This window comes from Anas platyrhynchos, chromosome 32 (assembly GCF_047663525.1).
Source record: "Anas platyrhynchos isolate ZD024472 breed Pekin duck chromosome 32, IASCAAS_PekinDuck_T2T, whole genome shotgun sequence".
Taxonomy (NCBI): domain Eukaryota; kingdom Metazoa; phylum Chordata; class Aves; order Anseriformes; family Anatidae; genus Anas; species Anas platyrhynchos.
The window spans coordinates 1,903,839-1,974,107 of NC_092619.1; the positions used below are offsets into that span (position 1 = coordinate 1,903,839).

At 51.3% G+C, this 70,269-nt stretch overlaps 3 protein-coding genes across 3 annotated transcripts; 1 reads left to right on the top strand and 2 right to left on the bottom strand.

Annotated features, from left to right (window-relative positions):
- Nucleotides 1-13,111: 13,111 nt before the first annotated feature.
- On the top strand, nt 13,112-14,095 carry LOC119715438 (olfactory receptor 14A16-like). The gene has a single exon (XM_038172737.2). The coding sequence runs from the start codon at nt 13,112-13,114 to the stop codon at nt 14,093-14,095; it is 984 nt and encodes a 327-aa protein (XP_038028665.2).
- Nucleotides 14,096-23,502: 9,407 nt separating this feature from the next.
- On the bottom strand, nt 23,503-28,927 carry LOC140000449 (scavenger receptor cysteine-rich type 1 protein M130-like). The gene is made up of 7 exons (XM_072030334.1): nt 28,582-28,927; nt 28,147-28,467; nt 27,752-28,066; nt 27,312-27,626; nt 25,567-25,707; nt 23,976-24,128; nt 23,503-23,759 (listed from the first exon to the last, which is right to left on the bottom strand). The coding sequence occupies exons 1-7, from the start codon at nt 28,925-28,927 to the stop codon at nt 23,503-23,505; spliced, it is 1,848 nt and encodes a 615-aa protein (XP_071886435.1).
- A 2,618-nt stretch (nt 28,928-31,545) lies between these two features.
- LOC140000450 (antigen WC1.1-like) lies at nt 31,546-36,526 on the bottom strand. The gene is made up of 7 exons (XM_072030335.1): nt 36,214-36,526; nt 35,819-36,133; nt 35,379-35,693; nt 32,875-33,189; nt 32,440-32,766; nt 32,045-32,359; nt 31,546-31,919 (listed from the first exon to the last, which is right to left on the bottom strand). The coding sequence occupies exons 1-7, from the start codon at nt 36,524-36,526 to the stop codon at nt 31,546-31,548; spliced, it is 2,274 nt and encodes a 757-aa protein (XP_071886436.1).
- Between the last annotated feature and the right edge of the window lie 33,743 nt (nt 36,527-70,269).

Here is a 70,269-nt window from a genome sequence, read left to right on the forward strand (position 1 = left end):
AAAGAACAGACCCCACAGTGTTTCTTCCCTTCTGGCAGTGTAGCTGTTTCTCTTCTTTTTCAAGAATCTTCCCCAAAGATGCCCTGGGAGTGCTGTGGAGCTCTGAGCAGCCTGCTCCAGGCATCAGCCCCTGGGCTCCAGCAGGACCCTGCCCTGCCTTGCCCTTGTTTGAGGGCTACTTCTAAACATGGCTTCTCCCCGCAGTTGCCTGGGCAGCTCCCCAGGCAGGCTGAGTACTGAGCCTCACAGGCAGCAGAGGCCTCTTCTGGCACACAGCCCCTAGGGCACAGCAGGGACCCTGCTCTGCACCACAACCATGGTCACCCCTGCCCCCAACCCAGCTGCACAGCCTGCAGCCAGCCCTGTGAGAAGGAACCCTCATCTCCTGTAACTCTGACAGCTTTGGCAGGTAATTTCTGCTCTAGATCTTGTCATTCTCCTCTTATCCAAAAAACAAAACAAAACAAAAACAACACTCCTCCTGAGTCCTCCTGAAAGATACCATAGGCTGTGGGATTTGACAGCAAATCTGGAGATGGCAACAGGAACAACAGCTGTGTTGCCCTGCAGCCACAGACTTACCCTGTTCAGGGCTCTGAAGATTTCTCCCACTGTGAGCTCTCAGCATCCCCCCCTTCACACTGCCTTTAACATCTCCCTCCCTTCTCTCAGCCGCCCTTGTCCCCTGCAGGCAGTGCCCCCAGCCCTGCTGCGCTGTGCAGAGGATCTGCTCCTGGGCAGAGCTGTCTCTCTGCAGTGCTGCCCGCTTGCCAGGAGCTCCTCTTGGGCCCAGGAGCCCAGCCCAGCTCATCAGCACAGGGAGCTCTTGACAAGTCCCTGGGCCTCCAAATGAATCAACTTTGAATCAGACTGAAGCAATCCCTGATGTTCCCTCCCTTAGCTGAGGAGCAACACTTAGTGCCAGCAATGTCATTTCTCCTATCATGAGAAGTTTCATCAAAAAATCACTTTGTCCTCTTTCACTTTTAGGCAGTGACACCCAGACTGTGGCTGTCAGGAATCACATTTCCCAAGCTGAGGGCAGTGACCACAGTCAGTCAATTCATGCTTCTCATTCTCAGTTTGATATCCCAGGCCTGAAACAGGGCCCAGAACCTTCCTTATCAGCCACAAATCACATCACATGGATGATGTGATTTCTCTCACCTCTGTTCAGGTATGCACAAAATACTCTAGCTTAAGCTCCCACAGTAATTACAGGAGATAGAGAAGAGCAGTCAGTTGTTCAAACGCAAACACAATTTGACATTTAAGGTGCCAGAGGATGTCCAGGTTAGCAGTCATTAGGACTTCAGAGATTGGGAATATAGGTATCCGCATTTTGTCAGTGTATACTGACCAAAATTGTTGCTTTCCTTTGTGCCTTGTCACTAACCTGGGAGCAGTCCCTTGGCAGTTAGCTAAATCATATAAAACTCCCCTATAGCATCTCTGTCTCCTCCCCAAAACTGGGAGAAAATTAATGGAGAAAGATTTATTATAACTTATTTTGAAGTGACATAAGAGTTATCTGCAGAGAAACAAGCACAGACATGCAAAAGCACTGGACAGATTGCAGTAGGAATAGCTGAGGTCTCTGGCATGGTTGGGACCTCCACCAACAGAACTGAGGTCCTTGTCCTCTCAGCTATCTAGGGCTGCCATCCCTTCCACTGAGGACCACAAGAGGACACCAGCCCAGGGCTTTATTGCCTCCTCACCCCTGCACAGAACTTGTGAGGCATCCAACCACTGTTCTGCACTTGTGTTCTTCCTACCTGTGATCCCCACTAAAAGTCTTTTATTTCCTTTCTCACACCCTTTGGGATCCGGGACCCCACAATTTCAGGGTCATGACAGACAGGGCTGACACAGATCATCACATCCCTGACTAGCTCTTTCTGGCATGCAGGTATCAGATCCAGGTTTGTATTACCTCTGCTGGACTATCTGGAAGCTAGACAAGGAAGCTATCCCAAGACACTCCAGAAACCACCTGGACTGTTTGCACACAGTTCAGTTCCCCTTCTGGAAAATGGCAGGGACAAGAAAAAACCCTCAGGGAGACACAGACTCTTACTCTAAGAGACTTCTTCGGAGTGCTTAACAATGACTATGTCCACTTCCTTGCCCTGGCTGCAGGTTATTTTCTCCCACCATGATAGCACCCTTAGTGACCCCTTCTCTGATTGGCACCCACAAGTGCTCAGAGAACTTTTCACAGGTCACATAGAGGAGCTCCATATATCCAAGCAACTTCCATGAGGAAATCTAACTCTGGATCATTCCACTCTGTCTGTCCTAAAGTCTGTATCCACCCATTGCAGCATTCCAAGTTGCAGGACTTGTCCCACCATGCCTTGGCAGTGACTTCACGAATGTCAAAAAGCACAGACTGCAGCTTGTTCTAGTCTGTGCTCCCGGTTGAGGGCATCGATACATTTTTGGGTTGTCACACCTCAGCTGTGGGACCATGGCAAACTATGCCTTCTGTCTCCAATGACAATGAGAAACAAAATAAATAGCAAGTTCGCAGCCCTAGTCTTTGGCATCTTCGGCCATCTGCTTGGAAGGGTCCTATGGGATAAGGCCCTGGAGAGAAGAGCAGTCCAAGAAAGGTGGTTAATATTCCAGGATCACCTCCTCCAACATCAAGAGCAGTCCATTCTAAGAGTAAGGAAGTCAGGTAAAAATTACAAGAGGCCTGCATGGATGAACCAGGAGGTCCTGGCAAAACTCCAACACAGAAAAGAAGTACAGCAACAGTGGAAACAAGAACAGATAAGCTCAGAGGAATACAGAGGCTTTGCCCAAGCACGTAGGGATGAATATTGGAAAGCTAAAGCCCAACTCTGATGGAATTTGATCAAGGATGAGAAGGGCTTCTAGAAGTATATAGGTGGCAAAAGGAACACTTGGGAATATGTGGACCTACTGCTGAATGAGGCCCAGTTATGAATGGGATCTGTTAACACAGGACAGGGAAAAGGCTGAAGTGCTGAATTCCTTCTTCACCTCAGTCAGTACAGGCAAGAATGGCCTTTGGGAAAAACAGGACACAAAGAATGGGGGAAGGACAGGGACAAGGAAAATGTACACTGGGTGGGAGTGGGTCAGGTCAGGGCATACTTGACTTAATGGGATACACAAGCCTATTGGACATGATGAGATTTACCCGGGAGAGCAGAGGGAGCTGGCTGATGTCCTTGCAAGGCCACTCCTAGCTGCAAGAAGCATTACTTGCAAAGGAAAATGCCATATTTCCTAACATTCTGCACACCATCAATAAAAGAAAAAACTTTTTTTTTTTTTAAGTGTTGCTTAATTAACTCAATAAACACATATTTTTTACTAAGTTCTCAGCTCAGCCTCAACTTTGTCTTCCAAACAAAGACTTCTGTAACATCTGCTGTCTTCCAAGACTTAGTCACATGTTAAAGGAAAGATGAAAACAAAACAAACACTCTTCAAGACAGCTGTTGCACAGGGTTCTCCAGGGATGAGGTGTTTTAGTGCAGGGGGTAACTGGCTTTGAGAAGGTTTAGAAACAGTCATGGAGTGTGTCTACACAGCATCAAGGGCTTCTGATTCTAATACTGCCCCTCATGACATGTAGGTTCATAGAATCATAGAATCATAGAATATCCTGAGTTGGAAGGGACCCTTAAGGATCATCAAGTCCAACTCTTGACACCGCACAGGTCTACCCAAGTTCAGACCATGTGACTAAGTGCACAGTCCAATCTCTTCTTAAATTCAGTCAGGCTCGGTGCAGTGACCACTGCACCGTTGAAGGTTGGAAGTGTGCAGGACATTGTGATGGGACACAGCCAGGAGAGCTAACTCAGAGTGATCAAATTGATGTTCCTCATCATCCAGCACCCCCTGCAGCCTACCACCTGACTACCAAAAGCATGCTGTGAACACCAAATACATGTCCTGTGAAGAACAGCTGAGAGAGTTAGGATTAGCCTGAAGAAAAGAAGACTCCAGGAAGCATTGTTGTGGTCTTCCAATACACAAATGGGCCTACGCACGTGTGTAGTGACTAGACTAGACAAGACTAGACTAGAACAGAATAGTTCAGTTGGAAGAGACCGTCAAAGGTTGTCTGGTCCAACTACGTGATCTCTCCAGGGCTAAACAAAAGTTACCCCAAGCAGAGCTACAGGCTGGGAGATGAGTGGTTGGAGAGCTGCCAGGCAGAGAAGGACCTGGGAGTGATGGTTGATATTCGGCTGAAAATGAGGCAGCAGTGTGCTCAGGTGGCCAAGAAGGCCAACAGCATCCTGGTTTGCATAAGAAACAGTGTGACCAGCAGGGCTAGGGAGGTGATCGTCCCCCTGTACTTGGCTCTGGTGAGGCTGCACCTTGAGTACTGTGTTCAGTTTTGGGCCCCTCGTTACAAGAAGGACATCGAGGTGCTTGAGCGGGTCCAGAGAAGGGTGACGAAGCTGGTGAGGGGCCTGGAGAACAAGTCCTATGAGGAGCGGCTGAGGGAGCTTGGGTTGTTTAGCCTGGAGAAGAGGAGGCTCAGGGGTGACCTTATGGCTCTTTACAGATACCTCAAACGAGGCTGTAGTGAGGTGGGGGTTGGTCTGTTCTCCCACGTGCCTGGTGACAGGACGAGGGGGAATGGGCTTAAGTTGCGCCAGGGGAGTTTTAGGTTGAATGTTAGGAAGAACTTCTTTACCGAAAGAGTTGTTAGACATTGGAACAGGCTGCCCAGGGAAGTGGTGGAGTCACCATCCCTGGAAGTCTGTAAAAGACGTTTAGATATAGAGCTTAGGGATATGGTTTATTGGGGACTGTTAGTGTTAGGTCAGAGGTTGGACTTGATGATATTGAGGTCTCTTCCAACCTAGAAATTCTGTGATTCTGTGATTCTGTGATTCAATGAGGGCAATGTCCAAATGCTTCTTGAACACTGACAGGCTGGGAAAAAAAAAACAGGTCTCAAGGAAGCCTATTCCAGTGTCTGACCACCCTCACAGTACAGACAACTTTCCCACTCTCCAGTCTGGACCTCCCTGGTGCATCTGTGTGCCATTGCACACTTTCTCTGATTATTTACCAGTGAGAAGAGGTCATCACCTCCCTCTCCACTTGCCCTCCTAAGACAGTGGCTGAGAAAAATGAGGTTGCTCCTCAGCTTTCTTTTCTCCAGACTAGACAACCCAAGTGTCCTCAGCCTCTCCTTATAGGACATCCCCTTTTACCAGTATTCCCTGTTTTCCCTTGGTTTCTCAACTGTCAAGGTGTCTGAAATAAGGAGGAGTGTTCACAAAGGGACAGGTTATGTATATGTATAGGAATGTTTATGTGTATGTAACTCTTTACTAAAGCAATTTGTCACGTTAGGCCTGCACGACTTTGGGGGGACTACCCGCCCCGTGCTGCACGGAACTGAGTAAACATACCTACTTTACAATCTTACTGATTGTGGAGTCAGCTTTCTGTGAGTCATTTTGGTGAGCCAGGCAGGAGACACTCTGCTCGGCTGCGGGATCGGCTGCAGCGTGGACGCCCCTAGGTGCACCCTGAGCGTTTTGCTCAGAGGGGACTCCACTCTCAGCTGCTCACCGCAGGAGCAAAGAAACTCCTGAAACTGCAAACAAACGGTATGTTTTCGGCTGCTGGAGGGATACTAACTGGAGTGTTAATAATTGTATGTGTTTTTATGTATGTATTTTGTGTTGAAAGTATTTGTGTAAATGTAAGGGTTTGAAACACAGTGTTACAAGTCACTTCACGAAGAGCACAGTCAGAGACAATACTTATTTGGTTGGTTATCATTCTAAATTATATTCCTGTGGTATGAATGAGATGTGCTGGAGGCCTCCGTGTGCGAGTGTGCTGTGTGAGTGAGACGCAGCGTTGCTGCAAAGCGAGTGCAGAGTTCCGACCCCTGGTTCCGTACTCTCTGCAAGGGAGTGGGCAGAGACGAACGAAGTGCTTGACAGACTGAAAAGAAGTGCTGTTTTATCCAAGTTTTGAGTGGTGGTGCCTAATATATGGGCCCGGTGTATCTTGTGTATCTTGTGTATCCTATTTTTGCTCTTAAATGTTTTGACTGTGACAAGAAAAAGGCAGGAGCATGATATGACATGCTTCCTGCAACATATGAGGCCCGCACAGGCCGAGACCTGGACTCACTGAGACCCAGACTCGCTGAGACCTGGACAGGCCGAGAGACCTGAGTGGCGCCGAGAGACCGGAGCGGCGCTGGGAGGCCCGAGACACTACGGAGGGAACTACCGCTGGACGGAGAGAGCCCTGAGAGACGCTGCAGAGCCACGGACGGCTCTGAGAGACATGGAATAGACCTGACAGAAGCTGCAAAACATGGGGAAATTGAAGTAATTGCAGAACATCCGAGATCGAGTTGCTACGGGAGACCAGAGGCGCCAGTGGACACCGGTAGCTGACCCTCACCGTGAGGCGAGTCGGCACAGAGCAGAGGGGCGGACATCAGGACCCTGCAGCCTGTCTGACGTGACCATGGAGGCAGCGGCAGCAGCGGCTGTGCTGCTTCACTCTGGCATTCTTTTTATAAAAGGTTTATCTTGCAATGCAAAAAAAAAAAAAAAAAAAGACTATTAGTCCCCAGATCGGTGTTATAACTATTACTAATGATGACTTAGCTCTATTGCAGGGCAGGAGTGCAGAGACGCAGATTACACTGCCAAATGACCACCGGCAGGCTCTTTCACAAACCTAAGGTTGCAGCCGGCACTGCCTGCAGCCATATAGCAGACGTTACACTCTCTTTCCTAACTAGTAATCATGTGTCTCATCCATTTGTGTTGAATGGCCAGTGACAAAAAGAAAAGGGGGAGACAAAGACAGAAACGGTACAAGGAGGATGCCACTGACACTAACAGCATGGGTAATAGGAGTAGTATAAATGACACAGGTGACGGTGCGGGGTGCTCTGCCTGCTGCTCGCCCTCACCTGCCTGTGCACTGCTGCCGACAGTGCTAGAGCAAAATGTGAAGACTGCTCAGATGGCAGTGATGAGAGTGCTTGTGTGAAGAAGACGTGTGCTGAATCTGACTTTGTGTGCAACAGTGGTCAGTGTGTGCCAAATAGATGGCCGTGTGATGGGGATCCGGACTGTGAAAATGGGTCTGATGAGAGTGCTGATCTGTGTCATATGAGAACATGTCGGGTAAATGAAATTAGCTGTGGCCCTCAGTCAGTCCAGTGTATCCCAGTGTCCTGGAAATGTGATGGTGAAAAAGACTGTAACAGAGATCCTGATTGCAAGGATGGAAGTGATGAAATTAACTGCCCTTCTCAGACCTGCAGGCCAGACCAGTTCAGATGTGAAGATGGGAACTGTGTGCATAGGAGTAGGCAGTGCAGTGGTGTGAGAGACTGTCTGGATGGCACTGATGAAGCAAACTGTAACAATGTTATTCAGTGCTCTGGACCTGGCAAATTCAAGTGCATAAGTGGAGAATGCATAGATATCAATAAAGTGTGTAACCAGCAGAGAGACTGCAAGGACTGGGGTGATGAGCCCCTGAAGGAATGCAACAAAAATGAATGTGACTGTCCAGCTGGGTTTGAGTTTGTAGACAAGAGAAACTGTGGAGATTTTGATGAATGTCAAAACCCTGGTATCTGTAGTCAAATCTGTATCAACCTGAAAGGTGGCTACAAATGTGAACGTAGCCCTGGATATCAGATGAATCCTGCTACAGAAACCTTGAAAGGGCCATACTGGTACAAAAATACAAATAACACCTGTGATTACAATGACACTGCTAAGCAGGGTTTAGGGGTTTATGGCACGGAGACAAGGGGTAACAACTACAGTGTTTGGAACAATTGTACAGCTTTGGCCTTACCTCCTGATGTGCTTCTGATTTGTGGGGATGGGGCCTGGCAAGGTATCGCTGCAAATGCTATCAGATGTCCATGTTACTTAGATAAACTCATTGTATTTGCTCCTAGCTTGCTACAGTTGCGTGAGATCACCAGACATAAATGGGCATTGCTTGCACCGGATTGCAATGATAATGTTGAATTGTGTGGGGTTGCAGCTAGAGCGGCATTAGCAAGTTCAGTGCCTGGAGTGGCATCTGCGGCCGCACGTAACAACTTAGAAAAATTGGTATGCTGGGCCAAGAAGCAAGCCTATGCCATGACAGAGATACTTGAGGAGATGTTACCAGATCAAAATAGTCTGCGACATGCGCTCTTACAGGATCAAGCTGCTATTGACTTTTTGCTTTTGGCTCAAGGGCATGGGTGTGAGGGACTGTACCTTGTTTTACTGACTACTGAAACAGCTGTGAGAACCGCAGAAAGGGACCCATGCATCCAGAATAAAAGGACCAGTAACTACTGAAACTTGGAGAGTTGAGCCCGCTCCTGGGAAACTGAAACTCAAGCTAAGGAAGAACTAATATTCTGGCAACGAGGCTCTGCATGAATTAAGGATGCCAAATAAAGGGGACAAGCCTGAAGGGAGGAAAGGGAGAAGGCAAGACCAGGGCAGGACCCTCCACTGCGGTGTGTATGGTCTACCGAGGGAAGCAACCCCTATGGGTATTGACTGCCGAGTGAGAGGACCTCGACTGGACTTCTCCCACACTAAGGTCAGGTTGTCCTGAGAAAATAACATAAGACCCTTTTTTTTAGCCTATATAAAATTGTGATTCGTTTTCCAGGAGCTGGATCACCCTGACAGGCCGAATGGTAACACAAGCCTGAATCGACCCTGAAGGTGTTTGCCTATTATGATCCAGATACGTGGGCAGAAGACAGATCCTGGGACTATAGGACCCCAGTATATATATACTTAATAGAATAATTAGGTTATTAGCTGAAATAGAAATAGTTATAAATGATGAGAACTGCTTTGTATCAAAATTGCCTAGCTTTGGATTATTTACTAGCACAAGAAGAAGTCTGTGGAAAATTTAGCTTTAGTAATTGCTGTTTAAAGATTGATAAAAAGGGTGTTTCTTCCTAGTAGCTGATAGAATGTTATGTTCTGGTTTAGGATGAGAAGAATGTTAATAATATGCTGATGTTTTAATTGTTTTTAATTGTTACAGAGCAGTGCTTACACCAAGCCAAGGACCAAGCCAAATTCAGCTTCTCACTTTCCTGCTAGCAGGCAGGCTGGGAGGAGGGCCGGACTGCTCGGGGTTAGGTTGGGCATCGGACAGCAGGTGGTGAGCAATTGCATTGTGCATCACTTGTTTCGTACACATTATTACTAGTAGTACTATTATAATCATTATTGTTATTATTATTATTGTTATTATCTACTTGTTTTTATCTCAACTCACAGGCTTCACTTTCCCATTTCTCTCTCCCATCCCAGAGAAGGAGAGGGGGGAGGTGAGCGAGCAAACACAAACCTGGAAGGATATGGAATGGGATTTATTTTTATGGCTGCCTGGTGGACCATGGGTTAAAAGAGTGTTATTTTTATTGTGATGTGGTGTAAAGATGTTATTGTTTATACCTTGTATGATACCTTGTCTTACATTATTAGTACACCAGGTGATAAATAGTACATTGGTAATAACTTCATTAAAAAAAAAAAAAAAAAGGGAATATGTCAATTATGATGCTTAAGAATTGGACCCTCCGAGAACAAACTGATGAAATCCAATTATTAATAACAGAAGAGACACGAATTGGGGATATTAAAAAGAAGATAAGGGATTGTGAGGAATGTTTTAACAATTCCAATTCGTGTCCATAAATTCGTGTCTATAAATTCGTGTGCATAAAGAATAATTCTGTTTGAATCCTGTCTGCCTCTGTTTGAATCCTGTCTGCCTCTGGGCCCTGCACTGGCAATTTAGTTCTTGAACCACAGATGCAGTGTGTCCCAGTCTCCCCCTCATTCCAGTCAGTTTATCACGTCTTCAGAAAACACTCCTTAAATTTATGAACCTGTTTGCTTTTGTTATTCCTGACTTCTAGTTCTAACAGTTACAGTTTTTCTTTTCTGTCTTCTTCGAGATTGATTTAACACTGCTATAGATGTTATGTAGATGACTGTGAATAGCTGGGAAAGAATGTTTTAATTGCTCGTGAGTCGCCAACCTGTTTGGGAGTTTCAGAACAACTGATAATAACCGGTGACTGCTGGTGACTGTTATGGGATCCTTGGTATCTGGCCAGGGGGGCCAAGAGATTAAGAGGAAGAGAAAAGAAGCTGAAGGACGGTTGGGAGACAAGACCTGCGGAGAGTGTACAGAGAGTGTTCCATAAACTTGGAATAGTGCCGAGTAAGTACAAAGGGTGAGAGGAAGACTACGAGCCTTCAGCATGAAAGACCCCTAGAGACCCCCAGAGGAGACTGATGCGCATGCTCCAGTAGGAGGAACTGGACCCCGGAAGCTAATTATAATAATCTATTTTTTTAGAAGTAGTAATGAATATGTATTAGTCTAGGTGCATAAAAATCAGCTGCTTGATGTAACTGGTGTGCGTCCTGGTGGAGCAGAGACTCCCGGTGCACCCAGCGCTGTTTGCTTACCTCTATTCCTTTATATTCTTTTAATAAATCCTATTTTTTTATTTAATCCTAATTTGAATCCTGAGCCATTTATAACACAAGAAACCTGGTCAGATAAACTCTCTGGAAGAAACATCCTCTCTCATACTCTCACCAGTCAATGTGACTGACCAGGTCTGGCTCCCCCACTGCCTCCTTTATCACTTGTTTGTCAGGTTTGCATCCCCAGATATGTTGTGCTTTATCCCCAGGAGACAGCCAAGTACCACACAGCCACTCTCTCCCTCCCTACTCTTAAGAGAACAGGGGGAGACACATAGGATAAATATCTGGAGAGACTGTATCAGGGAGTGTAGTGACAGGACAAGGGGCAGTGCTTTTAAGCTAAAAGAGAGCAGATTTAGATCAGATCTAAAGAAGAAATTCTTCACGCAGCGGGTGGTGAGGCTCTAGAACAGGTTGCCCAGAGAAGTGGTGGGTGCCTCATCGCTGCTAATGTCCAAGGTCCGGTTGGATGGGACCTTGAGCAAACTGGTTAAGTGGGAGATGACTCTGCCCATTTCACGGGGACTGGAACTAGACCTTAAGGACTTTTCCAACCCCAAATATTCTATGACTCTATGAGCTTGCTGGGTTGTGTAGTCTGTGTAGACAGAGGGATTTCATTTGCAGTGAAAAAGATTCATTCTCCGGAATATTAACAGGTGCTTGAAAGAAATGGAATAAAATTTGTGGGTGTCCTAACTAATAAAAGGACAAGAAAAGGTGATTCCCATATCAAACATTTATTTTGATTTAAAAGAAAAGATAGCACTGGAAATAGGTGTCTCTCCCTAGCTGACAGCAGGAAGAACAGTGATTGCATTAGTTTGATTCCAAGCTGATTCCCCTGGAGGACCAGGGACTTGCCAAGAGCTCCCTGCGCTGTTCACAGTAGAGGCAGTGAATGGTCACTGCGTAACATAGCCAGGGCAGTTTCCAAATGTGAGGCACGGGAGAGAGCAGGGTAATACATCTGGATTACATTAGGCTATCCTTCTAGCCTCTGGACAGCAAACAAAGAAGGAGGTGCCTTGGTTGACTCAGTTGAAACCTTTCCCTCAGCAGGGAGAAGGAAGATCCATCCCTGTCCTTGCAGGAGTGTCCTCACTAAAAACAGGGCATGGAAAGGTGATCCTTGGACCTCATCCATTTTCTGAATAAGGAAGGATGGAGCTGGAAATGAGATTCCTTCAGCAGCTGAGGGAAGGAACATCAGGGATTACTTCAGTGTGTTTCAAAGCTGATTCCCCTGGAGGCCCAGGGACATCTCAAGGGACATGAGAGAGGGGAGAGACAGAGAGGCATTAGGCTGGAGCTGTGCTGCTGAACTAGGCTGGGCTTCTCAGCTCAAGGGGAGCTCCTGGCAAGCGGGCAGCACTGCAGAGAGACAGCTCTGCCCAGGAGTAGCTCCTCTGCACAGCACAGCAGCAGGGCTGTGGGCACTGCCTGCAGGGGACAAGGGCGGCTGAGAGAAGGGAGGGTGATATTAAAGGCAGTGTGAAGGGGGGATGCTGAGAGCTCACTGCAGGAGAAATCTTCAGAGCCCTGAACAGGGTAAGTCTGTGGCTGCAGGGCAACACAGCTGTTGTTCCTGTTGCCATCTCCAGAATTGCTGTCAAATACCACAGCCTATGGGATCTTTCAGGAGAACTCTTTGGATATTTATCTTTGGAGAATTCTCTTTGGATAACAGAAGAATGACAAGCTCCAGAGCAGGGATTATCTACCAAAGCTGTCAGAGGGACAGGACATGAGGGTTCCTTCTCACAGGGCTGGCTGCAGGCTGTGCGGTGGTGGTGCCCAGGGCTGTGGTGCAGAGCAGGGTCCCTGCTGTGCCCCAGGGGCTGTGGTCCGGGGCAGAGCCTCTCCCACCTGGGAGGCTCAGTACTCAGCCTGCCTGGGGAGCTGCCCAGGGTGCTGTGGGGAGAAGCTGTGGCTGGAAGGACCAGAAGGCCAGGGCCGGACAGGGTCCTGCTGCTGGCAGGGGGCTGCTACATGGGCCAGGCTTCTCATATCTCCCCAGCACCCCCAGGGCATTTCCAGGCGAGATTCTTGAAAGGGAAGAACAACACCTGACATAACTGAAGGGATGGCACTCTCTGAGGTCTCATTTCTCAACTTCCTGCTTTGGACGGCGGTCAGAGAGATGATAATGGTGTTGTTAGGATTGTAGAAGGGACCTAAACTCATAGAGCATTACAGTTAAAAGAGATTTGTAGGTCTTTGAGGAAACTCATATATTCATTCCACACCATTTAACCCACAGGCAGCACCAACACAACCTTCTTTGTTTCTTGTGGGATTGTTGGATGTCCCTTTCATCACTTGTAAATAAGGAGATGTCTCTGGCCAGTGGATACCTGAGATGCACCCCTGGTGTTCTTTACCAGTAGCACTGATTACTGCTGAGATTACAGAGGATCTTCATGGTCTCTGTGGTATCCTTAGGCAGAGAGATGCAGAGCTCCAGGCAGGAGCAAGTCTTCTTGAGATGAAGATGCAGTGAGGATACAGCCTTGGTGAGGATGTTTTCTCTGAAATAAGGTTTAGTTTTTGCTTAGAAAAGTCTCTCTAACATGTCACTGTCTATTCCTCCATGGACAGGCAACCATGCCCTGAGGCAGCAAATGTCCAACAGCAGCTTCCCAACAGAGTTCCTCCTCCTGCCATTCGCAGACACACGCAAGCTGCAGCTCCTGCACTTCACGCTCTTCCTGGGCATCTACCTGGCTGCCCTCCTGGGCAACGGCCTCATCCTCACAGCCATAGCCTGCGACCACCGCCTCCACACCCCCATGTACTTCTTCCTTCTCAACCTCGCCCTCCTCGACCTGGGCTCCATCTCCACCACTGTTCCCAAAGCCATGGCCAATTCCCTGTGGGACACCAGGATCATTTCCTCCTATGCATGTGCTGCTCAGGTTTTTTTCTTTTTCTTTTTCATTTCAGCAGAGTTTTATCTTCTCACCATCATGGCCTATGACCGCTACATTGCCATCTGCAAACCCCTGCACTACAGGACCATAATGGACAACAGAACTTGTGTCAACATGGCAGAAGCTGCCTGGGGTAGTACTTTTCTCTATGCTGTGCTGCACACTGCCAATACCTTTTCCCTTCCCCTCTGCCAAGGCAATGTCCTGGACCAGTTCTTCTGTGAAGTTCCCCAGATCCTCAAGCTCTCCTGCTCACATGCCTACCTCAGAGAAGTTGGGCTTCTTGTGGTTAGTGCCTGCTTAGCATTTGGATGTTTTCTTTATGTTGTGCTTTCTTACATGCAGATCTTCAGGGCAGTGCTGAGGATCCCCTCACAGCAAGGACGGCACAAAGCCTTTTCCACATGCCTCCCTCACCTGGCTGTGGTCTCCCTGTTTCTCAGCACTGCCACGTTTGCCTATCTGAAGCCCCCCTCTGTATCCTCCTCCTCCCTGAATCTTTTGCTGGCAGTTTTATATTCAGTGGTGCCTCCAGCAGTGAACCCCCTCATCTACAGCATGAGGAACAAGGAGCTCAAAGATGCAGTGTGCGAATTGGTAACTGGATATTTTCAGAACCAATAAACTTCTGTTCTTCCTCTGCATATCACTTATAATGTAGTTCATTACAGGCTCAGAAGCTGGAAATTTGTGTGTGGTTGTGTTGCATTATCTTATCTTTGATTTATGTGTGATAGTGTTGCACACAAAGGTATCATTATTCATCCCCTTCCATTTCAGTATCTACCTGTCCGTGTGACTCTGAGATATGGAGTAAATGAGAAGCCAGACTGTCTGTGTATTTCAATAAAAGAAAGAACCCTGCTGTGATTTGCTTGCCTGAGATCCTTCCTCAGAGACCTGTGGTGGAGCTGCAGGGGCACATGGATGTGTGGAAAGGTGGAGGGAAAATGAGCCCTGGCACAGCAGCACTGCCAGGGAGCCCCAGGATTTATTTATTTTATTTTATTTTATTTTATTTTATTTTATTTTATTTTATTTTATTTTATTTTATTTTATTTTATTTTATTTTATTTTATTTTATTTTATTCATTATTTTTTTCCAAGCTACTCTCTTTCACCTCCCACATTCCTCTTTGGAGCCCTTGTGTTACTGTGAGGACTGATTCTTGTTGTTGCTGAGGAGAGGCAGGAGAGCATGGAACATACAGAACGAGTCTGTCCAACGTGGAGGCACCCAGGTGCTAAAGCATTCAAGGTGCTAAATCAGTGCAAGGATTGCTCTGCAACTCCAGGAAGCACAGCAGGCATAGGGAAAACAATCTCCTGGATTTGTTGTTATACCTCTGGTGAAATTTCATAGACTGAATACAGTGAACCACCCCAAAACATCTAATGACATCGGAAATGAGTTGGACTTGATGATCCTTGTGGGTTCCTCCTTGTCAGGCTATTCCATGAGTCTCTGACTCTGAAGAAGGCCAGCTATCTGTACGCACCCTCCATGGCCAAGGAACCACTTGTGTGGGAGGCAGTCAGTGGCTGTGCCCCCCACCAGCTGGCTCTGCCTTCCCTGCCTGACCAGCACAGCCCTGCAGAGTGCCCCCACGGCCCCACACACCAAAGCCACCTCGCTCTGCAGAGCAACACCGCCAGCTGGGGGGCTGTGGACAGCATGGGCAGGGACTGCAGGAATGGCTACTCAGGCCAGCCCAGACGTGCTGGGCTGGGGCAAGGCTGTGCAGGACATGGGGTGTCCTGGGAGAAGAGCAGGGTTCTGTGTGTTTGCAGTGGTGCTGCCTGAGGAGCCCCAGGGCCAGCAGTGTGGTGCTGTGCTGTGCTGGGGAGTGGGGCTGGCCTGGGGGGCTGCAGGCTGTCTGAGAAGGTGGTGCGGTGGGGTTTACATCCTGCAGATGGCAGCAGCAGGGACACTGCTACTGACCTTCCCTTCTCCATTTCCTGTTTGTGTGCCATCCCAGCATGGGCTGTTCTGCTGGTCTGGTCTGGGATGGGCTGGGGAGAGGACAGGGAGGTGTGGAGAGCTGAGGAGGGTTTGGTCTGTGGTGGCCTCCTGAGAGGACAGCAAATGTCCAGTAGCAGCTTCCCCAATGAGTTCCTCCTCCTGTTGTTATATATGGAGTGGTAATTCGTGTTGAAAAAATGGTTGATATTAATAAAGAAGGGGGAGATTTGGGAATGTGGCCATGGGGGTTGGAAAGCCCCATGGTTGAGATAACATTAGACTCTTAATGACGAGGCCATCAAGATTATAAAAGAGTATAGAGGGAACAAAGAAGGGTGATTCAGGAGACTCCATGCAGTCTCCAGTTTCTTGTTCTCCAGATTGTTCTCTTGTTCTCCAGCCCTTAAGGCATGGATGTTTCTGGGTGTTTGCTGTTGTTGTATACATTCAAAGTTGTTTGACCAATGAAAAGTTGTTTTGAAAAGAACTGCTGTGGAGAGAAAGGTATAAGAGGGGAGCCTGCCCTCAAGATAAAAAAAAAAGAAAAAGGCAACACAATGAAGTTACACCATCAATAAAGAAACAGAAAAAGAAGTGAAGAGGAACAGGCTGGCAGAATGGAGACAAAGATGGGAACAGGCATTTTGATTGCCTCATGAAGATAGGTTCGGCCAGACTCAGCAAACCGCTCAGAGAAGCTCGTTGCTGGAAATAGGTGCACTGGAGCTGGAGAAAAGCTCGAGCTGAGAGAAGCAGACCTGTACACACAACTGCCTCTCGCTGGTAAGCAGTTGCGCATTATGGGGAATCATACGTCCTTAGGAACAAAGACTGTCCTGGTAAACTTACAGCTTATTTTCCTTATTAAAAATTGGACGGTTTATGAGCCTGAAATATGGGACCAAACTGCGGTCAAGGTGTGGGACTCTGCAACTAAAAATGACAAGGTTGCGGTGGGATTGCTTGGCACCTGGCGAGCAATCTCTGAGGCCTTAAAGAGCCCTGTGGAGCCACAATCACAAATGTGTGGCTTGTCAGATAGTGAGGGAGCTGCAGGCTCCTTTACTGATCCAACTGCTAAGCCACGGGCCCCTCTGCTGCTGCAGCCATCGAAGGCCTTTGCTATTATGCCCCCTGCTGACCTGGACATGCCTTTTGACCCAGGCCTCATTGGCCTTGCAAAGGAGATGGATATGTTTTTCTTCAATCCAGGAAGAATGAGATACATAAGGCCTGAAGACCGAGGTGCTTGACAACTTAACACGAGACATATTGTTCAGAAGCAATGGAAAATGGAGACTGTTAAGTCATGGAACTTAAAGCATTGTTTGTTACCTTTCCTGAGTGTACGTATGTATAGGCATACTCAGGTTTAGTATGTAAAGCAATGTTCTGTATATTTAGAATATTTGATGTTCGTGTGTGAATGTTGGTGAAGCGTAGACTCCCCGCACACCCAGTGCTGTTTACTTGCCTTTTATACCTTTTAGAAATATTTGTTTTATAAATATTACAAAATTCAGATTGAGTTGAGACCTCATTTATAATGCTGCCATTCGCAGGCACACGCAAGCTGCAGCTCCTGCACTTTGGGCTCTTCCTAGGCATCCACCTGGCTGCCCTCCTGGGCAACGGCCTCATCCTCACAGCCATACCCTGCAACCACCGCCTCCACACCCCCATGTACTTCTTCCTCCCCAACCTTGCACTCCTCAACCTGGGCTCCATCTCCACCACTGCCCCCAAAGCCATGGCTAATTCCCTGTGGGACACCAGGATCATTTCCTATGCAGGTTGTGCTACCCAGGTCTTTTTCTTTGTTATGTTTGTAGCAGCAGAGTTTTCTCTTCTCACCATCATGGCCTATGACCGCTACATTGCCATATGCAAACCCCTGCACTATGGGACAATAATGGACAGCAGAGCTTGTGTCAACATGGCAGAAGCTGCCTGGGGTAGTACTTTTCTCTATGCTGTGCTGCACACTGCCAATCCCTTTTCCTTTCCCCTCTGCCAAGGCAATGCCCTGGACCAGATCTTCTGTGAAATTCCCCAGATCCTCAATTCTCTTGCTCACATGTCTTGATCCGGGACACTGAGCTTTTTGTTTTTACTGCTTGTTCACTTTTTGGGTGTTTCTTTTTCATTCTTTACTCCTATATGCAGATCTTCAGAGCTGTACTGAGCATGCCCTCTGAGCAGTGTCGACACAAAGCCTTTTCCACATGCCTCCCTCACCTGGCTGTGGTTTCCCTGTTCATCTTTACTGGATTATTTGCCTACCTAAAACCTCAATCCATGTCCTCCTCCTCCCTGAATCTTTTGCTGGTAGTTCAGTACTTAGTTGTACCTCCAGCAGTGAACCCCCTCATCTACAGCATGAGGAACTAGGAGCTGAAGAATGCCATGTGGAAAGTGATGACTGCACATTTTTCTGTAGCAATAAACCACCCATCTGCTACATATAGCTAAAGTAACTTCTTACAGCTGCAGACCCAATATATATATATTTTTTTAATGTTATATTTTAAAATTCATTTCCTTTAGTCACGATAGAATAAGAAATGTATTTTTTTATCCTCTTCCATTTCAGTATCTACCTGTCTCTTGTGACATAGAAACTTGGTGTGAAGGAGCCAGGCTCTCTGTGTATTTGCATGATAGAAAGGACGTGGCAACGAATTGTTGCCTGAGATCCTCCCTCAGAGACCTATGGTGGAGTTTCAGGGGCACTTGGCTGTGTGCAGAGGTGCAGGGAAACAGAATCCTGGCACAGCAGCAATGCCTGGGAGCCAAACAGCTTGGTCTGCCCAGAAGTGCTTTCCTTCACCACCTACATTCTCCTACAGAGCCCTTGTGTTGCTGTGAGGACTGATTGCTCTTGTTGCTTGCTCACCGTGCTGCTGTGTGGCAGTCCTGTGTCCACAGGCTGTCCCTGCCTGTGGCACTTCACACTGTGGCCAGTGGCACTTCTCTAACACAAACAGTTCCATACCAGCATCTCCAGCATAAAAGGGGATCTGCTGAGGGCAGTATCTTAAGGCTCAGATCTTCTCCTAGAGCTGTTGTCATGGATATTGCAAAGGAGTAGACTTGAAGGAGGCTCCTTGCTTAGCTTATTTCTCTTCTATGAGTCTCTGACTCTGAAGGAGGCCAGCTCTCTGTGCGCAGCCTCCATGGCCAAGGAACCACTTGTGTGGGAGGCAGTCAGTGGAAGTGCCCCCCACCAGCTGGCTCTGCCTTCCCAGTCTGATCAGCACAGCCCTGCAGAGTGCTCCCACAGCCCTGCGCACCACAGTCCCTCACTCTGCAGAGCACCACCAGCTGGGGGGCTGTGGGCAGCATGGGCAGGGGCTGCAGGAATGGCTGCTCAGGCCAGCCCAGATGTGCTGGGCTGGGGCAAGGCTGTGTGGGACATGGGGTGTCCCAGGAGCAGAGCAGGGTGCTGTGTGTTTGCAGTGGTGGTGCCTGAGGAGCCCCAGGGCCAGCAGTGTGGTGCTGTGCTGTGCTGGGGAGCGGGGCTAGCGTACAGGGTTGCAGAATGCCTGTGGGAAGGGAATTTCCTGCAAATTGCAGCAGCAGGGACACTGCCACTGCCCTCCACTCCTCTATTTGCTGCTTTGGGGCCTTCCCAGCCTGGGCTGCTGGGCTGGGCTGGGCTGGGGAAAGGAGAAGTAGGTGTGGAGAGCTGGCGATGGGCTGAGCTGGGTTGGCCTCCTGGGAGAGACAGGGAGGACCAGCAGATCAGGGTCTGGGCTGGGTTCTTCTCTGGACACCCTGGCAGATGCTGCCCCAGGGGGTCCTAGATCAGCCCCATGCAACCACCATTCACAGCACTGGGCTCCAACCCCAGCTCACACAGGCGATTTCTTGCTTTCTGTGAGAAGAATCCAGAAGTTATCCCATCTTACATAAGGGGCCTGCCACTGGTCAGAGCTGAGCCAGTAAGCAATGTTGTCTGTGCTTCTCTGAGAGAATATTTAAGGAAAGGGAAAATAAATAAATAAATATATAAATAAATAAATAAATAAATAAATGCTGCTACATGGCAGCTGGGAGAGAGAGGAGTGATAAATAGCCAGGCAGTGGCCAAGTGAAGGAGGGGAAGGAGGTGCTCCAGGTGCCAGAGCAGAAGCTCTCTTGCCGCCTGTGTTGAGGACCGTGGTGGAGCAGGTCGTCCCCCTGCAGCCCATGGAGTACAAGGGTGGAGCAGATCTCCATGCTGCAGTCCATGGAGGAGACCACGGTGGAGCAGATGGACCTGCACTGATGGAGGCTGCGGTCTGTGGAGAACCCTCACCGGAGTAGATTCCAGGATGGAGCTGTAGCCCATGGAGAGGAGCCCACATGGGAGCAGGCAACCTGGCAGGAGCTGCTGCCCATGGGGGACAAGGTTGGAGCAGTTTGCTCGTGATGAATGGAACCCGTGGTTCGGAGCCATATCTGGAGCAGTTCTTGAAGAGCTGCTGCCTGTGGGAAGCCCACTCAGGATCAGTTCAGGAAGGACAGCATCCCATGGAAGGGACCCAACCTTAGAGCATGGGCAGAGAGTGACTGAGAAGGAGCGGTGGAGACGAAGTGCTATAGATCGCCCATAAGCCCCATTCCCCCATTCCTCTGTGCTGCCTAAGTGGAGGAGATAAAAGAGGGTGGATGGGGGGAAGGTGTTTGGGGTTTCTTTCGTTTGTTTCTCACTTTTCTAGCTTGTTAGAATTTTAATATCTTCCTAATCTGAGTCTGTTTTGCCCATGATGATAATTATTAAGCGATCTCCCTGTCCTTATCTCAGCATTTGAACTGGTTTCATCATATTTTCTCCTCCTTTCCCTTAGAGGAGGGGGAGTGATAGAGCAGCTGTGATGAAGCTCAGATGCCCACCTGTATAAAACCACCATAGAAGGCTGCAGAAAGTGGAAGCAAGGACAGGTAACCTGAGAGGAATGCAGAGACATCACCTGAGCAGCCAGGGATCAAGTCTGGAAAGCTAAGGCTATGGTAAAATTGAATCTAGATAGGAAGTTCAAGGGCAACAAGAAGGGCTTCTATAAGTATGTCAGTGATAAAAGGAACACTAGGGAAAACATGGACCCTCTCCAGAAGGAAACAGGAGACCTGGTTACCCGGGATGTGGAGAAGGCTGAGGTACTCAATGACTTCTTTGCCTCATTCTTCACTGGAATAGCTCCAGCTACACCATCCAAGTCCCAGAAGGCAAAGGCAGGGACTGGGAGAGAGAAGAACCACCTACTGTTCAGGAGTACAGATCAGTTTTGGGAGTATCTGAGGAAACAGAAGGTGCACAAGTCCATGGGACTCGGTAAGATGAATCCCAGAGTCTTGAGGGAACTGGCAGATGAAGTTGCAAAGCCACTACTGGTCATATTTGAAAAGTGGTGGCTGTGCAGTGAAGTTTCTACTAATTGTAACACAGAGAACATAACCCCAACTTTTTAAAAGGGAATAAAAGCAGGCCCAGGGGAGTCTAGCCCAATCAGACCCACCTCTGAGCCCAACAAGATCATGGAACAGATCTTCCTGGAAACTCGGCTAAGGCACATGACAAATAAAGAGGTGATCGGTGACAGCCCATACCTCTTCACTAAGGGCAGAGCATGCCTGACATATCTGTAGGCCTACTGCAATGGTGTTACGGTGTTTGTGGGTAAGAGAAAAGTAACTGACATCATCTACCTGATTTGTGCAAAGTATTTGACACATCCCATGTGGCATTCCTGTCTCTAAATTGGAGAGACATTGATCTGACAGATGGACAACTCAGTGGATATAAGAAATTGTCTGTATGGTCGCACTCATGGTGTTGTGGTCAACAGATCAATGTCCAAGTGGAGATCTGTTAAAAATGGTGTTCTTCAGGGCTTGGTACTGGGACCAGCATAATTTCACATCTTTGTTGGTGACATAGATGTCCTGGTTTCAGTTAGAACAGAATTAATTTTCTTCCTAGTAGCTGGTGGAATGCTGTGTTTTGGCTTAGGATGAGAAGAGTGCTGATAACACCCTGATGTTTTAATTGTTGCAGAGCAGTGCTTACACCAAGCCAAAGACATCTCAGCTTCTTGCTCTGTCCTGCCAACAGGCAGGCTGGGGGTGCAGTAAGAGCTGGGAGGGGACAGACCCAGGACAGGTGACCCAAACTAGCCAAAGGGGTATTCCATACCATCTGACGTCATGCTAAACAATATATAGGGGTGGCTAGCCGGGGGAGGGGGCCAGACTGCTCGGGGTTAGGCTGGGCATCGGTCAGCGGGTGGTGAGCAATTGCACTGTGCATCACTTGTTTGTACATATTATTATTACTTTCCTATTATCACCATTGTATTGTTATTGTTATTGTTATTGTTATTGTTATTGTTATTGTTATTGTTATTGTTATTTTCCTGTCTTATTAAACTGTCTTTATCTCAACTCACGGGCTTCACTTTCCATTTCTCTCCCCCTTCCAAGAGAGGGAGGGGGGAGGGAGAGCGAATGGCTGCGTGGTGTTTAGCTGCCGGCCGGGTTAAACCACGACACATGGGCAGTGGGATTGAGTGCACCCTCAGCGAGTTTGCTGATGACAGCAAGCAGTGTGGTGAGGTTGACGTACTGGAGGGAAGGGGTGTCATCTAGCGGGGCCATGACAGGCTTGAGAGGTGGGCCTGTGTGAAACTCATGAACTTCAACAAGGCTGAGTGTAAACTCACACACATGGGTTGAAGCAGTCCTATGCATAAATACAAGCTGGATGGAGAAGGGAGTGAGAGCAGCCTTGTGGAGAGGGTCCTGGGGGGTGTTGGTGCTTGAAAAACTCAACATGTGTAGGCAATATGCACTTGTAACCCTGAAAGCAAAATCCCGGGCTGCATCAGAATAAACATAGCCAGCAGGTCAGGGGAGGTGATTCTCATTTTCTCTTCTGCTCTTGTGAGACCCCACTTAACATAGTGTGTTCACCTCTGGGATCCCCAACGTGAGAAAGACATGAACCCATTGGAGCAAGTCCAGAGGAGGGCCACAAAAATGATAAGAAGGCTGGAGCAGCTCTCCTATGAAGAGGGAGAAGAGAGGAATTAAGAGCAGAAGGCCCTGGGCCTTCGTAAGCAGAACGTAGAGCAACCTTCCAGTAGCTCCAGAGGGCATAAAGGAAAGCTGGAGAGAGAGAATTTATTAGAGGATGTAGTAATAGGACAAGGGGAAATAGCTTTAAACTCAAAGAAGGTAGATTGAGATTAGATATTCAGAAGAAATCATTTACTCTGAGGGTGGTGAGGCACTGCAGGAGGTTGCCCAGAAAGGTTGTTGAATGGTGTCCCATCCCTGGAAGTATTCAAGGCCAGGCTGGATGGGGCTTTGAGCAACCTGATTTTGAGGAAGGTGTCCCTGACACAGCTAGGACAGCTGACCCTAATGGATCAAACAGATGTTCCAGACCATCCAGCACCACCTGCAGTCCACCACCCTACTACTAAAAGCATCTCTAATCCTGCAGCAGAGGAGTCTGCTGGGGAAGAGCTGGGGAGGACCTACCAGCAGGATCAGGGAGGGCAGTTTGGGTACCAAGTCCTGCCCAGGGGTCCAACACTTCTCGCCGCTCTGATCCTGCAGGAGAGGTTCCTCTGTCTGTGGGTGCTGGGCAGGAATCCTTGGGTTCCATGAGGGCCCAAGGCTGTAGAAGATGGGCGCTACCAGCGAGTGCATCATGAGGCGTCACACAGAGCCACTTTTGCTGGAAATTGCCTGTGGCTGGCAGGACGGAAATGCTTCTCTCAGTAGGAATAGTGTCTAGGGACTGGGGGTTCTGGCAGCCCTACAGCCTGATCCCAACCCTGTTGATCCCAAGAAATGACCATTCCCCACTATTGCATCTTTGAGCTCTACTCCAATTGGTTAGCCTCAGAGAGACACCCCAACACCTGGGCAGGAAAGCAATGGATCTGGGACAAAGGCCCCCCCAGAAGGTTTTAATATAAACATTTGCCAACACAAAGCACAAAAACGGGAATACCAAGACAGGAAATACCCGTGTGTGTCTGCTGACTGATGGAAAAGGGAGACCATTCCCTGGCACTCACGGCTCTCCCAGTGGCACTGAGCTCTCCTCCTTCCCGGCTGCATCCAGCTGCTCAGCAGGGATGGGCTCTGCTGGCATGGGGCTCTGGGACCCTTGTGCACTGGACTTCGGTGTCACATCCTGGGTGTCCTCATGGGGACATGCCAGAGATATCTCTTCAGCATCATCATAGCCCATGTGTACCAGAAAAGGGGACAAGATGTCTCCATCAGCTCCAGGGTCCTCAGCACGTCTCCGGGAGCGCAGGCTTCCCTCTGTAAGCATCAAGGCAGGCTGTTGTGGTTGATCCTATGGGGTTCTTAGGGCTGTACAACACCTTCCCCCTCCTCACAAGCCTGAGACATTTGGCACATCCACCAGCCTCCTGGAAATATCTCAGGCCAGGTTCCCCATGTCAGGAGATCAGGCTCTAAATACTTCATGGATTCTCCTGGCACCTAGGAAGTGGCAGTGCTGCATTGCCCTCTCACCTGTGGCTGTATCCATGGGCCCATCTCCTTCCTCTGGTGTCCTGGGCACTTCCCAGTCCCCCTGTCCAGGGACAGGACCCTCCCCGGGGTCAGAAACCTCTCCAGCATCGTCGTAGCCATCCGCTGGGTCACCTCCAGGCAGGACAGGGACATCTGAAAGGAGAGGGAAGGTGGTGGCAGTGAGAAGAGATGTCCTGCAGAGCAGAGGATGGGAGGGTGTGTGGGGACACAGGGCTGACATGCTGCTAGTGTCAGGGCCAAAGCAGAGCCCTCATCCCTCCAGCTCTGAAAGTGGCACTCAGTGGCACTGCTGTCTGTCTGTCTGCAGGGAGGAGAGATGAAGCCCTTCTATCCCTGCAGCTGGCCCCAGACCATCCTCCTCCTCATGTGTCTGGGGTAGGGCTGCAGCTGGGTCAGGGACCCCTCTGAAAAGGAGCCTGCAGAGAGCTGCAGTGGGTGCTGTGGGATGAACCCTGCTGCCGTGACTGGTGGTCAGCACTGCTGGGGATGGGCACCCACAGAGCTGGGGGTGCATGGGGAGGAGACCAGTTCCCTTGGGACAAGGCACTTCCCAGAGAGGTTCCCAGAGCTGCCCTGGGACAGCCCTTTGCTTAGCCCTTGGCTCTCAATAAGGTGCAGGGACAAGCAGAGAGGGGCTGTCCCCTCTGGGATGGGCAGAGCTGGTGTGGAGGAAGCTCCTCTGTGGGGGCCAACACCTGGATGCTCTCCCACAGAACCCATGGTCCAATCTCTTCAGGGACCATGGGCAGGAGCTACAGGGCACAGCCCTGGTGTGAGACAGGGAGAATGGACACAGCTGATGTGCCCCCACAGGTTACCTGCACCCACCTGAGAGACTGAACCTCGGCTGCTTCTCCCACGCCAGGCTGTAAGCGATCTCCTCGTACACGGCCTCAGGGAAGGGTTCCCCAGCTCTCCCGGAGCCTGAGGACAGAGGTAGGGCTGGTCTGGGCATGGGCAGAGAGGGACAGGAACCCACTGGGCTCCCTCAGCCAAATTCCCTAGGCCAGCACAGGGCTGTCCCCACAGCACAGCCCTACTGTGTTGTGTTGGCACTGAGGCCACATCCCCAGGGAGGGCAGCATCCCCATGGAGATGGTCTGGGACAGTCAGTCTCGCATTTGGAGACAGCCTTTATGCCCCTTTGGTCCCCGGCTCAAGTCCCAGTGCAGACCCTGAACCAATTCCCACATTTCTCCTCCCCATGGAGCTGCTCCATCTCTGCCCCACACATCAATAACACAGCCCATGCCCTGGTGGAGGGTGGCTGACACCACGGTGATAGACCCTGCTGCCCCATGCTCCTCCTGCCAGTGCTGCCCAGAGCACTGCCAGCAGTGCATCCTCCCCTTCTCACCCAGCCCAGCTCTCACATTTCTCTTCTCACCCCAGAACTGATGCCTCAGGCTCTGGGCTCTCTCCACCCCTTGATGTTGGTGCCCCATGGTCTGTCAGTCAGTGGGGCAGCACATGGGGCAGCACACGGCTCTGTTTCTGTGCTCCAGGACACCAACACCCCCAGCCCTGCCAGGAGGCATCTCCCCCCCAGGACCACTGGGGAAGGACCCACCTCTGCGCTGAGCCCTGGCGCTTCGCACCTGCCCAGCCAGGAGGGCCAGGAGCAGGCAGAGGAGGGCCCCCAGGATGATGCAGATGACAACAGGCACTGAGAGTTTCTCGCTGCTGGTGGTCGGACGGCCCCGTGGGGGATCTGCAAGGGCAGCAACATGGCAGGGGCAGCATCAGACAAGGGAGAGGTTGGGGGTGGGACAAGTCACTGCTGACCACACAAGGCAGCAGGAGCTGGGGGGGACAGGGCTGGGTGATGGGGCAGCTCCCACCCTGCTGGGTACATCACAGACTTCCACCAGCTCCCACATATTCCTGGGAGTCTCACAGACCAGCAAAGAGCCCCTTCCCTTGGCTGTGGGTCACAGTGTGAATATGGACAGACCAAGCCCCAGGGGAAGGACAGCTTACCTGCTTGTGGGGGGGATGTTGCTGTCCTGGGTGCAGCTGCAGGGGAGCAGAAGGAGAGCTGGGCTGAGAGGCTGGGGCTGTGGCACCAGGCAGCCTCCCTAGCAAATGGCGCCAACATGCGCCACCTGAATTGTCCCTCCTTTGGGGCTGGGCAGGATGACAAGGACAGGGCCCAGCACCACTGCTCTGTGCTGCTCATAGGACAATGCAGGCAGCCCAGGGGATGTGCTGGCACATCCAGCCCCACAGAGGCTGCTCCCCACCCACCACCAGCCCCCCACTCTGCAGGGACACCTTTGCTCTGGCCAGCACTGCTGCCGTGCCAGGATCCAGCAGGGCAGATGCCCAAGCCAGCTCCTTGCCAAGCCCCCAGCCATGTCTCCCAGCCCCACTGCTCACCTGAGCAATGCACAGCCGCATCTGCCTTATGCTGGCAGGCAGCGCTGTCCCCTGGCTGGGCCCAGCAGTTCTGCAGAGACAGCTCCGTCCCCCTGCACTCCATCAGCCACATGGGGCCCGTCCCCTCTCCAGCAGCAGCCTGGCCCAGGGCATAGAGCGCGGGGCCACAGCCCAGCTGCCTGCACGCCACCTCGGCATCCCGCATGTCCCAGGCATTGTCACACAGTGTCCCCCAGGTGCCGCGGTGCCAGATCTCCACTCTGCCCGAGCAGCCGTCCTTGCCTCCCACGGTGCGGATCTTCTCCCTGTCTGGGGAGGCAGAGACCTCCCATGGCACCAGGACAGCTGGGACAGCCCTGCCAGGTGAGGGGGGCACGTGCAGGGGCAGCTCCCTACCTGTGCAGCTGGTGGAGTTGGGGCATGCAGCCACCTGCGGCCTTTCTGTCCATGTCCCAAAGGAAAGAGAAGTTGGGCTGAAAAGGGCTGCTCTAGGGGTCGTGCAAAAGAGAGCAGGGCTGACCTCTGCTCACACTTGCTCCTGCTGCCTGGATCAGGGCAGCAGAAGCACCCTGTTTGTTTGTTTGTTCAGGGGAAACACACATCACTGTGGGCAGGAACTGAGTAGGCATCCCCACAGGGTCCCTGATTCACAGAGCAGCAGGAGGCTGTTCATAGAGTGCAAACTGCTGCCCATGCCCACATGGTCTCCTATGAGACCTCTCCTGGAGATGTCTCTACCTCTCACAGGGGCAAAGGGCAGCCCTGCTGTTGACTGCTGCTGGTGAACATGGGTGGCTTTGAGAGCTGAAGTCACCTTTGTACCACCAGCAGCAACAGGGTCTAATGCAGGAAGTCAAAGCCCCTCTGGGTTCCTTCTCTGCATTTCACCATACCCAATGGGGAACAGGACCTGGTGCCTTGAGAAACCAGATTTACCATTGCAGGTGATATTGGTTTCTTCACGATGGTCATCACACGACTGTGGATGCCAGGGAGCAGAGGGACACTGCCAGAAGGAGCTGTTGCTCTTCCCACACTCCACGTGATCCAGCCACGCGATGCCAGACAGCTTGGCATAGTTAGAATCTGTTTCCAGTTCCCCCTCATTCCCGCAGCCCAGCTCCTTGCACACCAGTGACACCGTCTCGGTGGTCATGGAGTTGGAGCAAACGCTGCCCCACGTCCCATTGTAGAAAACCTGCAGGCGCCCGGAGCAGCCGTTGCTGTTCTCCAGCCTCAGGGCCGTGAACTCTGGAAGGAAGAAAGGCCCCAGGGACATCCTTGGATGTCAGCCACTGAGGGCCTTGGCCCTACCTGGCTCTAACCTCACCCCAGATTCCAACGCCCCAGCTGCCAGCCCCACTCCCAGCACAGACCTGAGCAGAAGACTCCCGCATCCTCCTTGTGCCCACAGTCGTGCTGCCCCCAGGCCTCGGCAGGGCAGTCCCAGAGAGCAGCTTCAGCCCCGGAGCAGTTGACGCCATCCAGCCAGATCTGCCCGGAGCCCTCCCCAAACCGAGCAGAGCCGGCTGCCTCCAGGGCCCCTCCACAGCCCAGCTGGTGGCAAACGACGGCGGCGTCGGCCAGGTCCCAGGTGTCGTCGCAGACGGTGCCCCAGCGCCCCTGGTAGTAGATCTCCACTCTCCCGGCACAGCGCCCGGCCCCGTCCACCAGCCGCACCCGCCGGCTCCCTGCAGCGTGGAGAACCCCGGCCATCAGGGGCTGGCTGCACTCCCGGACCCACACCTGGGGGACGTGCAGCACCACTCACCCCGGCACACGACCCCCACGTCCTCCATGATCTCTGCTGCTGACATGCTCTGAGGCAAGGAGGTGTTGCAGAAGCTCAGGTCAGCCTCGTGCCCTGCACACCGCACCCCACGCAGCCCCACAGGTCCTCGTCCTCGCTCGGCCCTCACGGGGGTGTAGGCTGCCTCTGCCTCTCCGCACTGCAGCTGCCGACACACCACGCTGGCCTCCTGCATGTCCCACTGCTCATCCAGGACTCTGCCCCACATCCCATGCTGGAAGACCTCCACGAGCCCATCGCACCGGCTCCTTCCACCCACCAACCGTACAGACATGTGGTGAGCTGGGCCTAGCGAGAGGGGAAATTCAGCCAAGCTCTGCCATGATCTTCCCAAATTTGTGTGGCCATGTCACACACCAGGGCCAAATGGACTTTGCAGCAATGCCCAGCACTCACCTGAGCAAATGACAGCTGCAGCGTTCTCCTGGGAGCACGGCGAGGCCCCCAGGGCAGTCACTGGGCACTGCCCCAGGTGGGCTTCAGTCCCGTCACAGTGGAACGAGTCTCTCCAGATGGGGCCGGTTCCTCTCCCAAAATGCCCTCCTCCAGGAATGGACTCAGCAAAGCCACAGCCGAGGTGCCGACACAGAACGTGGGCATCCGAGAGGTCCCAGCGGGAGGCACAGAGGGTCCCCCACGTCCCCAGCACCTCCACCTCCACCCTGCCCTCACACGCTGTGCTGCCATTCACCAGCCTGAACCCTGTGTACTCAAGGACAAAGGATGGTGAGAGAGGCCACATTTGTGCTCTTGCTCCCACAGGAGCTGCAGGAGAGGCCAAAGGGACAACGTGCCTTTCTCATCCTGCAGCACTCTCATTTTAGGGCTGCAGACCACCACCTCACCCCACCTGTCCCCCACCCAGCACAGCCCAGTGCCACCCTGCTCTCCTGCCCCCACCAGAATCCCAGTGTCCATCATCCCATTGCGAGTCCTTACGTGTGCAGGTGACATGAGTGCCATTGCTGTGGGTGCAGGCCTTGTCCTTGGAGGCCCCCCAGGGGCAGAAGAGGATGGTGGATTCATTCCCCACACACTGCAGCTCTCTGTCCCAGACAGGACCGGCCCCTTCTCCCAGCTGAGCTGCCCCATGGACAGACAGGGCTGTGCCACACTGCAGCTCCCTGCAGACCACCTCGGCAGCTTTGGCACCAAAGTGGGAGTGACAGACAGCTTTCCACTGGTCCCTGTCGTAGACCTCCAGACTTCCTGAGCAAGGGCTGTCCCCTCCGACCAGCCGCACAAATCCTGGAGCAACCAAGGAGACCTGTGAGTTCCCAGAGCCCTCTGGCACTTCCGTGCCCACCTCCCACCTCATCCGTAAAGTGGCAAGATTCAGAGCTCCACGGTCAGCACAGAAGTTCTCAGTGGGTGCTGATGGCACAAAGACGTATGGGCCGCCCTGCTGCTCCTCAGAATCCAGCCCAGTACCCATGGGCTGCCCTCTCTCCCACCCCCCTACCACAGGCACCGCTCAGACTAATTGCTGCTGGTTGGAGCCCCTGGGCTGCCCAGCACCGGTCCCAGCACTGCAGCACTCACAGCATGTGGACCCATGGAAAGGGGCCCAGGCACTGGAGGCTGCTTCAGCTGGCTCTGCCCCACCGGGCTCAGGCCAGGCTGAGGAACCCCTTGGAGCTTCCAGAAAAGCCCCCTGTTCCCAGGGGTGCTGGGGCTCTTGGGGAGCTCCTGTTAGATGGGGCACATCTGGGGAGCAGGTAAAGGGGGGGTCCTCAGACAGGGACAAAGTGTGGTGCTGGGCATGGATGACCCCAGACATCAGCCACACATGGAGCAAGAGAGCAGGCAGAGAGCAGCCCTGGGCTGACATGAGCTCCTGGTGTGAGGGCAGGCACCGAGGAGAGCCAGGAGGTGCTGGCACAGCCCCCTCTGGGGCACAGGGTAGGCAGGAGAGGCTGGGCAGTGGGTCAGCATGGCCTGGAGGGGCCGTGTGCCTGGGGGCTGGCACTCATGGGGTGACCCCAGGACATGAACAGGGTGCCACTTGCCACCCTGCTCCTCTGCTCAAGCCCAGTGCTCCTGCCCTCTGAGCAGCCCCTCTGCTTTGGCCAAGGTTCTCTTGGCTGCTGGGGGTACAACCCAAATGTCCTGGGCCATTGCACGCCCTTCCCTGAGGCTGCTGGTGGCTGAGGGAGCTGCTCTAGATTCCCCTGGCATAGGGACCAGCCTGCCAGACAGGGCCTGGGTGAATGGGATGACAAAGATGGGAACCAGGCAACACAATGGGGAAGGTTGGGAGCTTTCTTCTCCCAGAAACAGGCACCTCCCCAGGGTTGGCTGCTCCAACTTCAGGGCCAGGCTGGGTGTGCTCCCACTGGGCTTTCTCCAGGGACAAGGCACACCAGCAGTGACAGACCCAGCTCAGAGTGCAACTTGACACACAGAGCCATGTTCTGGTGTCCACTCGTTGCTTCCTGAGATCACAGCCAGGTCCCTTAGGAGTGTCCTCATCCCAGAGGTAGGGAACAAGTTCAGTCCTTACCTGAGCATGTCACTCCAGCATCAAATCTGTGATCGCAGCCTGTTTGACCCCAGCCATTGTGTGTGCAGTCAGACAAGGCAGACTCATTGCCATTACAGTGAACATCATCCATCCAAATGGAACCAGATCCTGGTCCAAAGTGTGCATACAGAGGAGCTTTGAGAGCAACCCCACAGCCCAGCTGCCTACAAACCACTGCAGCATCAGACATGTCCCATTGGTCACTGCACACGGTCCCCCACTGACCCTGGTGTTTCACCTCCACTCTTCCAGCACAGTGCTTACCGCCATCAGCCAGCCTCACCTCTGCAGTCCCTTCAAAAACCAGCACAAGAAGGGTCAGAAGAGCTTTGAGCCCCACAGTGTGGGTCTGTGAGTGTCCACTGCGCACACAGAGTCACAGGCCCTAGGCTGTGAGCCCTGTCCCCACAGACTGTCACTGGGGTGTTAGGGGGGTCCTTCCTCTTCCCATGGGCTGCACTGCTCTGGGGGTGCCCAACTCCAGCCCTCCTGGGCCATTTGCTGCCCAAAGCCCTCATAACCCCCTCTTCCCACCCCAGTGGTCCCCTGCCACTGCCCATGCCCACTCACACACCACCCCCAGTCCTGCACAGGGTTCACACTCCTCCCCTGACCAGCACCCTCTCCAAAGCCCCGTGACTCTAAACCCATAATATTCCTATCCATAACCTCCCCCAGGCACCTCTCAAAGGCACCAAATTCCCAGGAGCTGATGGCATCCTGGCCATTGACTGCTGCTGGTGAACATGGGTGGCTCCGAGAGCTGAAGTCACCTTTGTACCACCAGCAGCAACAGGGTCTAATGCAGGAAGTCAAAACCCCTCTGGGTTCCTTCTCTACATTTGACCATACCCAGTGAGGAAGTGGACCTGGTGCCTTGATGGCTCAGATTTACCATTGCAGATGATGTGGGTGTCTTCTCGGATGTCATCACATGACTGTGGATGCCAGGGAGCAGAGGGACACTGCCAGAAGGAGCTGTTGCTCTTCCCACACTCCATGTGATCCAGCCACGCGATGCCAGACAGCTTGGCAGAGTTTAAGATAATTTCCCAGTCCCCTTCATTCCCACAGCCCAGCTCCTTGCACACCAGTGACACCGTCTCGGTGGTCATGGAGTTGGAGCAAACGCTGCCCCACGTCCCGTTGTAGAAAACCTGCAGGCGCCCGGAGCAACTGTCGCTGTTCTCCAGCCTCAGGGCCGTGAACTCTGGAAGGAGGAAAGGCCCCAGGGAAGTCCTTGGATGGCAGCCACTGATGGCCTTGGCTCTAACTGGCTCTACCCTCACCACAGCCTCACTGTCCCTGACTCCTAGACCCGCTCCCGGCACAGACCTGAACAGATGACTCCCACGTCCTCCTTGTGCCCGCAGTCGTGCTGCCCCCAGGCCTCGGCAGGGCAGTCCCAGAGAGCAGCTTCAGCCCCGGAGCAGTTGACGCCATCCAGCCAGATCTGCCCGGAGCCCTCCCCAAACCGAGCAGAGCCGGCTGCCTCCAGGGCCCCTCCACAGCCCAGCTGGTGGCAAACGACGGCGGCGTCGGCCAGGTCCCAGGCGTCATCGCAGACGGTGCCCCAGCGCCCCTGGTAGTAGATCTCCACTCTCCCGGCACAGCGCCCGGCCCCGTCCACCAGCCGCACCCGCCGGCTCCCTGCAGCGTGGAGAACCCCGGCCATCAGGGGCTGGCTGCACTCCCGGACCCACACCTGGGGGACGTGCAGCACCACTCACCCCGGCACACGACCCCCACGTCCTCCATGATCTCTGCTGCTGACATGCTCTGAGGCAAGGAGGTGTTGCAGAGGCTCAGGTCAGCCTCATGCCCTGCACACCGCACCCCACGCAGCCCCACAGGTCCTCGTCCTCGCTCGGCCCTCACGGGGGTGTAGGCTGCCTCTGCCTCTCCGCACTGCAGCTGCCGACACACCACGCTGGCCTCCTGCATGTCCCACTGCTCATCCAGGACTCTGCCCCATGTCCCGTGCTGGAAGACCTCCACGCGCCCGTCGCACCGGCTCCCTCCGCCCACCAATCGCAGTGGCATGGGGTGAGTTAGGCCTGGTGAGAGGAAAAATTCAGCCAAGCTCTGCCATGAGCTCCCCAAATTTGTGTGGCCATGTCACACACCAGGGCCAAATGGACTTTGCAGCAATGCCCAGCACTCACCTGAGCAAATGACAGCTGCAGCGTTCTCCTGGGAGCACGGCGAGGCCCCCAGGGCAGTCACTGGGCACTGCCCCAGGTGGGCTTCAGTCCCGTCACAGTGGAACGAGTCTCTCCAGATGGGGCCGGTTCCTCTCCCAAAATGCCCTCCTCCAGGAATGGACTCAGCAAAGCCACAGCCGAGGTGCCGACACAGAACGTGGGCATCCGAGAGGTCCCAGCGGGAGGCACAGAGGGTCCCCCACGTCCCCAGCACTTCCACCTCCACCCTGCCCTCACACGCTGTGCTGCCATTCACCAGCCTGAGCCCTGTGTACTCTGGGGACAAAGGAGGGTAAGAGAGGCCACATTTGTGCTCTTGCTCCCACAGGAGCTGCAGGAGAGGCCAAAGGGACAACGTGCCTTTCTCATCCTGCAGCACTCTCATTTTAGGGCTGCAGACCACCACCTCACCCCACCTGTCCCCCACCCAGCACAGCCCAGTGCCACCCTGCTCTCCTGCCCCCACCAGAATCCCAGTGTCCATCATCCCATTGCGAGTCCTTACGTGTGCAGGTGACATGAGTGCCATTGCTGTGGGTGCAGGCCTTGTCCTTGGAGGCCCCCCAGGGGCAGAAGAGGATGGTGGATTCATTCCCCACACACTGCAGCTCTCTGTCCCAGACAGGACCGGCCCCTTCTCCCAGCTGAGCTGCCCCATGGACAGACAGGGCTGTGCCACACTGCAGCTCCCTGCAGACCACCTCGGCAGCTTTGGCACCAAAGTGGGAGTGACAGACAGCTTTCCACTGGTCCCTGTCGTAGACCTCCAGACTTCCTGAGCAAGGGCTGTCCCCTCCGACCAGCCGCACAAATCCTGGAGCAACCAAGGAGACCTGTGAGTTCCCAGATCAGGCAAAGAGCAGCCCTGGGCTGACACGAGCTTCCGGTGTAAGGGCAGGCACCGAGGAGAGCCAGGAGGTGCTGGCACAGCCCCCTCTGGGGCACAGGGCATGCAGGAGAGGCTGAGCAGTGGGTCAGCATGGCCTGGAGGGGCCGTGTGCCTGGGGGCTGGCACTCATGGGGTGACCCCAGGACATGAACAGGGTGCTCCTTGCCACCCTGCTCCTCTGCCCAAGCCCAGTGCTCCTGCCCTCTGAGCAGCCCCTCTGCTTTGGCCAAGGTTCTCTTGTCTGCTGGGGGTAAAACCCAAATGTCCTGGGCCATTGCACGCCCTTCCCTGAGGCTGCTGGTGGCTGAGGGAGCTGCTCTAGATTCCCCTGGCATAGGGACCAGCCTGCCAGACAGGGCCTGGGTGAATGGGATGACAAAGATGGGAACCAGGCAACACAATGGGGAAGGTTGGGAGCTTTCTTCTCCCAGAAACAGGCACCTCCCCAGGGTTGGCTGCTCCAACTTCAGGGCCAGGCTGGGTGTGCTCCCACTGGGCTTTCTCCAGGGACAAGGCACACCAGCAGTGACAGACCCAGCTCAGAGTGCAACTTGACACACAGAGCCATGTTCTGGTGTCCACTCGTTGCTTCCTGAGATCACAGCCAGGTCCCTTAGGAGTGTCCTCATCCCAGAGGTAGGGAACAAGTTCAGTCCTTACCTGAACATGTCACTCCAGCATCAAATCTGTGATCGCAGCCTGTTTGACCCCAGCCATTGTGTGTGCAGTCAGACAAGGCAGACTCATTGCCATTACAGTGAACATCATCCATCCAAATGGAACCAGATCCTGGTCCAAAGTGTGCATACAGAGGAGCTTTGAGAGCAACCCCACAGCCCAGCTGCCTACAAACCACTGCAGCATCAGACATGTCCCATTGGTCACTGCACACGGTCCCCCACTGACCCTGGTGTTTCACCTCCACTCTTCCAGCACAGTGCTTACCGCCATCAGCCAGCCTCACCTCTGCAGTCCCTTCAAAAACCAGCACAAGAAGGGTCAGAAGAGCTTTGAGCCCCACAGTGTGGGTCTGTGAGTGTCCACTGCGCACACAGAGTCACAGGCCCTAGGCTGTGAGCCCTGTCCCCACAGACTGTCACTGGGGTGTTAGGGGGGTCCTTCCTCTTCCCATGGGCTGCACTGCTCTGGGGGTGCCCAACTCCAGCCCTCCTGGGCCATTTGCTGCCCAAAGCCCTCATAACCCCCTCTTCCCACCCCAGTGGTCCCCTGCCACTGCCCATGCCCACTCACACACCACCCCCAGTCCTGCACAGGGTTCACACTCCTCCCCTGACCAGCACCCTCTCCAAAGCCCCGTGACTCTAAACCCATAATATTCCTATCCATAACCTCCCCCAGGCACCTCTCAAAGGCACCAAATTCCCAGGAGCTGATGGCATCCTGGCCATTGACTGCTGCTGGTGAACATGGGTGGCTCCGAGAGCTGAAGTCACCTTTGTACCACCAGCAGCAACAGGGTCTAATGCAGGAAGTCAAAACCCCTCTGGGTTCCTTCTCTACATTTGACCATACCCAGTGAGGAAGTGGACCTGGTGCCTTGATGGCTCAGATTTACCATTGCAGATGATGTGGGTGTCTTCTCGGATGTCATCACATGACTGTGGATGCCAGGGAGCAGAGGGACACTGCCAGAAGGAGCTGTTGCTCTTCCCACACTCCACGCGATCCAGCCACGCGGTGCCAGACAGCTTGGCAGAGTTAGAATCTGTTTCCAGTTCCCCTTCATTCCCACAGCCCAGCTCCTTGCACACCAGTGACACCGTCTCGGTGGTCATGGAGTTGGAGCAAACGCTGCCCCACGTCCCGTTGTAGAAAACCTGCAGGCGCCCGGAGCAACTGTCGCTGTTCTCCAGCCTCAGGGCCGTGAACTCTGGAAGGAGGAAAGGCCCCAGGGAAGTCCTTGGATGGCAGCCACTGATGGCCTTGGCCCTACCTGGCTCTGCCCTCACCACAGCCTCACTGTCCCCAGCTGCCAGCCCCACTCCCAGCACAGACCTGAGCAGAAGACTCCCGCATCCTCCTTGTGCCCGCAGTCGTGCTGCCCCCAGGCCTCGGCAGGGCAGTCCCAGAGAGCAGCTTCAGCCCCGGAGCAGTTGACGCCATCCAGCCAGATCTGCCCGGAGCCCTCCCCAAACCGAGCAGAGCTGGCTGCCTCCAGGGCCCCTCCACAGCCCAGCTGGCGGCAAACGACTGCGGCGTCAGCCAGGTCCCAGGCGTTGTAGCAGACGGTGCCCCAGCGCCCCTGGTAGTAGATCTCCACTCTCCCGGCACAGCGCCCGGCCCCGTCCACCAGCCGCACCCGCCGGCTCCCTGCAGCGTGGAGAACCCCGGCTGTCAGGGGCTGGCTGCACTCCAGGACCTTCAACTGGGGGACGTGCAGCACCACTCACCCCGGCACACGACCCCCACATCCTCCATGATCTCTGCTGCTGGTGTGCTCTGAGGCAGGAAGTTGTTGCAGAGGCTCAGGTCAGCCTCGTGCCCTGCACACCGCACCCTACGCAGCCCCACAGGTCCTCGTCCTCGCTCGGCCCTCACGGGGGTGTAGGCTGCCTCTGCCTCTCCGCACTGCAGCTGCCGACACACCACGCTGGCCTCCTGCATGTCCCACTGCTCATCCAGGACTCTGCCCCATGTCCCGTGCTGGAAGACCTCCACGAGCCCGTCGCACCGGCTCCCTCCGCCCACCAACCGTACAGACATGTGGTGAGCTAGGCCTGGTGAGAGGAGAAATTCAGCCAGGCACTGCCATGGGGTCCAAAGCTGTGTATGGCCATGTCACACACCAGGGCCAAATGGACTTTGCAGCAATGCCCAGCACTCACCTGAGCAAATGACAGCTGCAGCGTTCTCCTGGGAGCACGGCGAGGCCCCCAGGGCAGTCACTGGGCACTGCCCCAGGTGGGCTTCAGTCCCGTCACAGTGGAACGAGTCTCTCCAGATGGGGCCGGTTCCTCTCCCAAAATGCCCTCCTCCAGGAATGGACTCAGCAAAGCCACAGCCGAGGTGCCGACACAGAACGTGGGCATCCGAGAGGTCCCAGCGGGAGGCACAGAGGGTCCCCCACGTCCCCAGCACCTCCACCTCCACCCTGCCCTCACACGCTGTGCTGCCATTCACCAGCCTGAACCCTGTGTACTCTGTGGACAAAGGATGGTAAGAGAGGCCACATTTGTGCTCTTGCTCCCACAGGAGCTGCAGGAGAGGCCAAAGGGACAGCGTGCCTTTCTCCTCCTGCAGCACTCTCATTTTAGGGCTGCAGAACACCACCTCACCCCACCTGTCCCCCACCCAGCACAGCCCAGTGCCACCCTGCTCTCCTGCCCCCACCACAACCCCATTGTCCATCATCCCATTGCGAGTCCTTACGTGTGCAGGTGACATGAGTGCCATTGCTGTGAGTGCAGGCCTTGTCCTTGGAGGTCCCCCAGGGGCAGAAGAGGATGGTGGATTCATTCCCCACACACTGCAGCTCTCTGTCCCAGACAGGATCGGCCCCTTCTCCCAGCTGAGCTGCCCCATGGATAGACAGGGCTGTGCCACACTGCAGCTCCCTGCAGACCACCTCGGCAGCTTTGGCACCAAAGTGGGAGTGACAGACAGCTTTCCACTGGTCCCTGTCGTAGACCTCCAGACTTCCTGAGCAAGGGCTGTCCCCTCCGACCAGCCGCACAAATCCTGGAGCAACCAAGGAGACCTGTGAGTTCCCAGATCAGGCAAAGAGCAGCCCTGGGCTGACACGAGCTTCCGGTGTAAGGGCAGGCACCGAGGAGAGCCAGGAGGTGCTGGCACAGCCCCCTCTGGGGCACAGGGCATGCAGGAGAGGCTGAGCAGTGGGTCAGCATGGCCTGGAGGGGCCGTGTGCCTGGGGGCTGGCACTCGTGGGGTGACCCCAGGACATGAACAGGGTGCTCCTTGCCACCATGTTCCTCTGCACAACCTCAGTGCTCCTGCCCTCTGAGCAGCCCCTCTGCTTTGGCCAATATTCTCTTGTCTGCTGGGGGTAAAACCCAAAAGTCCTGGGCCATTGCACGCCCTTCCCTGAGGCTGCTGGTGGCTGGGGGAGCTGCTCTAGATTCCCCTGGCATAGGGACCAGCCTGCCAGACAGGGCCTGGGCGAATAGGATGACAAAGATGGGAACCAGGCAACACAATGGTGAAGGGTGGCAGCTTTCCTCTCCCAGCACCTCCCCAGGCTTGGCTGCTCCAGCTTCAAGGTCATGCTTTTTTTTGGCACCTGGGCTGTACTTTTCCCAGGGACGTGTGACAGACTGAGCTCAGAGCCCTGACCCATGAGCTGTTACCCTTTTCCCTTGTCCCAGTCTCAAAAAGTGGGTAATAGGTTTAACCCATACCTGAACATATCACTCCAGCATCCAGATTGTGAGAACAGTAGGATTCACCACGTCCTCCATGATTGCAGTCAGACAGGGCAGACTCCTTGCCATTACATGCAACAGCAACCATCCAAATGGGCCCAGATCCTGGCCCAAAGTGTGCTTTGTGAAGAGCTTCAATAGCAAGCCCACAGCCCAGCTGCCTACAAACCACTGCAGCATCGGACATGTCCCAGTAGAAATGGCACACGGTCCCCCACTCGTCATGGAGTTTCATCTCCACTCTCCCAGCACAGCGCCCGTCACCATCTGCTAGCCTCACCTCCGCAGCCCCTTCAAACACCAACAAAGGAAGGGTCAGGAGAGCTTTGAGCCCCATACTCACAACCCCCTCCCAAGGCATAATCACAGTCCCCAGGGTGGGATCTCTGTCTCCATATGCTCTCCCAGGGGCAATGGGGGGTCCCTGTTTTTCCCATGGGCTATGCTGGGCTGGGGGTACCCAGCTCTAGCCCTCCTGGGCCATTTGCTGCCCCACGGCCCTCACCACCTCCTCCCACCCCAGTGGACCCCTGTCCCCGCCCATACCCATCCCTACACAGCCCCCAGCCCTGCATGGGGCTCCCACTCCTCCCCAGCCCAGTGTCCCCCAAACAGCCCCATGCCCCTGAGCAGCTTCCATTGCCTATTGTCTGCCACAGGCACCTCCTAAAACCACTGTCCAACCCAGGAACTCTAGGGTGCCCACAGGGCACTGAATGATCACAAGGATCCCAAAAACCCTTCCTCGTCCCTGCTGTCAGATCAGTCCCTCTGCTTGGACAGGGCCCCAGGAAGGACACTTATGTACCACTTCTGGGTGCAGATGCCCCAGTCCCCTTCTGTTCATGGGACACAACCTGCCCTCCTGGAGTCAGTGTTTCCCCAGATCCCAGGGGCAGGGAACAGCACACAACCCCCCTGGGACACCCCAGACAGGGGCTGTGCCCTGGAGCTCACTGAGTGTCACTCTCTCTGTCTGGGACTCCTCCAGATCCAGAGGCACAGTGATGGGGAACAAGGGCTACCAAAAGGGTCCCCAAGGGCAAGGAGTCTAGAAATGATGCCAGGCATGGGCTGCCATAATCATGGGAGCTGTGGAAAAGGATTACCCTCTCCCACAAAGACAGGCACAGGTTAAAGCAGAGGGCTGAGAGACTGAGAGTCTTCTGCCTCTCATTTCAGTGGTGTCTGCAAAGCAACCCCACTCCCAGAAGCATCACAATGACTCCACTGCTGCCCACTGTCCCAAGGCTGTGGAACAGAGAAGCTGGCACTTACCTCTGCAAGGTTGCACCCAGAGGAACAGCCACAGCACCCAAGGGGGCAGGAGTCCCGCTGTCCCCATCCTGAGGCTCCTGCCCTGACAGTACGGCCCTGCTGTTGGAACTCCTGGGGACCCACGGGGCAATGACAATGATGGGAGGGCAATATATCTGTGCAGATGCTGTCCCAGCTGCAGGAGGAGCCAATCAAAGCAGCAGGCTCCTTTTTTGACGTTATCGGCACTTATCTCCCCTCCGACGTAGCCCAGCTCTCCAATGAACTTCTCCAGCGTTCTTCATGACCATATATGAGGGACGGCTCCGCTGTGGTTCTCACGTCACTGCGGTGGGACATCATCGTGGGGTAGGGCTGGGTGTGGGGGCAGATGGCTCTGACACCCCTTGCAGCCTGCTGTGGGAGCACGGAGCATCTCCTAAGCTTTAGCATCCAAGAGCCCAAGGTGCGATTGTCCGGCCGTCCCTGCGCCATGGGATCCAGGGGACTGGTCCTGCAGCAGGGCTGTGTCAGGCTGGGAAGGGACCAGCCCCTGCCCCTGTTACAGCCCCTGCTGTGCTGGCAGCAGCAGCTGGGAAAGGCCCTTGGGCAGGGCCAGAGCCCCATGATGGGGGTGCTGGCTGTCCCGTCCCTCCCCAGGGAGCCTCCTGTGGGGTCCCGGCAGCAGCCAGAGCTGGTCCAGGGCCTGCCCTGGCAGCAGAGCTGCAGCCCAGAGCCTCAGGTGTCTCCCTGGCTCTCAGCGTGTCACCCAGGGGCCGTTATTCCCCACGGCGGGTCGGGAGCTGGAGCCTGCCTGCCACTGCAGATGCACCAACCGCAGCCCACGTGACATGGCGCCCGGGCAGGAAGACGGTGGTTTCCTCCTGGCCCCGTGCCCAGGCATGGCCCTGCGGTGCCTCCCAGCCTCCTCACAGCTCCAAGCATGGAAGGGTTCAGGAAGTGTTGGACAATGCTCTCAGACATATAGTTTATTATATATATAAATATAAATATAAATATAAATATAAATATAAATATAAATATAAATATAAATATAAATATAAATATAAATACACACATATATATATACATTTTATATTTTTAATAGAACACACATTTTTATGAATATATACAATATATATATATTACTTATACATTATTATATTATATTTTTATATTTTTTATTAGATTAAATATTATTCTTATATATTGAATGTATTATTATATAGTTCATATTATATAATATATAATTACTGATATTATATTATAGATTATATTATATTTTTATTTGATATATATTTATATTACATAAAGTATTCCAGTATATTATATAGTATTATGTTATATTATTCAGTATAATATATTATATTAATTTTATTTTATTTTATTTTATTTTATTTTATTTTATTTTATTTTATTTTATTTTATTTTATTTTTCATTACATTAATTTTACATGTATTATACCTACATAAAAGTTTATTTTTCATAAATATATACATTATATATTTTAATATTTTTAATATATATTTACGGTTTGTATAGTTTTTTAGATACATATATATTCTATTTTGTTGTCTGGTGGCTGGAGTTGGACTCACTGATCCTTGATTCTTTCCAACTCAGGCTATTTCATGATTCTGCCCAACACAGCTCCAGGTGATGCCATAGCATATTCACCTGCAATGGGCCTTCTCCTGGCCTGCACCTGCTCCTGCCCTGTCGGCTACTCAGCCAAGAGTGGCATCACAAGTACATTCCCCAGGCATGGGTCTCCTTCCTGCCTGTCATCTTCTCAGGCACCGGTGACGTCACAAGCTCTTACGAGAGCTGTGGGCCTGCTGCTGGTCTGTCAGCTCCACAGGCACCACTGACCCGAGCACCACATAGACACCTGTTTGGTTTCTGTTCCCAATGAAGTAGTGTGATGCACCAGTAGACAGGTGCCTGGGGTTTCTGTTGGATTTCAGGAATAATCAAGCATGGGGTGCCATCGCTGACATGACATCATAAGCTCCCAAAGACCCACACAAGCCATATGCTTATTCCTGGCCTCCTGGCTTCTCAGGCACCAGGGTCCTCCCAGCATCTAGCACAGGCCGTGTTTGCCCTCGGCCTGTCAGCTACTCAGGCACCACTGTTATCACAGGAATATTCACCTGCCATGGGCCTGCTCGTGGCCTATCAGATCTTCAGCTGACAGTGACCTTATAAGCACAGATGACCTATTGGAAGATGTCAGAGTCCCTGTCCATGATGGGCGGTGGCTGCTCATGTTCAGCTGGCTGTTGACCAACATCCCCAGGTGCTTTTCTGTTGGGCAGCTTTCCAGCCACTCTTCCCCAAGCCTATGCTACTGCATGGGGTTGTTATGATCCAAGTGCAGAAGCATTGTTGAATGTCATGTGATTGGACTCAGTCCACCAATCTAGCCTTTCCACATCCTTCTGCAAAGCTTTCCTACCCTCAAGCAGACCAACTGTCCCACCTAACTTCTTGTCATCTGCAAATTACTGAGGGTGTACTTGATCCTCTCATTCGGATCGTAGATCTAAATATTAAATAAAACTGGACCCAATACCAAGCCCTGGGGAATGTCACTGATGACTAAACTGGACATCTGGACAACTGACACCAACTGGACTGAACTCCCTTCACTCCCTCACTCTTTGAGCATGGCCATTTAGAAAGTTCTTCAACCAGCAAACTGTACACTTGTCCAAGCCATGAGCGGCCAGATGGGTTGTCATTCTGCAGGGCTACTTCTGGTGAGGCTGAGTGCATACTAAGATGTAGCTCCTTCTTTTATGCTTTTTCTAATGCCCTGTTCTCAGTCCTTTCAAATCAACTAAGCATGAATCTGGTGCTTGTGATGAGCTGGTGCTCAGGTTGTGTTCCAGTTACTTGCTATATCATGTATCATTGTCGTTGAGTTTGTACAGCACTGGCATTCTCACACTCCCTTTTATCTCTGTTTGCTTGAGTCTGTGTCGTGGTTCTGCTTGAGTGGGCAGCTGAGCTCCACCACAGCCACTCTCTCACTCCCCCTCCTCAAAGAGGAATGGGGAGAAAATATGTGAAAAGGGCTCAAGGATTGAGATAAGGACGAGAAAATCACGCAATAATTAGTGTAACGGGCAAACCAGACTCAGCATAAGAAGACAGATAGTAAGATTTATTGCTCATTACTAACAAGCTAAAGAAGTGAGAAACAAAGAAAAGAAACCAAAAGCACCTCCCCCCCCATCCACCCTCTTCCACCTCCTCCCCCCGAGCAGCGCAGGGGAACGGGGGAATGGGGGTTATGGTCAGTCTACAGCACTTCTTCTCTGCCGCTCCTTCTCGGTCACTCTCGTCCCCTGTGCTGTGGGATCCCACCCACGGGATGCAGTCCTTAACGAACTGATCTGGCATGGGCTTCCCACAGGCAGCAGCTCTTCCAGAACTGCTCCAGGTATGGGTCCGTACCACGGGGTCCATCCCTCAGGAGAAAACTGCTCCAACCTGGCTCCCCCACGGGCAGCAGCTCCTGCCAGGTCACCTGCTCCTGCGTGGTCTCCTCTCCACGGGCTACAGGTCCGGCCCGGAATCTGCTCCGGCAGGGGTCTTCCACAGGCGGCAGCCTCCATCGGTGCAGGGCCACCTGCTCCACCGTGGTCTCCTCCACAGGCTGCAGCGTGGAACTCTGCTCCACCATGGTACTCCATGGGCTGCAGGGGGACATCCTGCTTCACCATGGTCCTCACCACAGGCCGCAGGGGACTTCTGCTCCGGCACCTGGAGCACCTCTCCCCCTCCTTCTACACTGACCTTGGCACCTGCAAGGCTGTTTCTCACTCCCTTGACTCTCCCGGCTGCTGTGTGGCACAGCGTTTTTTTCCCTGTCTTAAATCTGCTCTCACAGAGGCGCAAAACAACATGGCTTATTGGCTCAGATCTGGAAAACAATGGGGCCCTTCCCAAAGATGGGGCGGCTTCTAGATCTTTCTCACAGAAACCACCCCTATGGCCCCCTGCTACCAAAACCTTGCCATGTAAACCCACTACAGTCTGCGGTGTCAATGGTAGTTCAGGAAGACTGGGAGGGGAGTGGCTTCAGGGGAAGCACGAGGTTGCTTCTGTCACAGTGGGACTTTGGTCTGCCTGCACAGTTCAGTGGCTCAAGCTGTGACACAGCCAGGAGTTCCACACTTCAAGGGAATCACAAAGGAAGTTCCTTCCTGAAGGGCGATGCCATCCTGAGTCCTGTCCTTGCCTGTGCAACATCTATCAAAGGGTCGATACAAGTTAGTCCTCAGAAGAAAGGCCCCATCACAAGGGGCTGCCTAGAGCTGGGCTCCTCTCCACAGTTCTGACCTGGAGTCTTCTCCTGCAGGGCCTCTCCCTGGACTGCATCCTCCTTCAGGCCACATCCAAATGCTCCCACATGGGGTCTTCCATCAGCTGCCATGTGGAGATCTGCTCCAACATGGTGCACCATGGGCTGCAGGGGAACTTCTGCTCTACCACCTGGAGCACTTCCACACCCTATTTCTTCATTGACCTTGGTGTCTGCAGGGTTGTTTCTCTCAGCTTCATGAGGCCAAACTGCTTCAGTTAAGTGACTAAACCAAAAGAATGCAGGATATGGGGATTAGGTGTTCAGGTTAGGCTTTAGGGATTAGATCTTGCCTTCCAGGGTTAGTGGTTGGGCAGAGTATTAGAGGGAGGCCTGTTTACTTCTTTGGATTCTAGTCTGTGTCTAGTGTAGAGATTATGTTATGTTATCTGTTGGGATTTTCTTCAGGGCTCTGTTGAGGAATCATGTTAAGGCTGGAATTCAATGACAGGGATGAAAGGCTGAGGAATAGCATGAGAACTGAGCTAAGAGTGTATGGTAAGGCCTTATGAATTTGGGACTTGGCTAACCCATGCCAGGTGAGGTTTGAGGTTGGGGTAAGAGTAGTGGATTCCTTGCAGAGAGAGGGATAGCATTTAGATGTAGGGGTAAGTAGGGCTTACAGTTACTGCTTCAAAATACTGCCAGGGATTGACGTGGATGTTTTCCTAGTAAGTCTTGCAGCAGCACATCCTTGCCTGAACCCCTCTCACCTCTTCCAGATATTTCCTTGCTGTTAGCCAAGTCCCTCTTCTCTCCCCCAAATCTCCCACCTTTATTCTCTCAGCTTTCCCCTGGCCTCCCCAAAGGAGTCACCCTGTTGGGGGCAGCTTTCTGATGGCCTTTATGACCTCAGAGGCTCTGCCTCCCTGCTGTTGTCCAGCCAGCTTCTGGGACAAAAGTTACCTCACAGCCAGCATCCACAGGGCTACAAGGAGGTGTGCTCAGCAGGCCTCTTTCCAGCCCATCCAGGAATAGCCGGTGTAGGGGATGCCCTGCACAATCCCTCAGGTACCCTGTGGGCCGAGCAGCTCATGCTTCAGAACACCTGCCACATGTCTGGACTCACAATTCCCTGGGAGTTCTTCAGCTCCTTCAGGGCATCCTGAAGGAAATGACCAAGTCAATATGCAAAAAAATTATCAAGTACTGAGTGCACATGTTAGGGAAGTGTTCAAAACTCTCTGTGGTAGGTGAGAAAGTCTTCATGTCTAGATTTGTTTCATTCAAGTGCATTCCCAGGGCACAATGCCATTAAAAGGAAGGTGACCTTGAGTCACTGTATGTCCCACAGTATATTCCTAGGGAATATCTTATGGAACTTCTGCTCACTGGTAGTCATCTCTCCATGCCCACATCTTGTGCACTGTCATATGGAGAATAAAGACATGGACTCCTGATACATTAATTTGATATCCCTCAGAGGAGGAAATATCAACCACTTGTGTGAGCTGTGGCAAGAGCCCAGTATGAGAATGGTGGTTGCAAGGAGCTGTTGTACTGGGTCTAGCTGGAATGTTAACTTTCCCGGCAGCAACCCATACAGTGCCGTACTCTGTACTTGTAGCTGGAACAGCAGTGTTATCACACCAGTGTTGTGTCTGCTGCTGAGCAGCAGTGGCACAGTATTGGGCCTTTCTCTAACCCTCCTAGGGGATGGGCAAAAAGTGAGGAGAGAAACATCACTAGGGCAGCTGACCTAAACCAATCAAAGGGATATTCCATACCATGTGATGTCACACTCAGCAATAAAAGGTGGAAACAGGAAGAAGAGGGGAGGGGTGGGCTCTTATTGAGAAGACGTCGGTCCTCCTCTCAACACCGGCTGCGTGCGTTGAGGCCTTGCTTCAAGGATGTGGTCAATCGTTCATTTGTGGGAAGTAGAGAGTAATTTCTTTCCTCTGCACTTCCATATAGCCTTCATTTATTTTGTTTGTTTGTTTTCCTCCCTTCTTTTTATTTTCCCTTTTCCCCTCCCTTTTCCCCTTTCCCTTTTTATTTCCCCTTAGTTAAATTGTTTAGTTCATGGTAGTCTTTATTTAATTATTATAATTATTTCCCTTTAATTAAATTATCCTTATCTCAACCCGTGAGTTGTTCTTTGCTTTACTTCTCCCCCTCCTCATCTAAAGGAGGGGGAGTGAGAGAGCGGTTGTGGGGTTTAGCTGCCCAGCACGGTAAAACCACCACAGCTGTTCTAGGACCATTGCCCTGAGGCAGCATTTCCCAGAGTGTCCAGAGAACAGTGGTCCATCCCCTGCTCTGCTGGTCCTCCCTGTCTCACCCAGGAGGCCAGCTCAGCCCAGACCCTCCCAAGCTCTCCACACCTCCATCTCCTATCCCCAACGCAGCCCAGCCCAGAAGAGCAGCCCATGCTGGGCAGACCCCAAAGCATCAAATGGAGAAGTGGAGGGCAGTAGCAGTATCTCTGCTGCTGCCATCTGCAGGAGATTCCCCTCCCACAGGCATCCTGCAGCCCCCCAGGCCAGCCCCAGTCCCCAGCACAGCACAGCACCACACTGCTGGCCCTGGGGCTCCTCAGGCAGCACCACTGCAAACACACAGCACCCTGCTCTTCTCCCAGGACACCCCATGTCCCACACAGCCTTGCCCCAGCCCAGCACGTCTGGGATGGTCTGAGCAGCCATTCCTGCAGCCCCTGCCCATGCTGCCCATACCCCCCAGCTGCTGGTGCTGCTCTGTAGAGCAAGGGGGCTGTGGTGCACAGGGCCATGAGGGCACTCTGCAGGGCTGTGCTGGCCAGGCAGGGAGGCAGAGCCAGCTGGTGGGGGGCACTGCCACTGAGTGCCTCCCACACAAGTGGTTCCTTGGCCATGGATAGCCGACACAGATAGCCGGACTTCTTCAGAGTCAGAGACGCATGGAATAGCCCGAGCTGGAAGGGACCCACAAGGATCATCGAGTCCAACTCACTTCCAATGTCAGGATATGTTTTGGGGTGATTCACTGTATTCAGTCTATGAAATTTCACCAGAGGTATAACAACCAATTCAACAGAGAGCTTTCCCTATGCCTGCAGTGTTCCCTGGAGTTGCAGAGCTCTGCTTTTCCCACCCAGATTTAGCACCTCAGGGTGGCTCCACCTGGGACGTGCCCGTGCTCTATGGCCTCCATGTGCTATTGACTCCTGGGCACACACTGTCACTGCCGAGTGCTTGGGCTCTCCTGGCAGTTCCCTCTTTCCTCCTGAAAGAAGCCTGTCTGCCATTATCCCTCTCAACCACTGTGCACAGAGGCAGGAGAATTCACTGTCTCTGTGGGTGCTGTCCAAGAACAGGGAACAATCACAGGTTCAGCCTGGCAATGCTGCTGTGGCAGGACCCTTCTCCCCTCCACCTCTGCACTCTGCCATGTGTCCCTGAAGCTCCACCACAGGTCTACAAGGAAGGGTATCAGGCAAGTAAGTCACTGCATTTTCCTTCATTTTATTAAAACACACAGAAAGCCTGACCCACAATTTATACGAAGACTTGGAGTCACATGAGACAGGTACATACAGTGTAGGAAGGTATGACCAATGATATTTCTTTGTGGGGAACACTATGAGAAGTAAAGCAAAGTAAAAAAGAAAAAAAAAAAAAAGAAAAAAAAAGATTTCTGGGTCTGTATACAGATAACATTAAGAACACAGGCAGTTTATTCCTTCTGAAAAACCTCCATTCATCACTTTCCACATGGCTTCCTTCAGCTCCTGATTCCTCATGCTGTAGATGAGAGGGTTCACTGCTGGAGGCACCACCGAGTACAGAACTGCCAGCACAAGATTAAGGGAGGAGAAGGACATAGAGGGGGGTTTCAGGTAGGCAAAAAAGGCAGTGCTGATGAACAGGGAGACCACAGCCAGGTGAGGGAGACATGTGGAAAAAGCTTTGTGTCGTCCCTGCTGTGAGGGGATCCTCAGCACGGCCCTGAAGATCTGCATGTAAGAAAGCACAAGGAAAACAAAACACACAAAGGCTAAACACACACTAGGCACAATAAGCCCAACTTCTTTGAGGTAGGCATCTGAGCAGGAGAGCTTGAGGATCTGGGGAATTTCACAGAAGAACTGGTCCAGGGCATTGCCTTGGCAGAGGGGGAGGGAAAATGTGTTGGCAGTGTGCAGCACAGCATAGAGAAAGCCACTGCCCCAGGCAGCTGCTGCCATGTTGACACAAGTTCTGCTGTCCATTATTGTCCCGTAGTGCAGGGGTTGGCAGATGGCAATGTAGCGGTCATAGGCCATGATGATGAGAAGAGAAAACTCTGCTGAGATGAAAAAGAAAAAGAATAAAACTTGTATAGCACATTCCGAGTAGGAGATGGTCCTGGTGTCCCACAGGGAATTGGCCATGGCTTTGGGAACAGTGGTGGAGATGGATCCCAGGTCGAGGAGGGTGAGGTTGAGGAGGAAGAAGTACATGGGGGTGTGGAGTCGGTGGTCGCAGGCTATGGCTGTGAGGATGAGGCCGTTGCCCAGGAGGGCAGCCAGGTAGATGCCCAGGAAGAGCCCAAAGTGCAGGAGCTGCAGCTCGCGTGTGTCTGCGAATGTCAGGAGGAGGAACTCTGTGGGGAAGCTGCTGTTGGACATTTGCTGCCTCAGAACATGGTTGGCTGTCCATGGAGGAAAAGACTGTGTCAACTTAGAAAAACTTCTCTGCACAAAACCTCATTTGTGTTTCACAGAAACCCTCTTCACAAGATGTACGGTCTATTCCCTATGAGCTCTGTTTCTTTCTAAGGGTGCCTAAGGGATCAGGTGGATCATCTGTGTGATCACCATGATTCAGTACTGTTCTACGGTATGTGGTAAAGTGCATTGCACACAGATCTCAGATGCCCACAGTCCAGAGGCATGCTCTTTGAGCTTCTGCCCCTTCTAATAACCTGACAACTCTTATCATCGTTATCATCCCCATGATTCACCCTCATGGCAGGCATGAAAGCAGAGAGTCCAGAGAGTGCCTTCCCTTCAGGTAGCTCCTGCCTTGGACTTCCCTAACAAGAATCTCCCCACAAAATTCCCTGGGGGTGCTGTGGAGCTCTGAAGGAGCCTTCCCCAGGCAAGAGCCTTTGGGCACCAGCAGGACCCTGCCCTACCCTGTCCTGTAAGGGGACTCCTTTCACCTACAGTTTCTCCCCATAACACCCTGGGCATCTCCCCAGGCATTCTGAGTGCTGAGCCTGGCAGGCGGCAGAGGCCCTGCCCTGGCACACAGCCCCTGGGACATGGCAGAAACCCTGCTCTGTACCACAGCCCTGGACACCCCTGCCTGCACCCTGGCTGCACAGCCTTCAGCTGGCCCTTAAAGAAGGAACCCTCATGTCCTGTCCCTCTGACAGTTTGGACAAGCAATCCCTGCTCTAGAGCTTGTCATACTCCTTTGCAGTAGAGAAACTCTGAGAGTGCTCCTGAAAAATTCCATAGGCTGTGGGACTTGCCAGCAAATCTGGAGATGGAATCAGGAACAAGAGCTGCATGGCCCTGTAGCCACACACTTACCCTGTTCAGGGCTGTGAAGATTTCTCCTGCAGTGAGCTCTCAGCATCCCCCCTCCACACTGCCTTTAACATCTCCCTCCCTTCTCTCAGCCACCCTTGTCCCCTGCAAACAGTGCCCCCAGCCCTGCTGCGCTGTGCAGAGGAGCTGCTCCTGGGCAGAGCTGTCTCTGCAGCGCTGCCCGCTTGCCAGGAGCTCCCCTTGGTCCCATGAGCCCGGCCAAGCTCAGCAGCACAGGGAGTGCTTGAAAAGTCCCTGGGCCTCCAAGGGAATCAACTTTGAAAAACACTAAAGTAATCATTTATGTTTCTTCCCTCCATTGTAGAGGGAGCACTGTCCTTTTTCATTACAGAATAGGTATGATGTCCAAGGATCACCTTTCCATGTCCTGGTTTTGGGCAGAACACCCACCCAAGGATCTCCCTCCCCCTGCTCAGGGAAGGGTTTCAGCTGAGTCAAACCAGGCATCTCATATTTTGTTTGCAGTTCAGAGGCTAGAAGGGGGCTTATCTTCCTCTCCCATGCCTCACAGATGCTCACAGGAGTTGGGATTCCTCTTGCCTTGGTTCAGGTGGGCACAAACCAGGCAGCATGTAAGCTGCTTGTCTCAGCTCCCAGCACACTGAATGCAGACAGAGGCAGGAGGGAGCTGTTCAGATGCAGACACCAAGTGATATTGAAGATGGCAGAGTGACATCTGAGTGACATTTGACGTGCCTAATTCCTCTGGGCCATAAACAGAGATTTTATTATTGCATGTACAATATAATATAACTGTAGCCTTTGCTCAATAGCAAAGAAATAAAAGAAATAAAAGGCATGCTGTGACCTGGTTGCCATCACTGGAACATGGTGGGACCACTCCCATGACTGGAGTGCTGCAATGACTGGTTATGGGCTCTTCAGAAGAGACAGACAGAACAGAAGGGGTGGTGATGTGGCTCTCTATATTAGGGAGTCTTTTGATGTTGCAGAACTTCAATCTGGGAATGATATTGTTGAGTCCCTATGGGTCAGGGTCAGAGGGAAGGCCAATAAGGCAGGCATCGTGGTGGGGATATCTTATTGACTGCCAAACCACGATGAGGAGACAGATGAAGCATTCTACAAGCAGACTTCGAGCTGTTCAGGACACTGGTTGGCAGAGTCCCTTGGGAGGCAGTTCTGAAGGGCAGAGGAGTCCAGAAAGGCTGGACTCTTTTCAAGAAGGAAATCTTCAAGGCTCAGGAGCAGACTGTCCGTCCCCACGTGCCCAAAGTCCAGCCAGTATGGAAGAACAGAGAGCTGAACAGAGAGTTGTGGCTAGAGCTTAGGAAGAAAAAGAGGGTTTAGGACCTTTGGAAAAGAGGGCAGGCCACTCAGGAGGACTATAAGGATCTTAAGAGGATGTGCAGGAACAAAATTAGAAAGGCCAAAGCTCATCTGGAGCTCACTCTGGCTACTGCTGTTAAAGATAACAGAAAATGTTTTTATAAATACAGAAACACAAAAAGGAGGACTAAGGAGAATCTCCATCCTTTACTGGAAACAGGAGGAAACTTAGTGACAAGAGATGAAGAAAAGGCTGAGGTGCTTAATACCTTCTTTGCCTGAGACTTTAGCAACAAGACCAGTTTTTCTCTGGGTACTCATCCCCCTGATCTGGTGGAAGGGGGATGATCTGGTGGAACTAGCTGCTGTGCGTCAGAGAGGCTGGGAGTCCAGCAGCAGTGCCATGGGCTGGAAGGATCACAACCAGCTCACTTCAACCTGGGCAGATTCTGGCCCAAGAAGGGAGTGTTTTATAAGTATGGTATTACGAGGGTAGTGGTGCCTCAGAAACTTCAGTAAGTCCAGAAAGTCCAGTAGGAAGCAAATGGCTGTTAAACAGCCTCAGAGTTGACTTCTTTCTGAAGCAGCTGACAGGTCATCCCTTGACTCCTGGCTGGGATCTGTGCCTTTAGGCTCACATCTGCTGATCTCCATGATATGCCAGTAGATGCACCTGCTTTGCACATAGTCTGTGCATAGATCCTTTCTTCCTAAGTACCTGATAGGCCAAATAGTGGAAGATGTGTTGAAGAGGTGTTGTCATATCAGAGGTTTGGCTTTTGTCTCATTCACCTTTCAAGGCTGATTTCAAATTTCTACACATTGGAGGCCACTGCCTCCCAGATGCCCGGGGGAACACAAAGCCTTCATGAGGCCATGGAAGACATTACCCTGGGTCCATTGGAACCATTCTGGAACCAAAACATGTAGGCAGGAAGTGCACTTTTGTGGTGTTGCAGAGCTGCTGGGCATATTGCACAGGGTGTTCTGACAGCCTTTGTGTCCTTCTCCATGCTGCCTTAGGAGCTGCTTCTTTATTGGGAACAGAGTAGCCAACAGAGGTGAGACAGATACTCTTGAGTGCATGAAAGCCATCAGAAAGCTGCCACTAAGAAGATGACTGATATGGGGAAGGCAAGAGGAGCCTGGCCAGGAGAGATGTGAGATTTGGGGGACAAAAGAAGAGCTTGGATAGCAGAAGGTAACGATTTTGGAGAGGTAAGAACATTCAGGTAATGCTGATCCCACCATAAATCTGACTTAAAGCAGTCATGTGAGGCCATTACCCTTTTTTAATCTGTTATATTAATATCCAAATCTAAATGCCACTCTACACGCTGACAGGAATCCACTGCTCTAATTTTTGACCACAATATCCCTGGAAGCCAAAATTAGTCCATCACCCCTTTCCATTACCTTTCTTCTCTAGCTCACCCTCATCCCTGCACTTAATACTAGCATTAAAATACTCTATTTAACCCTAGTCTTCTTGCAGAGTTAAACAAAACCCTCAAGCAAAGAGCTTGCCCATACCCTAACCACAGACCTGACACCACAAGCAGAACACCAAACTCCCACTAAACATCTGCTTAATCTCTCACCCAGAAAGGTTTGCCATAGTCCCTAATGCCATACATGAACAACTATCATCCAAAGCCTGTCTTCCTGTGCATTAACCTTCTCACCTTTAACCCTTATCCTAACCCTTAAGTTTAGGTTCTTGTTCTCTCGGGGCAGGGCAGGAACCATGAGATTGCTATGCAGTCACATGGCATTCAAAATGAACGTGAATGGCCATGGATTTGATCAGCTTGTAGGCCAGAAGGAGGAGATGGGTGGGAATGCTCAGATGAGCTCAGCTCTGCCTCAGGATCTCCCAAACCAGCAGGAGGAATTGGCCTGTGAAAGGGACTATGAGGTCACTTCTGTCTCTGCAGTTGATAGGGCAGCAGCAGGAATGTGTCACAGAATGGGACTGTGAGGTCACTTCTGTCTGAAGCAGCTAACAGGTCACATTTCTACCCGGGAACTGTAGTTTTCAGCTGACATCTGCCAGTGGTCCTGGTAGGCCAGCAAAAGGCACCTGCTTGGCATGCTGACTGGGGGATCCCCTCTGACTACATACCCAGGAGGACCCAGACAGAAAGAAGGCCCACATATGGGTTGTCCTGTCCCTTCTGCTTGAGTCCATGACTGGACAGCAGCAGGCACAAGGCTTAGGTGTGTCTGCAGAAAAGTCTGTAAGGTCAGCAGCCGGACCATGGCTTGGAAGATCCTGGTGAGGTGACTTCTGTCTGGTTAGTTGACAGACTGCAAGAAGGATGACAGGTTGCGATGCCTACTTCAGGAGTGGTTTCCACCCTGATGGAGGTTTCGTTGGTAGTAGAAAAGAGCAGGAGAGAAAAACGTGCCAGAAAGTACACCTTGGAAGGTTGGCACTGGCCATGAAGAAGATGAAATGTCCCTCAAAGAGTTGTGCCGTGGTGCTAGAGGTCACCCAAAGGGTGTCTTTGATCAGACCATGGGTTTGTGTTTGAAGGAAAAGCTGGTGAGGGTTGATGAGACTTTGGTGAAATGATGGAAATGCCAGGACGAGAGCAAGGTGAAGAACAGAGATGGGTGTCTTCATCTTTCAAGGAAATAGGGCAAAGTGTGGGGCAGCATAGGAAAGTCTGGAGAGGAAAAAGAGGTGGGTGCTGGCAAGAAGAGAAGGCCCCAGCAGCCCTGACATTTTTGTCCCCTTGGATAGAGCTTATGAGGAGATGAAAGTCATTGCAAGGGGGATCATTGCTTTCTTGAGACCCTGTGTAGAGGCAGGAAGGAGTCATACCACTGTTCTTCTTATGGCATCACACTGCCCACCACACCCCACAGACTGCCAGCAAGAGCCCTGAGCCAGATATGGGAGTGCAGGAAATTCCTTTCTAGTGGCTGGAGTCAGGACCTGGCCCTTTTACTTCAGCACAACAAACCCAGACTTTTCTCAGCAAAGTGCTTTGCCTATCTGTAATCATGGCCTCCAATTATCTGCCCTAACAAGTCCCTGAGGAGAATCTCTTGGTAACAGCCCTCAGTGGGGCCCATTAATACTCCAAGTCACTTCAACTTTTCCTTCTGACTTTACTTTCTCCAGCAATTTCATCATTCTCCTCTCATTACCTCAGGTTCACAGACTGAGCACCAAAATCCACCATGGAACTCATTAAAAGGAAGAAACACCTAGGGAACCATATGTCTTCCATAGTGTTATTCATATCCTCAAGACTTGAACAGCTAATTGGAGAGCTTTCATGGTGCAGTTAAGGAGGAAGATTTCAAAAAGCACCTAATAAATGTCTCTTCTCATTTTAAAGGATGCTTTTTGTTGCATTTCAGTTTTGAGCATCTTTCTTCAATTGATATTAATCAAGGGCTTCTCCAATGGAGACATCCATAGGGAGGAAAAGCAGACTCTTGAGGCTTGACAGTGCATGGACCACCTTGCTCCTCACCACCCCAACCCTGATACTTCTCTCATTGGCCACCTGGCATTTGCATCACTTTTCCTTACACCAGACTTCTGCACTGAAGTCTGCAGCTGGATGTTACAGCCCCCTTGCACCAGCTCCCACCTGCTTTCCTTAGAAAACTGGCTGCACACAGAAGGGTTTTTCCCTATTTCAGAACAATCAACAGGAAAACATGCAGCAATTTTCCAAACAGAAAAACAAGTTCCTCATCTTATTGCTCTTTACAGATACCTTAAAGGAGGCTGTAGTGAGGTGGGAGTTGGTCTATTCTCCCACGTGCCTGGTGACAGGACAAAGGGGAATGGGCTTAAGTTGCTCCAGGGGAGTTTTAGGTTGGATGTTAGGAAGAACTTCTTTACAGAAAGGGTTGTTAGACATTGGAACAGGCTGCCCAGGGAAGTGGTGGAGTCACCATCCCTGGAGGTCTTTAAAAGATGTTTAGATGTAGAGCTTAGGGATATGGTTTAGTGGGGACTGTTAGCATTAGGTCAGAGGTTGGACTCGATGATCTTGAGGTCTCTTCCAACCTAGAAATTCTGTGATTCTGTGATCTTGTATGTCTCCAGTCAGGTTTATCTCACTTGTTTATCCTCACAAAAGCATGACTGTAAATTAAATATTTTATACTGATTGATAAGAAATTACAGGTATTAAGATTAGTATTATTCCATATGATCTTAATTCAACAATAAATGATGAGGAGCTTGCTACAGAAACAATTAGGCAGACGGCTAATCGATGGGCAAGCTTGAACTCAATGAAGCTCAAAGCAGCAACTGGGTCAGTGAGAGCAGTCTGAATGATCAAAGAGTAAGGGGAGGACAAAGCAGGAGAACCATGGGAAGTGCATAGGTCCAGACAGGCATCTGGAAAGGGGACATTCAACAGGGATTGTTTGTTCAAGGTAGGTGGAAGTACCTGGAAGATGAGGGACTACACCATGATGGAGAAAGTGATGACAATGCAAGTACAGGTGGCCATCAGTATTTCTTCTCCTGTGATGAATATAGATCCTGAAAATTCATCTGAAGGATGTAGATCCTTTGGGGCCAGCCATGGCTCTGGAAATGGAGGTCCATGAAGCTGTAGGACTCCTGGTCTCTTGCCTGGGAGATCCCCAGCACAGAGTGCCTGTGTCCCACAGGTCCAGCCCCAGTCCCCAGGCCAGCACAAGAGGCCTGGCCCAGGCACAGGGCAGCTCCAGATTCCCCTCCAGCATACCATTTGCCATCAGTCCCAGCACCTATGGGACACTCCCAGGCCAGTGAAAGGCCAGCTACTATTTGCTAGGCTATATGCAATCCAGAAAGCATCTCGCAGTCCTTCAGTGATCTCTGTGTGACTCTGAACCATGGTGAAGCCCAGAAAAGTAACAGGCCTGTCCAGGGAAGGTGAACTGGGCTGTATTTCTGACACTATCTTTGGAAGATGAGTGCAGAGATGCGGCAGAGATGCCACTGTGGAGACATCAAGACTGTCACCAAAGTACACGAGATTTGAGGGCTAAGAGAAATGCAAAAGAACAAGGGAACAAAGTGGAAGCCAAAAGAGAGCAGCAGGGAAACAGCCATTTCCTGCTGCTGGCCATGGCCATGGCTCCAGGGAAGCAGGAGCCGTGACCTGCAGGCAGCACAGAGGCAGAGCCCAGTGGGCAGTGAGGGACAACCCCAAAGGCCACTGGGGCTGCTCCTCCATGTGGCATCTGGGCTCTTGGTCTGAGCTCTTAGTGAATGCTGGGGCTGCTCCCGCAGGTGCAGAAGAGATGGGAGGTGATGGGACATAAGACCAGTAAAATTCTGTTCTCTTCTTTATTGTCGTTATCTGCACAAGAATCCCAGTTCTATAAGTACATTAGAGGATTGGGTCAAAATTAAAAAAAAAAAAAAAACAAAAAAAAAAACAAAGAAAACCTAACATAGCAGACACTAAGAATAAAAGTAAGTCAAATTCACCAGCTTTAGACAGTATTAATAAATAAATAAAAATTAAAGAAAATTGTCCTAACAGTTCATTTCAGAAAACGTCAGTGTCCTGAAATGATTGTAGGCACATGATTAATGTAGAAGAAGAATGTCTGCAAATACTTGCTTGAAGCATGTATTCAAAGAGTTTCCTCACTGCACCCTTGAGCTCCTGGTTCCTTATGAAGTAGATGAGGGAGTTCACTGCTGGAGGCACCACTGAGTACTGAACCACCAGCAAAAGATTCGTGGATGAGTATAGAACTGCCACCAGCAGGTCCGTGGATGGGGTGGAGAATGAAGGGAACTTCAGGTAGGCAAACAAGCCAGTGCTCACAAACAGGGGGACCAGAGCCAGGTGAGGGAGGCACGTGGAAATGGACAGTGGCAGTGTCTACTCTGTTGGTCCTCCCAGTGTCTCCTAGGAGGCCAGCACATCCCAGACCCTCCCCAGCTCTCCACACCTGCCTCTAGTCTCCCCAGCTAAGCCCAGCCCAGCCCAGCCTGGCCCAGCAGAGCAGCCTAGGCTGGGATGGCAACAAAGCATCAAATGGAGAAGTGGGGGTCAGTGCAGTGTCTCTGCTGCTGCCATCTGCAGGAGATTCCCCCATATGCTACTCACCAGGGAAGCCTGCAACCACCCATTCCAGCCGTATTCCCCAGAACAGCACCACACTGCTGGTCCTGGGGCTCCTCAGGCACCACCACTGCACACACACAGCACACTGCTCTGCTCCCAGTACACCCCATGTCCCACACATCCTTGCCCCATCCCAGCACATCTGGGCTGGCCTGAGCAGTCATTCCTGCAGCCCCTTCCCATGCTGTCCACAGCCCCCCAGCTGGTGGTGCTGCTCCGTAGAGCTAGGGGGCTGTGGTGCACAGGGCTGTGCGGGCACTCTGCAGGGCCGTGCTGGCCAGGCTGGGGAGGCAGAGCCAGCTGGTGGGGGGCACTGCCACTGACTGCCTCCCACACAAGTGGTTCCTTGGCCATGGATAGCCGACACAGATAGCCAGACTTCTTCAGAGTCAGAAACTCATGGAATAGTCCAAGCTGGAAGGGACCCTGACCCACAAGGATCATTGCATCCAACTTATTTCCAGTGTCATTAGATGTTTTGGGGTGATTCACTGTATTCAGTCTACAAAATGTCAGCTGAGGTATGACAATGCAGCAGACTGCTTTCCCTGTACCTGCTGTGTTCCCTGCAGTTGCAGAACTCTCCTTTGCCTGTTCCCACCCAGATTTAGCACTATATCTATACTTCAAAAAGTTATCTTTACTTTGCAATATCCATGAGAGTAGCTTTGGGAGAAGAGCTGAGCCTTCAGGCACTGCCCTCAGCAGATCCCCTTTTATGCTGCAGATGCTGGTACGGAGCCAGCTGTATTAGAGAATTGCCCCTGGCCTGTCCCTGCCTGTGGACACAGAACTGCCCCAGAGCAGCACGGTGAGCAAGAGACAACAAGAGCAACGAGTCCTCACAGCAACACAAGGGCTCTGTAGGAGAGTACAAGGTGAAAGGGAGAGCAGCTTGGGAAAGACGAAGCTCTGGACCTCCTTGACAGTGCTGCTGTGCCAGGACACTTCTTCCCTCCACCCCTGTATACAGCCAAGTGCCCCTGCAGCTTCACTGCAGGTCTCTGAGGGAGGATCTCGGGCAAGCATATCACTGCAGGGTCTTTTTTATTTAAATACACAGAGCTCCTTGTTTACACCAAGTCCGGGAGTCACATGGGACATGTAGATACTTAAATGAAAGAATATGAACAAAGACATTTCTTTGTGGACAATAATTTCACAAGTAATATAAAGAAAAAATTATACTCAAACAAAATAAAAAACAAACCTGCATCTGGGCCTTTAATGAGTTACATTATGAATGATATGCAGCTCTGCAGAGAAGATTCTTGTTCTGGTGGACATGAACTGTTCAACATGAGCCATCAGTGTGTGTTTGCATCCCAGAAGGCCAGCTGCATCCCAGGATTCATCAAAGGATGAGTGGCTAGCAGGTCGAGGGAGGTGATTGTTCCCCTCTACTCTGTTATTGTGAGGCCCCACTTGGAGTACTGAATCCAGGTTTGGTGCCCCAGCACAAGACGGATGTTGATCTGTTAAAACAGGTCCACAAAGATGATCAAGGAGCTGGAGCACCTCTCCTATGAAGGAAGGCAGAGAGAGTTGGGGTGGTTCAGCCTGCAGAAGAGAAGGCTTTAGGGTGAATTCATTGCCTACAAACCTCCTGTCTGAGCTGGGGCAAAAGCCCAGTGCAGGGAACGGTGGTTACGAGGGGCTGTCTGTGATGATGGCATCTTCTCAGTAATTAAAGGGGGCATAATAAAAGATGGAGAACAACTCTTTGCTCAATCAAATAATGACAGGACAAGGGGGAATGGTTTTAAACTAAAATAGCAGAGATTTTGATTAGAGGTTAGAAGGAAATTCTTCACTCAGAGGGTGGTGAGGCACTGTAAGAGGTTGCCCACAGAACTTGTGAATGCCCCATCCTTGGAGCTCTAAAAGGCCTGGGTGGATGGGGCCCTGTCAAACTTGATCTAGTGGGTGGCATACTTGCCCATGGCAGGGGGGTTGGAACTAGATGATCTTTGAGGTCCCTTCTAAACCAGGCAGTTCTATGTTTCTATGTTTCTATGTCTCTATGTTTCTGTGTTTCTATGTTTCTATGATTCTAAGACAGGCAGTTTATTCCTTCTGAAAAACACTCATTCATCACTTTCCACACCGCATCTTTCAGCTCCTGGTTCCTCATGCTGTAGATAAGGGGGTTCACTGTTGGACTCACCACCGAATACAGAACAGCCAGCAAAAGATTCAGTGAGGAGGAGGACATGGAGGGGGGCTTCAGGTAGGCAAATATGGCAGTGCTGGTGAAAAGGGAGACTACGGCCAGGTGAGGGAGGCATGTGGAAAAAGCTTTATGTCGGCCCTGCTGTGAGGGGATCCTCATCACAACCCTGAAGATCTGCACATAGGACAGCACAAGGAAGACAAAACACACAAATAATAAAGAGGCACTAACCACAATAAGCCTAGCCTCTTTGATATAGGCATCAGTGCAGGAGAGCTTGAGGATCTGGGGAATTTCACAGAAGAACCGGTCCAGGGCATTGCCTTGGCAGAGGGGAAGGGAAAAGGTATTGGCAGTGTGCAGCACAGCATAGAGAAAAGTACAGCCCCAGGTACTTGCTGCCATGTTGACACAAGTTCTGCTGTCCATTATTGTCCCATAGTGCAGGGGTTTGCAGATGGCAACGTAGCGATCATAGGCCATGATGGTGAGAAGAGAAAACTCTGCTGTGACAAATGTGACAAACATAAAGACCTGGGTAGCACAACCGAAGAAGGAAATGGCTGTGGTGTCCCACAGGGAATTGGCCATAGCTTTGGGAACAGTGGTAGAGATGGAGCCCAAGTCGATGAGGGCGAGGTTGAGGAGGAAGAAGTACATGGGAGTGTGGAGGCGGTGGTCACAGGCTATGGCGGTGAAGATAAGGCTGTTGCCCAGGAGGGCAGCCAGGTAGATGCCCAGGAAGAGCCCGAAGTGCAGGAGCTGCAGCTGGTGTGTGTATGCGAATGGCAGGAGGAGGAACTCTGTGGGGAAGCTGCTGTTGGACATTTGCTGCTTCTGGGCATAGCAGCCTTTTTATGGAGGAATTTAAAAAGGCAAGTTAGATAGTGTTTTCTGAGCAAAACCTAAGCCATATCTCATTTAAACATCCTCAACAAGACACACTGCCTTTTCCAGGGAAGAATACATGCTTCTGCCTGGAGCTTTGGATTTGGTTGCCTAAGAATGCCTAAGAGACCAGGTTAGTCAACTTCACTCTCTGGAAGGGTCAGTACTGCCCTGTAGGTACATGATAAAGACCACCAGGGACTGGTGGTGGTCTCTGAGACAGATACCTGCCCCAGGTAGCAGGCTCTGGGAAGCAGAAAGACTCCCTCTTACCCTTCTGGGTGGCCTCCTTCCTCCCACAGCTTCTCCCCGCAGTGTCCTGGGCAGCTGCCCAGGCAGGCTGAGTGCTGAGCCTGGCAGGCAGCAGAGGCCCTGCCCCGGCACACAGTCCCTGGGGCACAGCAGGGACCCTGCTCTGCACCACAGCCCTGACCACCCCTGTCTAAACGCCCGGCTGCACAACTTGCAGCTGCCCCACAAGAAGGAAACCTCATGTTTTGTCCCTCTGACAGCTTTGGAAGGTAATCCCTGCTCTGGAACCTGTCATTCTCCTCTTATCCAAAAAGCTCCTCCTGAGTCCTGAGTCCTCCTGAAAGATCCCAAAGGCTGTGGGATTTGCCAGCAAATCTGGAGATGGCACCAGAAACAACAGCTGCGTTGCCCTGTAGCCACAGACTTACTCTGTTCAGGGTTGTGAAGATTTCTCCTGCAGTGAGCTCTCAGCATCCCCCCTCCACACTGCCTTTAACATCTCCCTCCCTTCTCTCAGCCACCCTTGTCCCCTGCAGGAAGTGCCCCCAGCTTTGTTGATCTGTGCAGAGGAGCTGCTCCTGGGCAGAGCTGTCTCTGTCTCACTGCCCACTTGCCAGGAGCTCCCCTTGGGCCCAGGAGCCTGTCCCAGCTTATCAGCACTGGGAGCTCTTGACAATCAGAACAGGGAGCTCTTGCCAAGTCCCTGGGACTCCAGGGAAATCAACTTTGAATCATACTCCAGCAGTCTTTTGGGATACAATCACTTCTCTAAAGTTTTGATCGGGACTTATTTCCAGTGCTGTCTTTGCTCCTAATTCCATAGAAGATGTTGGCAGGAGAATCATCTATTCTTGTCACATTATGTGATCAGACACCCTCAACGTGAAAGGCAGGGTGAATACCACCTCTTCCAAGCACTTGTAGATATTGGTGGGATGCTGTGGAGTGTGTGTGGGGGAAGAGATGACATGACTTTTCTGCAGAAACTCAAATCTCTCTGTCTACATATGCTACAAAACCACTTGTCAGCCCACAGAGTCATAGAAACATACAATGCTTTGGGTTAAAGGGACCCCAAAGACCATCAAGTTCCAGTCCCCCCTGCCATGGGCAGGAAGAAATCCTACTAGTGTTGCTCAAGGTCCCATCCATCCTGGCCCTGGACACTATCAGGGAGGGGGCATCCAACACTTCTCTCGGCAACCTGTTCCAGTCCCTCACCAACCTCCCAGTGAAGATTTTCTTCTTTAGATTTAATGTAAATGTACTGTCTTGTAGTTTAAAAGGATTGCCCCTTTCCTAGAGCTACAATCCCTGATAAAGATTCTATCCCTATCTTTCTCCTATTTTTCTCCCCCGGTTCTGTTAAGGAGAGTCAGGAAGACAGTGGCTGCGTTGTACTTCACTAACAGCTGGGGATAAACCACAAAACATCTGAGGACACAAACCTGACTGACAATTGATAAAGGAGGCAGTGAGGGAACCAGACCTGGTCAATCACACTGACTGAAGGTAGCATGGGAGAGAGAGAAAATATTTATTCCAGTGAGATTATCTGATCAGGAACTTGTTGGTCTAGAAACCAATAGAAAAGGGGGAATGCTGGTCAAAGGGTATGAGAAGAGGCTGAAGACACTTGGGTTGTCTAGTCTGGAGAAAAGAAGGCTGAGGGGTGACCTCATTGTCCTCAACATCTTCCTGAGTGGGGGAAGTGCTGAGGGAGGTGATGACCTTTTCTCCTTGGTAACTGACCACAGAAGGTATGGGAATGGCACAAAGCTGTGCAAGAGGACGTTCAGATGGGACATCAGGAAAAAATTTTGTACTGTGAGGCTGGTTAAATGTGGAACAGGCTCCCTAGATATCTGGCTGATGCCCCATGCCTGTCAGTGTTCAGGAAGCATTTGGAAATTGCCAGAAATTAATCAGAGATTTTTTTTTTTTTCCTATATATATGCCCATAGTTATGTATATTTATGTTCATAACTATGAATATTACTATAGAATCATAGAATATCCCAAGTTGGAAGGGACACATAATGATCATTGAGTCCAACTCCTAGCTCCACATGGGTCTACCCAAATGTTTTTATAAACAACGTGGATGTAGGACTAGAAGGTGTTTTGAGCTAATTTGCTGATGATACTAAACTTGGAGGAGTTGTTGACTCCATTGAAGGTGGAAAAGCCTTGCAGAGATAGATTGGAGAGCTGGGCAATCACCAACTGCATGAAGTTTTAAAAGAGCAAGTGCTGGGTTCTGTAGCTGGGATGGGGCAACCCTGGCTATGCTTACAGACTGGGGCACTAGACGCTGGAGAGCAGCCCCACAGAGAGAGATCTGGGGGTTGTGGTTGACAGCAAGCTGAATATGAGCCAGTAGTGTGCCCTGGCAGGCAGGAGAACCAACTGTATCCTGGGGTGCATCAAGCATAGCTTTGCTAGTTGGTTGAGGGAAGTGACTGTCCTGCTCTACTCTGCGCTGGTGTGGCCTCGCCTCGAGTACTGTGTGCAGTTCTGGGCAGCACAGTACAAAAAGGACATGAAACTATAGAAGAGTGTCCAGAGGAGGGCAATGAAGAAGGTGAAGGGCCTAGAGGGGAAGATGTATGAGGAGCGGAAGAGGTCACTTGGACTGTTCAGCCTGGGAAAGAAAAGGCTGATGGGAGACCCCATCATAGTCTACAGCTTCCTCACGAGGGGGAGTGGAGGGGCAGGTGCTGATCTATTCTCTTTAGTGACCAGCAGGACCCGGCACTTGGTCTTCTTAAACTTCATGCAGTTGGTGATCACCCAACTCTCTAATCTGTCCAGATCTCTCTGCAAGGCATTTTCACGCTCAACAGAGTCAACAACTCCTCCCAGTTTAGTATCATAATCCAATTAGCTATAAACACCTTCTAGTCCTACATCCAAATTGTTTATACAAACATGTAATTGAACTGGCCCTAAAACGAAGCCTTGAGGGACCCCACTGGTGACTGGCTGCCAACCTGATGCGGAGCCATTTACCACAACCCTTTGAGTCCTACCCATCAGCCAGTTATTCACCCAAGGTATGATATTTTTGTCCAGCTATATGCTGGACATTTTGTCCAGTAGGATCATATGTGAAACTGTGACAAAAGTTTTACTGAAATCCAAAAAGATCACATCAGCTGATTTCCCTTGATCAATTAGATGGGTGATCTTATCATAAAAGGAAATCAATTTTGTCAAACAGGACCTACCTCTCACGAACCCATGTTGACTGGGACCAATGACTGCATTGTCCCCCAAGCACACTTCAATAGCTACCAGAACAATCTTCTACATACTTTTACCAGGCACTGACATGAGACTAACAGGCCTGTAGTTACCAGGGTCTTCTTTCTTGTCCTTCTTGAAACTGGCACGACATTTGCCAACTGGGACCTCTCCACGTTCCCAAGACTCTTATAATAATTGAGAGAGGCCCTGTGATAATGTCAGCCAGCTCTCTGAACACTCTGGGATGAATCCCATCCGGACCCATTGTCGTGGTTTAACCCGGCCGGCAGCTAAACACCACGCAGCCGTTCGCTCACCCTCCCCCTTCCCTCTCTGGGATGGGGGAGAGAAACGGAAACTGAAGCCCATGAGTTGAGATAAAGACAGTTTAATAAGACAGGAAAAATAATAATAACAATAATAATAATAATAACAATGATGATAATAGTACTACTAGTAATAATGTGTACAAACAAGTGATGCACAATGCACTTGCTCACCACCTGCTGATCAATGCCCAGCCTAACCCCGAGCAGTCCGGCTCCCTCCCCTGGCTAGCCACCCCTATATATTGTTTAGCATGACGTCAGATGGTATGGCATACCCCTTTGGCTAGTTTGGGTCACCTGTCCTGGGTCTGTCCCCTCCCAGCTCTTGCTGCACCCCCAGCCTGCCTGTTGGCAGGACAGAGCAAGAAGCTGAGATGTCCTTGGCTTAGTATAAGCACTGCTCTGCAACAATTAAAACATCGAGATGTTATCAGCATTATTCTCATCCTAAGCCAAAACATAACATTCCACCAGCTACTAGGAGGAAAATTAACTCTGTTCTAACTGAAATCAGGACACCCATGGACTTGAATGGATCCAGGTGTAGCAGCAAATCACACACACTTTGAGGGTCAGTTGGGCGTTTATCATTCCCACTGTCACGGTTCTCCAGCTCAGGGCACCCAGGGTCCTGAAGCCCATCCTTGGCATTGAAGACGGAGGCAAAGAAGGCATGAAACATCTTTGCTTTTCCTATGTCCTTGTCTGTGAGGTGACCTTCCCCATCAAGTAGAGGATCTATATTTTCTCTGGCCCTCCTTTTTCTATTCATATATTTAAAAGAAAACTTTTTATTGTCACCCACAGATGTGGCCAGCTTCAACTCTAATTGGGCTTTGGCCACAGGAATCTTCTCCCTACAAACGTGAACAGCATCCCTGTAGTCCTTCCACTTTTCCTGACCTTGCTTCCAACAGCCATACACTCTCTTTTCATCCCTCTGCTCCAGAATAAGATCCTTGGTCAGCCAAGCTGGCCTTCTTCCCCACCTTCTTGACTACCTGTGTTTTTAGGATGCAGTGTTTAAAGACTGACCAGCACTGATGGATGCCGACACCTTCAAAAGCAGTTTCCCAGGGGACCTTGCTAACTAGTCCTCTGAGCAGCCTGAAGTCTGCTCTCCCCATATCCAGGGCTGAAGTTTTGGTAGCAGTTTTCCTCCTGTCACAAAAATTTTAAGCTCAACCACTTCATGGTCACTATGACCAAGACAGCTACCAATTCCCACAGCCCCCACAACACTCTCTGTATACTCCAGCAACAGATCTAGGAGGGCACCTTTCCTAGTTGTCTCCCTTAACACTTGCACCAAGAAGTTATCATCGCGGTGCTTTAGGAACCTCCTGGATCTGCTTGTGTCAGCCTTGTGATATTCCTACTTGACATCTGACAAGGTTTTGCACTCCATCACTTAGCTTATCACCGGCGGGCCTTATTTTATCCCTTTTCCCCTTCAACTCTAGTTTAAAGCCCTCTCTATCAGCCCCGCTAACTCCTGGGCAAAAATCCTTCTCCCCCTCTGAGAGGGGCGCATCCCATCTGGTGCCAGTAGGCCCAGTGTCGCATAGACCTTCCCATGATCAACAAACACAAAGTTCTGCCAGTTGCACTGGTCCCAAAGCCACGAATTAATATGGCGAGTGTGCTTGTCAACACTGATCCCTCCTATCAGAAGGACAGAGGCAAACACAACCTGTGCCCCTGATTCTTAAACGGTCACCCCAAAGTCCTAAAGTCCCTTTTGATTGCTCTTGGACTTCTCCTTGCTACTTATTACCAGCCTGAAAAAACAGTAAAGGGTGGTAGTCAGAAAGCTGTACCAGGCGAGTGACTTTCCTTGCAATGCCTTTTAACCAAGCCACAGGGAGGCAGCAGACTTCCCTGTGGGCTGGGTCCAGTCGGCGTATCAGGCCCTCTGTCTCTTTCAGAAGGAAGTCATATAATCATAGAATCATAGAGTATCCCGAGTTGGAAGGGACCCATAAGGATCATCAAGTCCCACTCCTTGCACCGCACAGGTCTGCCCAGAAGTGTAGACCATGTGACTAAGTGAACAGTCCAATCGCTTTTTAAATTCAGACAGGCTTGGTGCAGTGACTACTTCCCCGGGGAGCCTGTTCCAGTGTGCAACCACCCTCTTGGTGAAGAACCTCTTCCTGACATCCTTTCTGGCTCCTGGTGGCTCCCGAGTGGCCTCAGTGCAGGAAAAAGCCTTGTCTGCCTCGATGCCCTCTCCACTACAGAACACATCTGCCCTGGAACCGATCTCCTTATTTGTGATCACAAGTTTGTGATTTCTTTATTCTGGAATGCCTGGTAGAGTTTCTGGGAAGTTTTCAGTAGTATTCTTGTATCAGCTGTACTCCAGGTTCCCTTGGGGAAGAACATTGTTTTGAGAATTACCCCACTCACTGGGTAACCTTGAGAAGCAGGGATTAGAAACACCATAAAGGCCTCAAAGCACAGGATTGTCATACACTCTGACTGCACAGTCCAGCCCCTTCTCCCCTGAGTCAGAAGGGACCTCTGGAGGTGTCCACTACCATCATCTTCTCTGAGCCGTGATAGCTTTACAGGTAGATGACATTAGCTTTCAGCATCCCCCCATCCACGCTGCCTTTAACATCTCCCTTCCTTCTCTCAGCCACCCTTGTCCCCTGCAAGCAGTGTCCCCAGCCCTGCTGCGCTGTGCAGAGGAGCTGCTCCTGGGCAGAGCTGTCTCTCTGCAGTGCTGCCCGCTTGCCAGGAGCTCCCCTTGGTCCCAGGAGCCCGGCCCAGCTCAGCAGCATAGGGAGCTCTTGACTCGAGGGAACTCCAGGGAAATGATTTTGAATCAGGCTGAAGCAATCCCTGATGTTCCCTCTCTGAGCTGGGGAGAAACACTTACTTCCAGCAGTGTCATTTCTCCTACTGGGAGAAGATTCATCAAAGAATCACCTTGTCTTCTTCCACTTTTAGGCCGGACACCCAGAATGTGACTGGCAGGGATCACATTTTCCCAAGCTGAGGGAAGTGATCACAGGGAGTCAACTGATGCATCTCATTCTGTGTTTGATGTCCTAGGCCTGTAATGGGGCCCAGAACCTTCCTTATCAGCCACAAACCCACACAATTTCAGATTTCTTTCACCTCTGCTCAGATATGTAAAAAATAATATAGGCTAAACTCCCACAGTAATTACAGGAGATAGAGCAGAGCAGTGAGTTGTTCATCTGTAAACACCATTTGACATTTGAGGTGCACAAAGATGTCTGTCTTAGCGGTAATCCTTTAAGTTAGGACTTCAGAGACGGGGAATATAGGTATTAGAGTTTTGTCAGTGCAGACTGCCTAAAAATGTGGCCTCCCTTTGTGCCTTGTCACTCACCTGGGAGCTGTCCCTTGTCATTTAGCTAAATAATATAAACCTCCCCTTTAACGTATCTCTCTCCTCCCCAAAATTGGGAGTAGATTAATGGAGAAGTGGTAATTTAGAGACAGTACTTTCTAAAAGGTGTTTGAGAGCTTAGGCACATGAGTGGACTGCCCTACATCTAGTACATTAGGAAGCTCGATCAATTGCCTTGAGGGTAGAGGGGCCTTACAGAGACATCTTGATAGATCAGAACGTTGGTCAGTCGCTACAATATAAAATTCAATAAGAACTAATACTAGATTCTGTACATCAGACCATGTATTCCTGAATGTACATATAGACTGAGGGACAAGTGGATGGAGCATAACTCTGAAAAAAAGGGATCTGGGGGCTGTGGTTCATGGTAAGCTCAGGATAAGTTAACAATGTTCCCTGCAGGGACCATGGTGGAGTTGATCCTGCGGGAGGGCAGCATAGCTCTTCAGGAGAGCCATCTTTGGCCCCTTCAATATCTGCTTGGAAGAGTCCTTTGGAGTAAGGCCCTGTATTGAAGAGCAGTCCAAGAAAGGTGGTTAATATTCCAGGACCACCCCTTCCAACATCAAGGGCAGTCCAACCCAAGAAAAACAAAGTCAGGTAAAAACGGCAAGAGGCCGGCATGGGTGAACCAGAAGCTTCTCACCAAACTCCAGCGCAGAAAAAAAGCATAGAGAAGGTGGAAACAAGAACAGATACCCTGAGAGGAATACAAAGGCCTTGTCTGAGCATGTAAGGAAGAATATCGGAAAACTAAAGCCCAACTCCAGTGGAATTAGGACAAGGATGTCTAAGGCAGTAAAAAGAGCTTCTAGAAGTACACAGGTGACAAAAGAAAGGTTCTGGAATATGTGGACCCACTGCTGAATGAGGCCCAGGATCTGTTGATACAGGACAGGGAAAAGACAAGAGGTGCTGAATTCCTTCTTCACTTCAGTCAGTACAAGCAAGGCTGCCCTTTGAGAATCCCAGGTCACAAAGAAAGGGGAAAGTCTGGGGCAAGGAAGATGTACACTTGGTGGGAGTGGATCAGGTCAGGACATACTTGACCAAATGGGATACACATACCTATGGGATCTGACGGGATTCACCCATGACAGCAGAGAGAGCTGGCTGATGTCCTTGCGAGGCCACTCTTGGTCATCTTGGATCATTCCTGGGGAGTAGCAGAATGTCCATTCTAGATCCAAGAAGTATTACTTGAAAAGGCAAATGCCATGTTTCCTAACATTCTCTACACCATCAGTAAAACAACAAAAAATTTTAGTGTTTTTTAAATAGCTCAATAAATGCATATCTTTTTATTTATGTCTCAGACTTTTTTTTTTTTTTTTTTCCAAACACATTTAGCCTCACCTTTGCCTTCCAGACAAAGACTTTTGTAGCCTCTTCCGTCTTCTAAGACTCGGTCACATGTTAAAGGAAAGATGAAAACAAAACACTCTTCCAGACAGCTGTTGCACTGGAGTTCTCCAGGGATAAGGTGTGTTAGTGCAGAGGGTAAATGTTTTTGAGTGTTTAGAAACAGTCATGGAGAGTGTCTACAAAGCATCAAGGGTTTCTGTTTCTCATACTGCACCCCATGCCATGTAGGTTGGAATTGTGCAGGACATGGAGATGGGACACAGCCAGGAAAGCTAACCCAAAGTGTTCAAACTGATGTTCTTCACCATCCAGAAACCCCCTGCAGCCTACCACCTGACTACCAAAAGCATTCTGTGCACACCAAATACACCTGTGAAGAGCAGCTGAGAGAGATGGGATTACCTTGAAGAAAAGAAGACTCCAGGAGATATTACTGTGGTCTTCCAATGCATAAAGGGGGCCTACCCACATGTGTAGTGACTAGACTAGACTAGAACAAAGTAGTTTAGTTGGAAGAGACCTTCAAAGATCATCTAGTCCAACTACCTGACCTCTTCAGAGCTAAACAAAAGTTACAGCATGTCAATGAGGGCAATGTCCAAATGCTTCTTGAACATTGACAGGCCTAGAACTACAAGCAGGTCTCAGGGAATCCTATTCCAGTGTTTGACCACCCTCACAGTACAGAAATTTTTCCTACTCTCCAGTCTGGACCTCCCCTGGTGCATCTATGTGCCATTCCCACACTTTCTCTGATCAGTTACCAGTGAGAAGAGGTCATCATCTCCCTCTCCACTTGCCCTCCTAAGACAGTGGCTGAAAGCAATGAGGTCACACCTCAGCCTTCTTTTCTCCAGACTAGACAACCCAAGTTTCTTCAGCCTCTCGTCATAGGACATCCCCTTTCACTAGTATTCCCTGTTTTCCCTTGGTTTCCCAACTGACAAGATTCCTGGTCAGATAACCTCGCTGGAAGAAGCATTTTCTCTCTCTCCCATGCTCTCACCAGTCAGTGTGACTGACCAGGTCTGGCTCCCTTCACTGCCTCCTTTATCATTTGTTGGTTAGGTTTGTGCCCCAGATGTGTTGTACTTTATCCCCAGGAGGTAGCCAAGCACCACACATCCACTCTCTCCCTCCTCTCTCTTAACAGAACAGGGAGAGAAAGATTGGAGAAATAGCTAGAGAAACTCTATCAGGGAGTGAATAGGACAAGGGGCAGTGCTTTTAAGCTAGAAAAGAGTAGATTTAGATCAGATATAAAGAAGAAACTCTTCACGCAGCGGGTGGTGAGACACTGGAAGAGGTTGCCCAGAGAAGTGGTGGATGCCTCTTTCCTGGTAGAGTCCAATGTCTGGTTGGATGAAACCTTGAGCAAACTGGTCTAGAGGGAAGTGACTCTGCCCATTTAAGAGTGACTGGAACTAGACCTTAAGGTCCCTTCCAACCCCAAACATTCTATGATTCCATGAGCTTGCTGGCCAACAATTGGCTGTGTAGTCTGTGTAGACAGAGGGATTTCATTTGCTGTGAAAAAGATTCCTTCTCCTCAAAGTTAACAACTGCTTGGAAGAAAGAGAATACAGCTCTCAGTCAATTTGTGGGTGTCCTAACTAATAAAAGGACAGGAAAAATGATTCCCATAAAGAACTCTTATTTTGATTTAGGAGAAAAAATATAACTGGAAGTAGGTGTCTCTCTCTAGCTGACAGAAGGAAGAGCAGTGATTACATCCGTTTGATTCAAAGTTGTTTCCCCTGGAGGCCCAGGGACTTGTCGAGAGCTCCCTGTGCTGCTGGGCTGGGCTGGGCTCCTGGGCCCAAGGGGAGCTCCTAGCAAGCGGGCAGTGCTGCAGAGAGAGCTCTG

What these genes read in the sequence shown, in the direction of transcription:
- LOC140000450 (XM_072030335.1), bottom strand. Translation starts at nt 36,526, where the DNA reads ATGTCTGTACGGTTGGTGGGCGGAGGGAGCCGGTGCGACGGGCTCGTG. An exon ending in TGCGGGAGTCTTCTGCTCAG is followed by an intron (nt 35,694 to 35,818) that starts GTCTGTGCTGGG and finishes TCCTCCTTCCAG; the next exon opens with AGTTCACGGCCCTGAGGCTG. An exon ending in TGCAGCTGTCATTTGCTCAG is followed by an intron (nt 32,767 to 32,874) that starts GTGAGTGCTGGG and finishes TCCTCTCACCAG; the next exon opens with GCCTAACTCACCCCATGCCA.
- LOC119715438 (XM_038172737.2), top strand. Translation starts at nt 13,112, where the DNA reads ATGTCACTGTCTATTCCTCCATGGACAGGCAACCATGCCCTGAGGCAG.
- LOC140000449 (XM_072030334.1), bottom strand. Translation starts at nt 28,927, where the DNA reads ATGTGGCCTCTCTCACCATCCTTTGTCCTTGAGTACACAGGGTTCAGG. An exon ending in TGCAGCTGTCATTTGCTCAG is followed by an intron (nt 28,468 to 28,581) that starts GTGAGTGCTGGG and finishes CGCTAGGCCCAG; the next exon opens with CTCACCACATGTCTGTACGG. An exon ending in TGCGGGAGTCTTCTGCTCAG is followed by an intron (nt 27,627 to 27,751) that starts GTCTGTGCTGGG and finishes TCTTCCTTCCAG; the next exon opens with AGTTCACGGCCCTGAGGCTG.